At 32.4% G+C, this 64,940-nt stretch overlaps 1 protein-coding gene and 1 pseudogene across 1 annotated transcript; both read left to right on the forward strand.

Annotated features, from left to right (window-relative positions):
* The first annotated feature begins 597 nt into the window (after nt 1-597).
* On the forward strand, nt 598-30,421 carry LOC123692162 (annotated as a pseudogene).
* Nucleotides 30,422-31,600: 1,179 nt separating this feature from the next.
* On the forward strand, nt 31,601-34,448 carry LOC123692163. The gene is made up of 3 exons (XM_045636859.1): nt 31,601-32,243; nt 32,651-32,849; nt 33,673-34,448. Exons 1-3 carry the CDS (start codon nt 31,835-31,837, stop codon nt 34,016-34,018), a joined length of 954 nt encoding a protein of 317 aa, XP_045492815.1. The 5' UTR covers nt 31,601-31,834; the 3' UTR covers nt 34,019-34,448.
* The last annotated feature ends 30,492 nt before the right edge of the window (nt 34,449-64,940 follow it).

The following is a 64,940-nucleotide window of genomic DNA, read 5'->3' on the forward strand; positions in this document are numbered from 1 at the left end:
CAATCGAGTAACATGTTCGCGTGCCGAAGTGAAGGCATTAGGCCACAATGGGGGCAGTTTTACTTAGAAACATATTGTTTACCGACATTCGACAGTTGATGTGGATCGCTGTTTATACTCCCGCTGTAAACCGCTTCGCTCTTTATGTGTTCTTGAAATAGCTGCGGGGACAGTTTCCATCGTATTACGTTCTACTAAGAACTGGGTCACATACGACACACTTCGCTAGATAAGGTTTAGTTTTTATTGGCTACGCTAGCCATGTCTAGAATAAAAGGACAACTTTTGCTTTAAAAGTATATTTTAATAAATCGTATAAAATTTTAAATTAATATTTGACTATCCGACAGTTTAACGGTTAATATCAAACTAGTTTTGATAATGTTAAGTAGGTAGATGATAGATAAACAACATCATAGCGCCGCGCTACGTGTTGATTCTTTATGGAGAAGTTAACACATACGTGCATGCACTATTGCACTCAGCAACGGAGATTGTGTAACGAGCGAGGTTAAACGGTTTTTTGAGCGGGCCGGTGTGCTCCAGTAGCAACAGTCCAGTATCGGCCGCTGAAAGGAGCACGCTCGAATAGTGGCCCAGCCCTCGCATCGCTATTTGCAGAACAATGCAGGCTTGATGTGCGCATGCTGAGGGAAAGCGCGGGAGGGAAAACGCGCGAACCGTACGCCAGTCTCGGCCCGCGAGCGCAAGTGGTCGCGCGCCGAAACATAAGCACCACGCTTGCGCCCTGGCGCACGACGTACGCCGCGCTCGACGCGGCGTCACGTTTTCCGAATCGACCGCAGATAACACGGCCACCGTGACTGAATTTCAGTGTCAAAAGGTTGGTGACCCTCCCTTCTTACAACCAAAAATCAACCCTCACCCTATAACACTAAAGTCGCTGATTGCACCCCGAGATAACACCACATCCGCTCTGATAACCGACGCGGACGTCGTAATTTCCTCGTGCGCTTCGATTGTGGAAGTAATCTTATAGACAACCCTAATAAGCAGGTAATAAGTGTGTCAACATGCTAACGGCATAAAATTGTCAAGCAATTTTGTAATTATTTTACGTATAATCACTAGTGTTTTTAAAATTATCAAGCAATTATTATAATACCGTATTTACATGCATACTCTATAAATATTAACAAGATAGAAGGAGCTTTTAACTTGGATAAAATATAGCTAAAGTTTATCGATGTGGACAAAATTTTGTATTATTATATTTCCCTCTTATAGAAATAAATAAGTCTCGGTGACATCATCGTTCCAACTTCCATAGTTCCTTTGTATGTCCTTGATCTACATCTTCCCCCTGTATCGTACATTTCACATCCTTTGAATGTAATGTGAAATTTATTGAAACATTTTCTTCGATGATATCACAAAACGCAAATAAAATTTAGGATAAGGAACTATGACCCACATACGAGTACATTTATTACGTCTTCCACAGAATTAGATTGCGCACCGTATGCTCTAACCAAATCACGCCAAGGGATATGTCATGTCCCAGAAATACATATAATAGATTTCAATGCGAATTGATGAGATCACATTTGTATCGGGAAAAATGTACCGTAGATAATCGTTCGGCGAAGTCGGAAACAAGGCGTAACTGGGCGTATCTTAATAAGTGGAAGTAATAAACGATTAAACGAATGACGATGTAGAATTTCAATTTATTTCTGAACTATTCTTATATAGAAAGTATACAATTACTTCCTAAGATCTTTCCTTTTTTAAGACTAAAGTCTTAGAAACGGCTTCAGATTTTTTGCTTACAATGTACCGTCTTATATTATAAGCAGCCTTAAAGCCAGACAGCATCTAATTTGTTTACGAAATGAGGTGCTGTACCAGGCATTGAAATCACTTAGAGTACTAAGGTATTCATGACCATGTCTGGAAAAGCACGGGCGTACGAAAATTCCGCTATGTTTTATTTATGTCCTGAATTGCCTGTACAATTTGCTCTGTAAACATTCAGGTTAAAATGTATTCGGAAATTACTCTATATTCCATAGGATTGATATGTATTTATCCTATAAACTAATCCATACTTAATATTATAAATGCGAAAGTAACTCTGTCTGTCTGTCTGTCTGTTACTCAATCACGCCTTAACTACTTAACCATGAAATTTGGTACAGATATATTTTGATACCCGAGAAAGGACATAGGATAGGTTTTATCCCGGAAATCCCACGGGAACGGGAACTATGCGGGTTTTTTTTGACTGCGCGGGCGATGCCGCGGGTGGAAAGCTGGTATTTAATATATTCGAGCCCCATCCGTTCCAAAATGTGGGGTTATTGATTTTACCTAATATATTATTGCAACATCATTCCATTCAGTTAAATGCTCAACTGAATTAATCTTACAGAAAAATTGACCCTAATCCACGATTCAATTTAAAAACAAAACGTATTTAAACTGGAAAACCAGCAATTTACACAACGCTCAGTCACGCGAGTGAAAATTTTTAATTTAAAAAGGAATTGCAATTCTTACAATGCGAGAGATTCAGAATGAATGCCATTTGTTGCATCTGCGCCCTTCGATTTTTCCGTTGCGAATAAAAGTAGGTCAGGAGCTGGCTTTGTATTAACGAGGTACCTGTTACCTTAACCTATTTCGCGTCATTAAGTTTTAAAGAGTTATTTCAATTTAATTAATAAACACTGTAATGTGACACTATTGTATATATCGTAATTATTCGCTTGGGAATCATAATTTTCAGGGAAGCTTGGGTAGTTATTTCACCGTAAGTAGGTACATATTAATCTCCAATTTCAACTTCAGTCTTTCTAAATCATAAATTAAAAGGAAGTAAATATTCCTGCTGTGATGTTAATATTCGTATTTCGAGCAAATACATTAAAGTTTAAAATATATATAAAAAAACGAGCGGTACATAAGAAAACTAAAGTTCGAAACTAAAGCTTCTTCCAACTTTGCATTAAAAGTTGTTTGTTTTTCGATAAATCTAAGGATTATATAATTTCTTGTGCAGGACAACTTGAACCTTACTGGTTATTAATTAATTAATATCAAGTCATCAAGATAACGTAAGGTGTCAATTGTCCTACCTAGGACCTCGATCGATGGTCCAAGCAGAGAGGTTATAGGGCGGAAAATTAGAGAGCGGAAGTAAACTGTTTATGACGCACTAATGAGCAAAGCTTCATGAGCGTTACAGTTTATTTTAAGGATAATTTTAATAAGATTATTTTTATTAGCAAACTAATCAGGCTCTCTTGGTGAATTATGCACAAATTAAGGTTCGAGTTATATGTAAAGGTGTATTATTGAAATCATAATAAACGCTAATCATTAAAAATCCTTTGTCAATTTAGTTGGATTATCCTTTTATTTATACTATTTTATAACATTATGGTTAGGTGTTAAAATAGGTATATCTACTTAAACTTTCAATTCTTAAACTTATGGTTGAACACTTATCATAATAACAAAGGTTTATATTTCTATAGTAAACGTATGGTTAGCCTGAAATCAACTCATGAAATAAAACTCGCCAATTACGTCAATTAATGGCCACTTAAAATTCCAAAATAAAAACCCAAAAACGCAACGTTGTGGTTCAAAATTTATACTTAGATTTGTACACACATTTGTGCGGCAGAATTCTGTATTATATTACGTAGTTATATAAGCATAGATAAAGTTTATTTTATGTCTAAAAATGAATAACTCTACGTTCGTGTAAGTCTTTTGTCCACTTTTCTAACAAAAGTGTTTTGCTAATGGTAAGCAACACGTGGTCGATAAATAAACATTTTTTTTTGCGAGAATTGACTGAAGTTTTGGACATTTTTGTAATGTGATTATTAAGAAGATAAATCTTTCAAATAATGCGAAAATAGTTTACTTTAAATACAAAGTTATATGTAGTAATATCCAACCAATTATGTATGTGAATACGAGGGTAATTAATAATCTCTTGACAAATTATCACCTACATATCCGGGTTTTTGCCAAGGCAATTCAATTTAGATTCGACCAAAGAGATACACTATGTCAATGAGTCTAACAGGATGAAAATTCGCCATTAAATGAATTCATTTTCAGTCTGCATTCAGGAGTGAGATCATATAGATAGTCACTAGATAGATGTTACTAGATTTATGTTTACTTGCTGAAAATATTTAATTACCTTGACCCGTTTTAAAATGTGGATAGTATTTAATTTCAATAGAAAACATGAGGAAATATTTTATAAAACGCTAGTCATACTAAGACTAATAATTCTGGCTGCTCTTTACTTACTGGAAACATAAAACCTGAATAATTTAACGCTATGATAAGCAACAGGCTAAATTGACAAGTAGCTGGCGTAATTAATTCTTGCTTATCCAGTTTTTATAAAAGTTTTTAAAGACCGTTTACATTGAAATAACCAATGACTAGATAAGGGAAAATATAAAATATAAACGAAAGAAATATTGTTCCTAAATAAAAAGTGTCTATTATGGTAGAGAGCTTACTAATCGCAAAATTTTGTTAGATGAAAAATTAATTAACAACAAATTAATATGCTTCTTTGTAACAACTTTGTTCACGCTAGCGAATCGTGCTTGTTAATCCCAATTTTTATGAGAGAATAATCGATATCTAAAATCAGACAATATAAGGACGTCTATATTGGAAACGTCGTAATAGAGTTTACCTGGTAAAACAGACGCATAAACGTTTTCAGTTTAATGTTTCAGACTTGAATATCAGAAGTATTTACTGTACATATTGTATGCATATTATAAACATTTATAAAAGGCTTTGTGTTATTAAACCTTTATCATTACTACATGAATATAATATTACCTCATAATGCATTAATTATACTTATAAGATACCTTTCTTACCTTGTGGTTTCTGTGTGGGTATATGCAAGCATTGGTAACTCAATTCAGCATGTCAAAACTTATATGGTTCTATTGCGTCAAAGAGACGCGCTTCGAATTCGCTCACAGATAAAATTAATACTTTATTTTTTTTAATAATGTAAACGCTTTATAACAACGACGCAATTGTATTATTGTTGAACTAAGTTGTTGAACATAATTACGATTTACATTCGCTATTTTTTTTGTCAAAGCCATTTAGATAAGGATTCAGTTTCTTGTGTGTATAGTGTCAGTTCAATTGTACCACGTTTTAATTAGAATATGTAGGTATCTATATTCCAACTTTATAATGTAAAAACACTTTTAAATGCTCATATTTTTTATAGAAGTAGTTAGTGTTATAATAAAGTGAAGGCCAAATGAAGTAATCACCTACGTAATAAAGTGATGGAAATTACTTTAAGTTTATAATTACATACATTTTGTAAAGATGCATGATAAAACCTCCATGTTTCTATGGTTTTTACTGAAATAAACCACGTTTTATTTAAACTGTAGATACCAATCAAGATCCAAGGATGGTCGATTTTCCTGCCTAGGGATAAAGGACCCGGAGAGATTCTATTTATAATTCTGGATCAATAAACGTTGCATGGGAATCATATCATGAAAGAGCTTCCGAAACGGTAATTTAAGATAAACGAATCTTAATTTTTTTTTTAAAGGAAGTCTTTGGGTTTGTATATATAAGAAACTAGGGTAGAACTTTTTTTATCACACGATATTTGAGACAAATTTTTTACAAATACATATATGTATTAAAATTTGATATTTAGTTATAGAGCATTGAAATTCATTAAAATCGTTAAAAAATTAAGGATACAATTCCCGCCTCGATAACGAATTGTTCCTATTCTTAAAAAAATCTCAAATTAAAATATTATAAAAGGATTTGTAAAAAATAATAATTACAACAGAGCAGTAAAGTATACACTCATTAAGAGAAAATAATATTTTATTCTTCGTCTATTTTAAAAGCGGTATTTCTTTAAATAAATGTCGAGTTAAATAAACCTCGGAAACTTTAACCACAAAGCTACTTATAACTTCAAAATCCATAAAGAAAGTTTTATATTGGGACATCGTAAAGATCACAAATCAATTGAGTACCAAGATTGTGTTATCAAACATCACAGTCACTGAACTCTGCACCAAAATAAGCACAGTTATTTACGTCTGAAAAGCAGTCTTCTAACTTTAGTAAACAAATAAATAGTTTTAAATTATTGTGAATGAAGTTTCCGTAAACATATTGTTAGCTTGAAATAATTCTATGGTACTGATTAAATCAATGAATTGATATCAAAACAGCATTTACTACTACTTACTACTACTAATTTTATATTTATAAATATTAGAAAGAAAATTTCATTCTTATATTCCGAGCTTTTGTTAATTTTGTAAAAATATATATGAACAAAATATATATCACATGAAATTGCGTGAAGAACACCTTTCCTTAGTAAAATTGTACTTTCAATTATATCTAATCATTAATAGGAATTTTTATGCATAAAATACGAGCTATGAGTCTTAAACATTAACTTTACATTGTCATTAGACTGAAGTTATTAAATTGATTATGAGAAAATGCAGTATTACTATTGCAAGGATTTATCATATAAATGATCAAATTATAACTAAACACTTGAAAATGTACAAAGAAAATCCTTAGTAATCTAAGGTCATAAATTGCTTTTGTCTGCAAGTAATCTCTATGAAATGTAGTAAAGTGTAGACTGTAGCATAAATCATAATAATTCCCACGTTAGCTACAGAGTGGAGCGTGACCGAGCATTCATTATATCTTTGAACATCGATTATCTTAAAAGGAGAACTAAATCTTCGTTTAATAAACTTTCTTAGCAAGGGGCCATTTCTATAGATATCCTTTATCAATCGTTTCAAAGCCGTAAATAGGAAGGTAATGTAAAGAATTCTGTAAGTTAATAAACGTTTACAAAAAAAGTACTACAATTATTTATTTAGGTATTACAACCATTAACCCATTTAAAGTAGTATCTTTAAAAAAATACCTGAAGATTGGAACACATCGACCTAGTTTCAATTGAAGCACATATTCAGAAGGTTTAATTAAAAATGTAGGCACCTGAAACGGTTGTTTATTGATTTAACTTTCTAGTAACTAGAATAGTGATTTTTAAAGCTTTGTGGCATATTAAAGTGCAGTTAGTGTTTTTTTTTCTATTATTGAATATGTATTTTCAATTTAACAATAATATATAGCTATAATGTTTCACTTTATGTTCGGCAAAATTAAATTCATGTTTTTTTTGTTATCTACATTCTGCATCTATTATGTATCCACTCGTTTCTTATAACCGAATGTTTTTATTTTTATTTTATATCGTTACTATACACTCTTATTTTAAAATCAAGTTCCCAAAATGCACATTTTTACTATGTTTAAAAAAATATCTACATAAGGTATTCTTTTGAAATCGAACCCCTTTCAGCGTTTGTCCGGGGCTTGAAAGCGGTAATAAATCGAAATAACACGCTTCCATCAATTCCAACTTCTTTGATCTGAATTTTCATGTCCTACTTTTTCTTTTGTCTTTCCTATAAAATGTTGTGCTCTACTTTTGAGCCAAGTCTTATATCAACACCTTAGTGTTATTGTAAACCAAATTTTCATTGTTTGAAATGTTTTAATGGGAAAGATTGGGGTGAAGATGTTTACGCTAGTACTTTTATCTGTTCTTTTATTGAAGAACTCGATTTTATAATATGTTTCTGCGATATATTGTATATAAAATCGAGTTCTTCGTTTATGTTCTACTTAATGACAAAAAAAATTATAAGAATTCGACAGAATTGAATTTACGTTAAAATAAAATACGATAAAGCGAAGAAAAATGTTCAAGTTTTATAAATCTAACTCAGCGTTCTTTTATGTTCTCTTTAGTAATATTTGAATTCTTTTGTGTCTGTCGGTACATAAGAAGTGGGTCTCGTTTTAAGTCAAGTTGTTCTGACAGTAGGCAGCTTCTTGAATGGTTCATTCAAGGGATTAAGTTTACCTATTGTTAGTGACCGATAATGCCCGATATAAATTCAATAGTAGTGGATCATTGTCTTAAAAATGTATATGTTATATAGAATGTAGATACGTTTTATACAATGGCATTATATTTTAAATATAATTTTGTATTTCAGCTTAAAATTAATCAATATGTAGAGTAGATAAGGTATTCAGTACTTCTTTTTAAGTTTGGAGTCACTTGTAGAATGCAGATTTATATTGCTAATTGTTATTTGTTACAAATAATATCATTTGATTACCACACAATATACCAAAGTAACTTTACGCTTTACTTCAAAAGAAGAAAACATTCTAGGCATACATCTACAATAATCTAGTTATTAATGATAATAGTTCGTGATACACTCTGTTTACTACCAAAATAGATGTAGCGTAAATATAATAATATATCTCTCGCCACTCACTTGCTGACAGACATTGCAGCACATAGCAGCGCCTATAAAGCGACTATATTAGAGTAGTGTACGCCAAATCATTAAAACCGAAAGTTACTCGCATCCGACCCAATTTCTCAATCATTCTTGTATTTTATAACAGTTTTATGTGCGCTTATCGTTAAACCTTAAAAATTTAATAGGTTTAGGTTTGCAAGTCGTTAAATGAAGATGTTTTAATACAACGTGCGATAGTTATGGCATCTTAATTTAGCGCGTGTGGTTCGCTCTACCCAGGTGAAAAATTAAGATAGTTATGTATTTCCTTAGACTTAATATCACCTTTGTTCAGCATAACTCAGGCCCCGGAACAGACAGAATAGAAAATCTATTGTGTCGTGGACCGATCGGGCCGCTTGGGGTTCAATGGGTTAACAACAAATCACGCATCCCTTTTTTAATAATAATAAATATCAGTATGTATTATCAAATTTTATTATTATATAAGATTAACCATTAAAAATTGTATATATGAATTAAAGCACACGCGTTTCAATAATATAAGAACTATAAAAGAAAATATGTATTTACTAGCTTCCGCCCGCGACTCCGTCCGCGCGGATGTCGGTCTTCGCGTGGATGGTTATTTCTCCATTTTGAGTACCTCTGTCAATAACATCTTATAAATATCTATTGGACTCAATTCACAAATACGGCTAGGCCTGTAAAATAAACGCTGTATACGCAACGTGTGTTCGCGGTTCTACGGAACAACGTCTATGGATAAAACTGAAAAATTAAGATAAATTTTTCTCTACGTATTTTTCCAGGAAAAAAAGTATCCTATTTTACGCCCAGGATAATAAGGTATAATTATACCAAGTTTCATCGAAATCGAACCGCTAGTTTTCACGTGATGCCTTCACATACAGACAGACAGACAGACAGATAGACAGACAGACAGACAAAAAATTTTTAAATCACATATTTGGGTTTGGTATCGATCCAGTAACACCCCCTGCTATTTATTTTTTCAATATTTTCAATGTACAGAATTGACCCTTCTACAGATTTATTATATGTAGATATAGATAAGGTACCTTTTTTATCTTTTCGCAAGGGCAGTAAAATTATGCATAAGTTTTTGTCGAGATAATGAATTTTTAAATATTAAAATCTTGGCAGATTTTATTCCATATCAGTGTTTAATTATCTCGCCTTCAGAATCAAGTGGCTGTTAACCTCAGAAAACAAAGGCAATTAAGTAGAGCTTCTGCCTAAGAAATAACCATCCACCTGCTCAAGAATTTTCTTAACTCATTTTTTAGTTAATTATAGATAATGAACTTTTTATAATAAAATGCCCCTTTTCTACCTATTGTTTCTTTTTACTATGCACTTTCATTTCTAACAAATTGTGTCTTTATATTCAAGGCTTATAAAATAAACTTTTGAAGCATGAAATTTTCCATGTACTTATAATTTTACATATACGAAGTTTGTTTGTGCAATCCAACTTCCAAGTCATCAACTACTTGACAAAAGGGTTGTAAAAGTTTGCCGAATGCAGTACTAATTGAGTTTAACGATTTGAAAGTAATACTGACCTAAATGTTTCCCTCGCCGTACTACGCAAAAAATAAAGCACTTACCTTGTGAATGAATGGGCACAAAATGTACGGCGAATAAACTAAAAATTCCATACCTTTTGGGATGACAGGGTCCATGTTAAAGACCAACTTGGCCTGGATTTTGTTTGTAATATCGTTCGGATGCGAATTGCATTGAAAGAAGTATAAAAACTTTTGTGTTTGCTGGTGTGTTGTTAAATGTTGATAAGAAGGAACAGATTTTCAATTTACACGAAGTTAATATTTGAAAGTTATCAGTTGTGTAGAATGTTGAAAAGAGAATAATGGTTTTTGTAGGCTATAATGAATTATTCTATTGTGTCGACTTTAGCACGAACATAATAATACATATATGACCACTATAAAATCAATGTAATATTAGTGTCATTTTGCATTACGATCATTCAGCTATTATTACTGTCATTGTTGTTATCAAAGGCACATTATTAATTATGCAAATGTATTATCTGATTTATTATTATGTAAGAGAAATCGTACTTTAATTTTGTTACACTTTCGAGGTTGCAAGTTGCAATGTTCAATGTTTGTTTAATCCGATTTAAAAGTTTAGGCAGACAGCGTGGAGACTTATTTATTAAACTAGATTTACTACGAACTGGCAATGAGGTTTAAGTTTTTATTATTGAACTTTGTACCTATAAGAAGAAAACTTCAGTTACAGCATGTCCAGAACTGAACATGTGTGAACAACAATGATGTAGGATTAGTATTACAATGCAGGGAGATTAATTTGCCTGCCAGTTTTTATAGAATCGATAATAGAACGCACGCGAATGAAGTCGCGGGCATAAAGCTTATCTTACACGTTATACTATAATAACGAATACTCGTGTATTTGCATATAATATGTCCTTTGCGGTTTACTACTATAGAAGTAATCATTCTATTCAACTACTAAGAATTTATGAATGTTCTTAATCAATGACAGTCAATAGATGTAATGGATTAATTGAAGACTTCTTTGTCCGCGGATATAGAGTTACCAACCTTGGCTAACGTAGGTATGTTTAATAGCATAGTCTAGGGAACGACGACAGGATTTATAAAGGATCGTTTATAGTTTTTTTATTTGTTATTTAACATTTTTAATTTGAATATTTCCCATTAAATCATACCTTACATTATTTTATTAAAAACAAAAATGCATACAAGTCAAATTAAATGTTTAAAAACTTGATCATTAAATACTATCTATGTATTAAAAATCTAAATTAAAGCTTCATAAAACATTTGTTTTGAAGATATAGTCGTAACAGTTAATTTAGAGTTACTCGGGAAAATAATTTCTAAAGCAAATCAGATAAACAAAGTAATACCGCTACTGAATCTCGGACTATATTAACATGTTTTATAATATCTTCATACAGTGTGACCATAATTTGTTGACTATCATATGGAATCTATTAGTGTTGAGTTTCGTGCAACAGAATGGCCTAGTGGCCTCGTTTTGTTCAATCGATGGTGTCCAGTTGTGGTAGTTCGTGGTAGTCATTTCCATAATTGCTCTTTGTTGTTTTAAATAAATTAGTCCAATATTGAAATTAGTACCTAGTGTATTCGACTTTCAATGTTTAATCAACCAGTTGTTTTATTTGATTGGTTTCAAAACAATACCTATGTTGCGAAATAACTACGAAAAAGTTATAGGTCAAAATCATAAATCGCCCATCAAATAAAGACATATAGCGTCATAATGTATCATATTCCACCTACTTCATTACATGAAGGTGTAGGAACAATTATGCCATGTATAGTATTGTATGCCACCCACATACATGCAAGCGGATGGGTATGTGCCAGTATTTGCCAGTAATACAATCGTTTCACCTCACAAAAACCGTCGTAGAGCTAGAAAATAAATGCTATAATAACCCAGGACTGCTTTTCATCAACCTCATTTGTGTTGTATACGTAATTTCGTGGTTTGTAAACGAACTAAATAAGCTTTGGCTGTTACTTTGCTGTACGCTAAAAGATGTTTCTAGACACGCGGCAGCGTGTCAAGCCGAGTTCAAGCGAAGAGAACTGGCGAGCAGCAGCCGTGTGTATATTTACACGAACCATTTCGAGCCACTTTTCACCCCCTTATAACTCGAAAACTATTTAAGTTATATAAACCAAATTTGGTACATATCAAGAGGACCTCAAGATAAACAAGAACCTTAAATTTCATAAATACAGATTAAACAGTTGCGTAGATATTAATATCCAAAAATCGCAAATTTTAAGACTGACTGACTTATAGACATATACAAAACCTAACCCACTTCCAGATGACCTAGAAAGTTCAAATTTTGTAATCAACTAGGTAATAGTGAGTGTACAAAGGAAAAAATCAGAAAATACTGAATTTATTTGTATTTAATTTTTTTTTCAATGACATAAATTTTGTTTGTATGGAAAAATGGAAAAGTTTAAAAAAAAAGAAAATAGTATATTTACCTTACTAGTCTTAAAAAATAGATCAAAACTAATCAGTGGCCGAAAAAAATTTTGAAATCCATCAATAAATGACTGAGATATAGATTATTGAAGTTTACATATTTTAGGACGAAACATCTGTAGATTCGAAGCGCCTCTGACATCACACTCACTCGCGCTAGTATCGCTAGGGCGGATTACTTCGATTGCATGATTTCTTTATTCAAAACTGTTATTAAACGTAAAATAAAAGAAAATTGTAATAAAAATATTGCCTTTATTGCTCATACAGTTAAAAATAATATATAATTTTACATATTCACATTTATTTATTCTTTATTTATGAGTGTTTAGTTTAGTTTTAATTTCAGTGTAAATAAATAAATAAATAAATAAAATCTTTATTTTGCTTTAAACATGGTATTCAATGGTGATACAATTATATTAATAAAGCACAAACATGTTTAGCCAATACAAGCATGCAAAAATAATTACCATAAATGGTGTACCTAATGGAAGAAGGCTTCGTCGAAGGTCGAAATGATTTAATTTGCGTAAAATAATATGAGTGAAACATGCGCGTTTAGAGTAAAATTTCAAGATCGCGTCATGGCAATACCGTAACGTCATGAAGTAAGGCGACGATTCTTCTACAACGATCTTTGCATCTTGGTAATAGTGTGTGTACAAATTCACGCTGGATGTTTAGAAAATCATGTAATCTTTTAAACAGAAAACGAGTTTAAAAAATTGCAGATAATGACGGGGCAATGTGCGCTGACATTCATAACATAAAAGAAAATATAGAAAATAATACTAAACAAAGCATACAGAGAAACCGCAAGAAAAAAAAATCGTATATAAAAAGTATTATATTTATAAAGTAAATCAAATTTGCAGAGTAATTTTCTGTACAAAAAGTAATGATATCCCACCAAAAACATAAATGTAAAAATTGGAGCCGAGTTCAATCGTTGACTTAATTTGCCAAAAAAAGAAATGAGATCTAAATGTGTGCCAAGTTCTGCAGACAGTCCAGAAATTTATTTACAAAGATGTATTAAGTTCTTAGGTTGACTGAAAACTCAATTGTTTTATTTTCCCTTAGAGAACAATGTTTATTCCAAAATATAACTTTTTTAATTTGAATAATATAATTATTTTCACAAAGCAAACAACTAATGACCTATTGAACCCCATAATTTGATGAGGCTAGTTTTACATACTGTTTATATTTTGTGAGGTTCTAAAAACTAGCCTCATCAAATTATGGGGTTCAATAGGTCATTAGTTGTTTGCTTTGTGAAAATAATTATATTATTCAAATTAAAAAAAGTTATATTTTGGAATAAACATTGTTCTCTAAGGGAAAATAAAACAATTGAGTTTTCAGTCAACCTAAGAACTTAATACATCTTTGTAAATAAATTTCTGGACTGTCTGCAGAACTTGGCACACATTTAGATCTCATTTCTTTTTTTGGCAAATTAAGTCAACGATTGAACTCGGCTCCAATTTTTACATTTATGTTTTTGGTGGGATTAGAATTTAGATGATGAGAATATAACTTTTTTTCTTGTATTTCGCTTCTATAGTATCTTATATCAAACCGAGTTAATTGACGAGAAGGTCTAATTAGTTTTAATTATATCTTTAAATATAAAGATTAAAAAGATAATCATTTAAAATGAATAATCTCATAAGTACTTTAAAGTGCATGAAATTTTTCTTTTTTCATGCTTAACAGTAGTATAGTCTTCGAAGCGTGATTAAATATACATTTAAAACGGCTTATCAACTTTAAAATGTTTATAGCATGTTCGTACAAAATTAATTTGCGCGCTTTATTCTCCCAAAAACTAAAATAGCTCGACCTCGGTTAAAAAAAGAATACTAGGAAAATGTAAGGGAGTCGATATAGGAGGTACGAAGTAGGTACAACAAAATAAACAGTGTAGTTTTAAAACCTTAAGTTTTAATAAATAGATAAAACTCAAATTTATCACTATATTAAGAGTGTTTTAATTTTAAAAATTATCAAGCTTCTATTCACTAGATACCTAAATTAGAATTAATGAAAAAAATGTATGTCTATTTGTGAAAGTACCTCTTATCTTTTAAATAAAAAGAAACAGCAATATCGAAATAATATTCCATAACACGCTTGCCGTAACACATTATACAAACAACTTGCCGTCGAAGCCTCTACATCCATTCTCCTGCCAATCAACAAGTTGACAAGCTTGTTGTCCCCAAAACAAAACTTTGGCCCAAACACGCTCTAATATTTCTTACTAATATTATAAACGGGAAAGTTTTTAAGGCTGGATTGTTTTATGCAATATGTATGTGAACTCCTCTTTCGCGCGAAAACCATTAAACGGATTTTTATGTAGTTTATATACCAAAACAGTAATACTTGCTTACTTGCTTTTGGCCACGAGTTCGTCCGCGAAACAGATCGTGCGGAATAGTTTCATATAATAATGCAGAGAAAATAAGCTACCTACGTATCAATTTGATTTACTATCGCATACCAAGAAGTAATTAAAACTTGCTAGTAAAAAAGGTTGTTTAATAACCTCACAGCTCTAATTGCTAGGTATAATGAACTTTGGGATTGGGAGAGATATTTATATTAGAACTAGAACTAAACCAAAAACACAAATTTGAATAGATACTTCAGTGGTTGCAAATTTAGACTATCTGTTTGTCTTTGTAATTCCTCATTAATTTTAAATTCAATGTACGTATGAAATAATCGAATAAGAAATTAATCTTGTTATATTTCTAACGATTGCGTATTAAATATTCCGTGGGCCACACTGAAAGTTTTGCGTAACTAATAAACAAAACAATTTATTTGTCCAATATTATATTTACTACTTTTTAAAGTATTCTCCGCTACATTTAAAACACTTTTTCATCCGTTCAAACCATTTCTGGAAACATGAGGACCATTGGTCCGAGGGTATGTTTTCTGCGTGCTGTTTGAAAGCAACCACGGCCTCTTCTGGCCTCGTAAATGTCGAACCACTCATTGAATCATAGATTTTTGGGAAAAGGAAGAAATCGCAAGGTGCTAGGTTAGGACTGCGTGCGGCATGAGTCACGTGCTCTATTTTTTCAGTAGCCAAAAATGACTTTGTTTTGTTCGCGGTGTGCGCCGAAGAACTGTCATGGTGCAACAAGATGCGACTTCTAGGTCGCTTTTCTCTTATTTTTTTTAAGACATTGGGCAAAAAAATAGTGGTGTACCACTCGGCATTAACAGTCTTTTGTTACTCAAGTGGGATAATGCAGACAGGATTCGTCTTAGAGAAAAATAATGCAATCATTTGTTTGCCAACCCTTCTCGCCTGCCTCAATTTGGTTGGTTTGCTGTCACTTTCAAACACCCACAAATAATATTGGTGTTTTCTTTCTGGAATATAACCATATATACATATTTCATATCCTGTCACGATATTATACACGGCATTAGAATGTCCGTAATTGTACTTTAATAGCATTTCTTAACACCAATCTACTCGATGTCGTTTTTGTTCTGGAGTGAGTTTGGGAGCAATTCACCGGCAACCAATCTTCCCAACTTTGAAATGTTCATGTAAAATTTTCTGAATTTGTCTCATACCAATCCCCAAATGTCCTCGAATATCCTAATAAGTGATATGGCAATTTTCTTAAATTAGTCGTCTGATGGTAGCCATATTTTCCTCCGTGATCGCAGTTGAGGGTCGACCTTCACGAATTTCATCATGAAGAGAAACACGGCCGCGATGAAATTCAGCATATCAATGCCTTACAGTGCTCAAATAATGTGCTTCCCTCCCAAAAGTATTTTGAAGACGAGCAGTGCAAGCTTTCGGAGAAAGCGAACTTTTAAAATCATCAAAAATCATCGCCCTAAAATTGTTTCGTGTTAGTTCCGTTTTTGCTACGGACAACGAACTTCAACTTGAGATAAAAAAAAATTGACACGAGCTTCCAGCCAAATTTTTTTTTTCCTCAACTTATGAGACTTCATAGGTTAAAAAAATATAACATTCAAAATTCAAACATTTATGGGTGGCTAGAAACGCAAAACTTTTAGTGTGCACTAGGTACATAGGGGTGATTCGGATAGCCCTCTAGGTCCTCCCAGGTCATCACTACCACCACAGTTGACAGATATATACTACGTACATACAGTTAGGAAACTAAGCCCCCCCCCCCCCATGAAATTATGACGTTATAGGGCTGTTACTTTTTGATACTCGACATAGCATTTTTCTCTGAGATGATTATTATGTTTCTGTAAATAAAGGTGTTCTTAAATGTTTATCCAGGTGCGCGTTCGCGAGTTCTACATCGCGATGCAGCGTTGCCCTTACATCCACGAGATGAAGGAGCGGCTGCTTGGCGCGCCAACAGACGGGGTTGAACGCGAACGCGACCAGAGAGAGCAGAGCGAGCCGCCGCCGCCGCCCATAGACACGCAGGTCGGCACCATCGTCAAAGTAAGATCATCCATCGTCATTCACTGTTTATTCTATTTTTTAATTTCAAAGTTCTGTGTTATCTGTGTCATGAATTTCATACATGGTTCACAGCGAAAAGGAATAATATAAAAATATAATTTTATGCATTAGGTAATCAATCGATAATCAAAATTAAGACAACAAAGTGTGATTTTATTTTTAAAAATATGTTTTGATACCTAGGTGTATTGCTTAATTTTTGCCTGCTATAATTTGAATAAATTATTTGTTTTAAATATGGTGATATTATAAGTTTTTTGCTTTAACCATTTCACATTAGATTTTAAACTATTCTGTAATACACTTAAAGATTGAGTTACATGCTACAATGAATAAATTGAAATTTGTAGAGATTGAAATGAAAAACTTTTATTTCAATCTCCATAAATTTCAAACTATTTAACTTTGAACGAAGTAAGTACATTATAAAATTTTCAAATACGAGTTCCATTTAACCCTCATTTTAATCCATATTATCAAAAAATACATTGTGCGTCTATATATATGTAGTACATATATAACTATGTAGAGCTTAAAATTTAAGCTCATAATATTTAATATGAGTTCAGTCAACGTTTGTATTTTTCACACAATCGATGCATATTTTACATTATAATTCCACAATGGAGTCCTTTTATATTAATTATTAAGAATTGTAGCTGAATTCCGACGGGTACGGGTCCCACACGTCGCCGGCGCGCGCTCCACTCGTTACTGACGAGTGTGACGCGCCGGCGGACGAGACTGACGCGCTGACGCCTACTGACGCGATACTGAGATACAGGGCCTGCTGCACGCCAGATACCAGACCTAAAAATGCTAAGTGAGTTTATATTGTTTTTTATCTAATGCCGACAATCAGAAATATTTAAAAAATATAAAAATAAAGATTTTTCTTTTTATTTAACTTTTGCAAATATTTGAAGTATAATAATATTATATAAGTAACTTACTTTATCATGCTTTGAAGGCTCATAAGCTTATTATAGCTAGTCTAAACTAATCAAATTATGTCCCCTCATTGTGGCTAAAATTGTCGCCCCTAATATAAACTTGACATGAAAAACTGGACATAATTCCTGTCATAAATTGACCTATAAATTCAAATAAATTCATAGGGGATAAATTAAAGTAGCCATGACATCACAAAAGTCTTTACAGACAATTTAAATGTAAATATAGGACAGGAAGCTGCAATCAAAGCGGCCACCGCTCGATGGTCGGATAATTAAGTTGTTCTCGCGTGTTCAAAAGGAATATGAACGAGGAAAATTATTTTAAGTGCATCTGTAATCTATTGCTCTTGTTACAATTATGGTCATAATAAGGACCCTTCTGTTACAACCCAGAGCTATAAAGTTGTAATTTTAAAGTTTGATGTGTGATAAGGCCGCCTAATAAACTATACTGTTTTTGTTTTTTATACTTATATTAGCAGTAAGTTTCCCATGTATAGTTTTATTAAAGAATAATAAATAAATAGTTTTAGGGCGCAGAAAATATTATTAAAAGTATCGTTTGTGCATGTTGCGAAACGATTAAAGATTTCTTTAAACCGCTTTTCAAAAGTATGGTATCTTATTGATACGCCATATCATTGAGCGTCTTTATATTCAAGTTTAAATAATTGTACTTGATTAAGAAAACATGAGTTTGAGGATTCAACAATTCAAAAACAGTAAAATATAAGTAAAATAGTCATATAATTACACGTAAGTACTTTAATTATGTAAATGGGATAATCGTAGGACGTTTACATCGCTGCCCACTTAAAGATAACTTAAACGTTCGCATTATTAAAAGCATTATGCAATTGCATTGTTTTTTTATATGTATTAGGTACCTATGCATGTCATTTAATACTTCGACATTGGTAGAAATAAATAAAAGCGATGATCTTAACACATTATACAAAGGTTTTAATCCTTGGACCTGAGCAGAATTTATCGCTCATTGTGAAGTCATAACCCGCTTAGTAATTAAAAATAAACCTAATTATGAAATCTGGTCACATATAAACACTAATAAGTCTAACAATGTCGCAACGGCTACTTAGAATGTTTGCGACGAATTTAACGTGTGTTGATGTCTGCTAAGCACTACTAATTAAGTATAAAGACTGTGGTAAGAAGTACCTAGGTGATATTTGGTTACATTTTGAAGTTATACCTAACTATTTTTACATAAACTAGTAAAGATAGAAAACGTATCAAACTCAAAAAAAATTGAAATTAAACTGTTAAATACCCAGGAAAAATATAGGTTGGCTCCGTTGCATATTATGAAAAGGAAAAACAGGCCACTGGGACACCGCGGTCCGCGATTGCAATATTAGGTACTAATCGTTCACTATTAATATAAATTTCATCAAAGTTAAGTTAATAAATTGCTCGTTCAATATTGGTATTAGTATTCTGTGGAGTGTGGTCTTAATTTAGGTATTGAAGATATTGTGCCAATTTTAAGTGAGTACAATGACACTATTATGTTGTGTTTGTATTGAAGTTCAGCGACCTTTCACAGTTACTATTCAATCAGGACCGGGCATGCGCATCGCTTTTCATCCTTTGAGACCATTATGCTTTTTTTCGACCAGCGTCCTATATGACACACGTGCGTATGCATTATATTATGAATCATTAGGGTTGCATCGCAGACGTGGTATGGCACTTAAGTAATGGAGGTTTTTGTTAGAAGTATTCATAGTAAAGGCCGGGTCACTGGGTCGCTCGCGCAGCCTCCCAAAGTTACCGGGAGAGACGCGCCTCTATCGACCGCGTGACGCCCGGCTTTAGGGTTGTCAACAATACTATTTTAACAACTATTCATATTTACGATGCAACTGATATAATTTTTTAAGAATTTTGAGTTATCATATCATTTCCAATGCAACTAGAAGAGTTTATTACATATATTTTTAATTATGAACACCTTGAAACAAAAAGTACATTCGATGAAATCTTTTCTAGACATCATTGCATTAGGCGCTACGTCCCTTTATGATATCGTCCCCCAGTTGCCACCGTGTAATACGACCCTCCGATATTAAGAGTGCAATTTCGCAAAAGGGTGCGTCCGTGTTTGCCGCCCCTACGGGAGCTCTATGCGCGCAGCATCCATTACTGCGCAACTCTCGGCACACTCGACCCGCGGGTAGCGAGTCGAAGCCGCACCTTCTTGCTTCCGGAGCCTTTTTATATCGAAGTGCTCCTCGCGAATCCCACCCTTACCTTGTCCTTAATCCTGAACACACTTAAGATGTCCGTAATATCGTGAAGTGCTCGTTACCGTTCGCGATGGGTAAGGATAAGCATCAGCCTACGGAGGCTGAGGTGAAAGTGGCGACGGTGGAGCTGGAATCCGTGGATAATATGGCAACGTTGCCTGTGGGGCAGCACCGCCAGCAAGGCAGCGATATTGCGATCGCAGAAAAGCATAATACCGCTAACAAAGAGATGGAACTGAAGTGCGTTCAACCGAAGCCATCTAAGAAGTACGTGCTGATTGGGGCTTACGATTAGTTTTTCATTATTCTTTTTAGTATTAGTAATTAGTAATTTTCACTCTTTGGTAGTATTGTACTAATAAAATGTGGTTGGTTTAAGTATTTTCAATTAAAAATAGTAATAATAAAGGAATGATTAAAGTTGAATATTTATAGAAGAGAATACTACTTACTAGCTACTAATCAAAATTTACTATTTCCTTGATGAAACTATCCTAAGTAGTAAAATGTTTTTTTGAAATTAATTAAGATAAAAAAACTCATCATTTACAAAATAGTTGCCTACTCACAGAAGGCAACATAATATTAAGATTTTAAATGGATAAAATGAGGCTTTTGTTAATTTTTATATTCATCATCATATCACCTTTATTTTTACACATAATTAACTGGTGACAAAACCATACCTACTATTGAAATAAAAGTTTGAATGAATTTGTTTAAAATTATTAAATAATTAAAACAATAGAGCATGAAACTAAAAACTTTGATCAAGAACGTTTATAACAAATCTGTTCCAAAATTTTTCTTCATGAACATTGAACATGTATTAAAATTAGCCGCAGAGCATAAAATATTTATATAATAATAATAAAAACAAACAAAATACATAGTTACTCTACATAAAAGCGCGCGCGTGCAACTAGGTCAACAGCCGGGCGTAAATTTATACAAAAACAGGACAGTTATAAGTACTGAACTTATCTGAAAACTTTCTGAATTTTACTTTCATTGCGAAATTGTGAAACGAAATCTGAAATGTTCATACAATATTTTATTTACTACCGGTGTCCTTTGTTGCAGTAATGAATTTTATATCAGCCCGGAAGGCGGAAATTTTATTCACTTTCCGAAAATAAAGGGAAATTTGAATGAATGAAACGATTAAGATTATTTTAATAACCTGACGAAGTTATTTAAAGTTTTTAAAAAGTCCGTGACTGTTTTGTTAAACAATTATTTTATTCTTTTTTCAGGACCTCACTTTTCATCATTTCAAGTTTCATCTATGCGAAACTTTTGGTCGTTGTGTGCATCGCGTACGTTATCAGCGATGTCATAACACACAACTTGCCCCTCTACTACTATGAGGGTTTCTTCACATATCTCTACGGCATGAGCATCTTGTTCCTGCTGTACGTCTTCTGCTTCCTTCTACAAGGTTTGTCAATTGTTTTATCATACAATAAGAAATATCATAGTAGTTACCGGTAGTCGTTATGAAGTAGAAAATATTTTTATCCACAGAGAGCTCATGCTGCAACGGCAGTCCTCCGAAACCGAAGCCACCACCAAAGGAAAAGAAGCCGAAGAAAGAAAAAGAAAAGAAAACCAAAGATAAAGAAAGTAAAGATGGCAAGGATGCGAAAAAAGACGGCAAGAAAGATGGAAAGTCCAAGGACAAAGACAAGGATGGAAAAGACAAATCTGCCAAAGAAAGCAAGAAACAGAGCTTCCAGGTAAGAATTTATTAGTAACATCATACACAGCACATCATAAGCACATCCACTTATACCCATAGTGATAAATTACGCCCTATCCCATTTCATTTGTTGTTAGTTAACGCAGTTTTTCATCATTAATTTTTTAGTATTGTGATTTTGTAAATAATCTTTTGTTTTCGCACTTTTGCAATTTTTACTCACACAAAGACATAGAGCTTCGATAGGATGTGGCCGCATGATCCCTGTTTTTGTTTACGCTGCCTATTCTTTTGTTTTTTCCATATGATTTGGGCAGGAGGTGTATCCCCGTAAGATGCGTGATAAAGTTCGACAACAACAATTACAAATGCAAATGGCGCAATTGTATACCTCAGAACAGGTGAGGTTTGGTTGAAGAATCCTGCTTGAATTGTCGTGTATCATTTGGTTCGCTTTGGATGTGCTGTGTAGTTCGTCCGCAATCATGCATAGCTTGTGTGTTTTATCCGCTATTTCCCCTTTGCTTCCAAAATCAAAATACGTTTATCAAATACGACAATGTACCCACTATTGTTCATGTGAAATCAAAACGTTAACATAAATATTTACTATACTAATACAGTTTATAATGAATTGAAGTTACCGTTATCCAGCGATTTGCATTTAAATGTTGCATTTACTTGCCATTTTACAATAGGAAAACATTAACGTGATTTAAACATAAATTTCTTCTTTTGTTAAGTCTTTGAATAGAGCGAAACGAATCTTGCATTATTATACAAGCACGCTGCATAACCTACTTTTTCATCACTTCAATATTAATATTTTATGAATAACAATTTCTATATCAGATCGGAAATAGGTTATAACGGTATCTTCCCCGTATTTAAAAGTGATGGAATATTAAATTCAATAATTATATTTGTTCTTATTGTCCTTGTATCAAAGCTTTATAGCTTAAGATGCTTTATACAATGTATTGCGTTTCTGACATAGCAACAAGACGTTGTGGAGTTGGAGGCAGGGCCCGTCGCTCGACCAGTACGCAGGCGCAAAACATCGCAAAATGATCATAGCCACGGAAGTTTTTTCCTGAGAATTGGAGCTATTGGTAAGAATAATAAATAACTGAATATTTGGTACCAAACAAATTTAATTGTTTATGTTTTAAAAAATAATTGATATAATTATTGTAGGATGAGAATTTATTTATAATAGGTATTCATTGTACTTAAAAGTTAAGATGAGTTACTTCATATAGATGATGTTATTTAAAATTTAAGTAAATGTTGACAAGTTTTCATTTTACTAACATTTAAATTTGATTACATAATCACTGATGAATTTGATTAATTCATTTTTTAAATTTATAAAAATTTGTTTAACTTGCAGCTTTTGGCTTGGGAACAATGATCTACAACGGCTTGGAGTTTGGAACTTTCTTCGAGTTGCCTTTAGACTCACCATGCTATCTTATCTTGAAAGGAGTAAATCCGGTCTTACAAATGGTTTTCACCTTCATGCAAATGTATTTCATTTTCATGAATTCACGGGTTAGTATAAACTAACATACTTATGTTTAATTTGTATAAAAATATTTTTAAGTATAAGTATTGTTATCTTAATAAATTTTAATTTGATTTTCAGTTGAATATACATCGGTTTAAAGTCATCGCTCGTTTTGGCCTTATGCACGTAGTGGCGACAAATATTTGTGTATGGATACGCACACTAGTGTTAGAGTCTCTGAAAGAAATAACCGATTATCACGTCAAGAATCCTTTTGGACTACCTGGAGAAGGCGTACTTGGAAGTAATATACTATTCAAATTTCAAACATTACTCCTTAAAACATTCTGCTCTTTTAAATCCAAACTTACAGTAAAAACTGTTCTGAATTTTGCAGAAGTCATTCGAAAGCATACCTTGAGACATTCGGGCAAAGTGATTGGTGCTGTATCTACGGTGGCTACGACAGTGGCTTCAACAGCAACAACAGTTGCTAAAAATGCCGGTGAACAAATGCTAAACGCGGTCACCTCAACCACTTCTGCACCAACAACGACACCTACCACAAGTGAGCTTAACTACCACCCGATTAAACTAATCAACCACCCACTCATATTAACTTGCATGACGATACATTAACATAAATAAAATATGAACTAACAATTTTCAGCAACTCATTCTCCATATAACAATTTTGGTGGTGGGTTCGTTCCCAAATCGAAATTCATCGACACTATTAAGAGCACAATAGGATACGAGAACCAAAACCACGGGGTCAGAGGTTCCTGGCCGAATGATAATCCGTTTACAACTACGTATACACCGATAAGTGCTGAGACGAAGCCTACTCCGACCCAAACTGCCATGTTGGAAGTATTCCAATGGCTTTATTCATCAACTGTGAAACCTATTGTTAGTACGGTTTCAAGTATTGTGGCTTCGACTCCAGGACCGGTATATGATAAAGATGAATGGGGCAATAGTGTCGAAACGTATCGTGTCGATGAACCACCACATTCACCAGGTTTGTCGGTCTCCGGTCTAACATTTGGTTCCACGCAGTAGCACTTTTTATTTGCGGTTTCAGCTATTGTTCACGTATATTATTAGCACGTTATTCATTGTAGATATTTTCATTTCGTTTAGCATGTTTATGTTGACCTCGACTGTAAAATAAAGTGGCATGGATGGTATTATCAAGGACTAAGAAGAAAAGGGTTATGTGAAGATTTTATTGAACTTAAAGCTATCATCGAAATAAACTTCTAAACTATTAAACTATAAAATATACTTAATTAACTATAAAATTAACATTGTAATCTATGTTAAGCATTTATATATGCTCAAAGTAGTTTAACGCGCCATCTTAGAACTTATTATGGATGTACAATGGATACTTTTTGTTTTCAGCCAACAACGCTACGGAGATATTTGAATCTTTCGATAGTCTGAACCCTGCGGCTTTGATAGCCAATATTGATAACACAACGGTGTGTGGAAGGAATCCAATAATGGGAACAATTGTAACCGACTCCGCACCTTATCTTTACCCTTTCATCATTGAATATTCGCTTATTGGAGCTGCTGTTATTTACGTCATGTGGAAGCATATTGGCCGTTATCCCAGGTTAGTAAAATAGATTAAATTCATCCTCATTTCATAATATTCACAATAGGATACATTCCAAAAACATTGATACCTACTTGCTTAAATTTATAGAATCTCTAAAAACATAAATGTTAAGGTTAATGTGACCTAGTGTGAATAAACTGACATAAATTTTCCTTGTGACTAATGCAACCAAACCTGTATCTTAGTATTTAAGTAACCATTAATGTAGATTAAGACTGACCTGATTAACTTCGTAGATGTAGTAGATCCATTAACAAGTTTCCATAGATATAGTTCGTATTTAAATTTATATAAAAAGAAAAAATAAACATTCTCATAACGGAATAAAAGATTTTAATTATACGATTCTGGAATATCTGATAGTGTCTCTAGGTATTATTCTATCTTTTATGTTTTCATTCTGGCATTAATAACTTTGAGCTTAAATTTCATAAATTTCCTTCAAAATTCATTCATTCAAAGCTTAGCACTTTGTCTACATTCCAAAAAAAATAAGTTGTACATCATCGTATAAATTCATAGTAGTTAAATCATCCACGCTCTAACTCTATTCATTGGTTGAATGTCAGTCGAAATTTCAAATCAAATCGTCATCAAGTATTAAAAATGTCACCCAAATAGCACATGACAATACACGTTTGGTTGCAGCGTCGCCAACGACGAAGATCTGGAAAGACGTCTGGAAGCTGTTCTGTCCCGCAGGGCGGCGGCGTTGGCAGCGGCTCAGAGAGGCAACCGAGTAGACTGCGCTGGAGCATCCAAGGGTCTTTTCTGTGGTCTTCTTCTTCTCGTCGCGTCTCTTATCTGCCTGATTCTATTCTTCGTACTGATAAGACACCAGGAGTTGAAGCGCTTGTCGATTTACTTGGCAGATGTGTCGCATTGCGCGCTGATGGTGCTCTCGATTTTGGCCATTTTGATTGGATTTATTCGGTAAGTAGTAATTTTGTTTAAGTTTTTGAATCATACTAAATATTTGAACATTTTAAATTTAATATTTTTTAAACGTGACCATAAATTACCCAAGTCAATAGAAGTCATACATTTTTTAATTTAATTTAATTAATTACTTGCATGTGGTACCCCAATATGTTTTGGATAAAGTGTTTCTTTTATTTATAAAATTTTATTTCTTTATATTTTTAAGTTTCTTTAGTTTCTGTAGTTCATTGTTTTTTTTTGTTCTTCCCTTCCTCTCCCATTCTAACCTGATCCTTGAATCCTTGTAACACGGCTCCAATTTTAACTTCAATCGCCACACAATCGTTCTCATCGTCACTTTTGTGATTAACAAATTCCCGTGTTCAATTTTAACCATGTTTGGTTGCACCTTATTGGAATTAGTGGTAGAGTAATGAAATGGAGCTCAGATCCTCCCTCCTGTACCGAGCCTCTTCGCAGGGTGCAATCGTTGAAGTTCCGTTCTGAGGAACAATCGGACTTGAATGACATACTACTGCGTGTCTCCGCGTTTGGACTGTTTACCTACGCCGTGTTCAGCATCATCGCTGGAGGGATGGGAGCTTTCACACACGAACCTAACTTGCTTGTGATGATTACCGGATGCTTAAGCGTTCTGCAGGTGAGTTTCTTTACTATTGCATTTTTAAAATATTTATATCGCATATAAAAATAAGAGTTTTTAAAACAAGAAATAAACGATTTATGGCATGATTTTAATTATTCATTTCTGTTATATTTTATTGATTCTCTTAGTTTTTACTGTGTTCTTGTGTCTATTGCAATTACTTTACCTGCCCGCTTCTTATGGTATCTTCTAAGATGAAATCATTTGCTCTCTTTTAAGGACTTATGGTTTTCAAATTTCTTCTTCTCTTGTAAATTCTTCAAAAGACTAGGCCCTTCCTCGGCCTCTTCAAAAGGAAGACGTCGTAGAATTTTATGTTTTTCTTAATTTTTAAATCTCCTTACTCGTTTGTAGGTGATCCTGCAGCTGCTGTTCATAGCGGACGTGTCGCGGCGGCGCGTGCACCTGCCCGAGCAGGAGCGCAGCAAGCCCGCGCGCCAGGCGGTCACCTTCCTGCTGATATGCAACGTCACCATGTGGCTCATCTACACGGTGGAGGCGCAGAAGGTGCTGGCCAACCCGGTGAGTGTGTAGCTACTAGCTTGCAGTCGACCCGCAGCCGCTGCTCATAGCGGACGTGTCGCTGTACTGTTTTCAGTTTTTTACTTTTTTACCATTTACTACAAACATTTAGAATAAAGATGACATGAACTTCCGTCCGCAAACAAGTTTGAGTCATCATTCAGAAATACCGTCTTTCACATTGGAAATATAGTCCGTAATCAGAAACTCTATTTGAAAAACATAAAATACATAAAACATGTATTTTCCTTACACCCTTTGCTCCAAATCGTACATTTTATAGTAAGTAGTTACTAATTACAACATCTTTACGTTACAGGTTCAACTGGACTTCTACGGCTTCGTCGCCTGGTCTTTGGTCCAACGTTTCACTCTACCGCTCTGCATTTTCCATCGTTTCCACTCGGCCGTAACTCTAGCCGAAATCTGGAAGACAAGCTACAAAGCTCGTCTTGAATGAATTGACCTAACATCCATTTAATATGGATTTAGTCAAACACACTTTCATATTGACGATACCAAGCAAAACCAACTAAAAAAGTAGTTCAGAATTTCACGATTTTGAACTCACCCTTACAACGATTATGTCCAATTGTTATTGCCAATGTGAAAGTGATCTTATGCCCGTAAAAATAGGGTTTCGTACCGATTTCGTCCTAATCCGGGACAGCAATATTGTAGTTAGATTTAAATTTCAACTTTCAATCTTACTAGTATTTGGATATCGTAGCGCAGGTAGAGTGTCAGCTTTAGAGTATGACTTTAATCGTAATCCCGGATTTCTGAATGTTTTCGAATATCAATTTAGCGTGGAGTAAGACATGTTAGAGAAGAGATAATTCGTCAGGAGCTGTTAAGAATTAATCAATGCAGCGGAAATCTTAATTTAGATTTATCAAAGGGAATGATCGGTACAATGTATTGAAGAGACACTACGATAATAAAAGCATAATCATGAATGGGACAGTCATATTTCTGTCATGAATGAATGAATAAAATGACTAACAAACTTGACATGTCTGAATAATTTTCACGGTGTTCCATTTGCCGCCTACTTATAAAGGGTTCAATAATTATTCGTCAAGGAATAGACTTTCAATAAAAACTTTATTGTGGCTTAGAATAGTTATACCTTTTTGTATCCACGCATTTTTCATTTCTCATATTACAGTGTGTTTCACTTTCTTTCACATTCCACTATCTTTACTTTTGCAATATTTACTTTTCAAGACTGATGAGAATTGTTAACACGACAAAATATACGTACGTTGCTCATTCTTGTACAATTAAAATATTAAAATTAGCGCGATTTATTATTAAAATACAAAATTTTGTACAACCTGTTGTGAAAAGTTCCCTCCTTCGTTCGTGTGCCATAGGTAAAAATTATATCAAATTCGACAATATTTTGTTTATTATGAGAAATGTTAGAGAGGTTTAAAACTAACACTTGTCTTTGACAACCGACACAAACGGCCAAAATTTCATGTCGTTAAAATTTAATTACCTAAAATTAAAAGGATAAGTTAAGAAATCATTGGTAATGCTACAATTTATTTTACATCTAAATGTTATGATGTAGAGTTATGATAATTCTATGTCTAAGGTGTAAGTAATATTATGAATTCATGCGGCTAAATAAAATAAACATATTTGCTGCTAATTGCAAAAGGATAGAAAAGAATAAAATTAAGGATGATATTAAGAATCTAAACTTGATAAAATAATGAAACAAGTGGAATCGAATTACATTATTCTATTTACTAGAATTATGGTATTTCATCCAAAAAGGCCGTCAATGCTAACAATAATAATAATAGTTTAAAAAAAACGAAAAAACACGCTTATTATAGAAAACCGAACTAAAAAATAGAAAATTTTATCAAATTAGTGTAGGTATTGTCATCGGTCCTCAATAAATCTACAAAGTTTGAACGAAATCTGGCCGTTTAAAGTGGGTCAAAATCGCGCCCAAAGAAGTCGGTTACAAACATACAGGTGAAGCTAATATAAAGCGTGTAAAAATGATTCTCGAGACGTTCTCCATTTTAAAACACTGTAGTAAATATATAAGGATAAAAATATAGTAATTATTGATATAATTATTAATGTTTCAAAAATTTATTAGCCAACATAATATTTGGGATAAGCTCGTAGAGTTATAAATGTTACGTACGAAAATATAGTTATATGAATTAGATGATGTATCGAAATAATTGTCTTAATCTAAGTAAGTACTTAAATATAGAAACACCAAAACATGACGCGGATTGCAGTATGAAGGTATTACAAAATCTGCTTTACCAAGTTGAATATTAATAAAAAATATTTTGATTGCAAGGGGCCATAAAAAGAACAATTTTTTTAATACAACGCTCATCTTTTATAAGCACTATATTTAGCGTGTTGAGATTTAATATACATATACCTAAATAAAGAAGTGTTTATTGTATTTGCTGAAAGAGTTCTCCTTATTGCGTTCAATCTCCGCTAATGTGTTTAACAAAATTTGTGATGTTTGAGAATGTTATGTAAAATTGCGTTGCATCGGAAATAATTTGACCTAAATAATATTTTCGTAACGATCTATAAGTGCAATCTATTTTTATAAGCTGTCTATATTATTTACACATGGGTGTCATACCTATAGGTACCTATTTAATATTTATTACGATATGAACGAAGGCGTTATGTATGCTCGATATCATTAATTATAATAGTTATGTTACGGATTCTGTAAAAATAGCTCTTAAAATATTATTTATACTATATTTATTGTTTCTAATTTTAGTATTTGATTGCTATAGTTTCGGAGAGTGATGTGTGCTCACTTTGTGAGATGCGAGTGAATGTAAGTAGTTATTTTAAGTGATACCTACACACAAAAAAAAAAGAAAATTTTCAATTACTTAGTTAAAATTTTCAGAGCCCGATCGCATTTGTTTCTGTGAAGGCTACCTACTTGATAAAAATCGATTCTAAAAATCGATGCGTGTTTGGCTTGGTTTATCACTGCCGATAATTTTAAACACTTAATAGTAAGCCCTTTTATAATTCTATACTATTTCTAACTTATTCAATTTTGTAGATGATATTTACTGTGTACCTAACGTTTGGAGAATGTACCGACATTAATTGTATCTTTAGGTTTATCGGATATGTGGTTTTCTCGATGTTAAATTAGATACCAAAAAATTTAAATGTTTGGAATCTCTACTTTAAAGTATATAATATAAATGTCTATTTGAATAAATTACATAATACTTATGAGATTGTTTGTTTTATTTTTTGCCTAAATATCGTTTCAACGTGTGAAAGTGTTGTCAATATAAATAAAACTATGCTTACCTACTTACTGAAAAGTGAAAACTTCAATATTGATATTGTGTAATTTCTATATATGCTCCAGATTATTTTTTTAATAACTACGGAATAGATATGTAATACCTATCTATAGATAATAATATTTTATGTAGATATACTTAAACTTAACACTGTTAACGTTATTGTTGTATTTAGCACGATTTCTTGGCAACCCATTAATATTAGGTTTCAAAGGCTATTTTCAATTAAAATAGTACCTACCTTAGTACCTACCATACTTCTTGAAGTAATTGCGAACCTTGTAGAACAAAAAAGATTGTGGTTATAAGAATTTGACCTCTATCCATTTTATTAGGTACTAGCTGAGCCGCGCGGTTTCACCCGCGTGGCTCTAATGTACATTGTACATGGTTTGATAGCTGCTATTAGTACAATTAATAATTAGGTAGGTACCTAAATGTACCAGGACGCGCGCCTGGCACAGTACTTAAGAGTGACAGAAATTGTGAATAGGGGAAGTTGGGTAAACAAAATATTATTACATCAGGCGACGGTTTTGTTTATTGTCGGTTTCATCTTTGATACCCAATTCGGAACTTCCTTCAGAAGGTGCAATTGATCATAATATAAAAGCCGAAGTTCCCAGAAGGCAATTTATGTCACGCGATAATAATATTAGTTATGTTGTACAACATGATGTGGACCAACATGTTGAAAATAAGCGCGGATTATTTGTTTAACAACATTTTCTGTCTACGCTCTACTGCTATGTGACTGCTGTATTTGTGGCTGTATTTATATCAGTTCTAGACATTATATGTCACTAGAGAAGCATAGGTGTTTCACACAGGCTTTTCAGCGTTTTAGCGGTGTGGTGGTTGTTGTACATGTCCAGCTTATCAATGCGATCCAAACCTTGATCGCGGTATATGTTGTAGTTTGGTTGTAGTGAATGCTAGGCATTACTGATAACTATAATAATTTTATATTCAGTCTGTGCTTAACACACCATAGACAAAATAAATCAAATGTCATAGACTGTCAAACGTCACAATCGTGACATATACATACCTAACTACATAAAAAATAAAAAGTTGAATTGTTAAATTGTAGCGATTTGCAATATACATTTAATTTAGTTAAAAATTGTTGAAATTTAACTAACGTTAGATCATAGTTCAGAGAAGAATTACTAAGACGTCTAAAATATCTGATTTCTCTTCCAAACTCATCATATTATATTCATGCTATCACGGGAAGAGTACATAAGTGAACGAGGAAAATTGTTTTAAAATATGATAGAGACTAAAGTGTAATAACAAACAGTACCTAGTTCTTTGTATTAGAAATTACGTTCAATCATGATTGTGCGGTGTGTGCTGTTAATTCTATTTGTGAACTGTGTACGAACAATTGAAGAAAAGTCGAATTATTTACAAGATGAATTCAATTATTTTAAGTTAGACAACGGGTATCGTGTTATACCATACGTATATAATGTGCCGCATTTTATGGGGGTTAAGAAACGTGAAGCTGATGGAATTTTATCTAAAGTTGGACCTGAACAGTTAACAAGTGATAACGAACCTCAACAGTCTGTTAAAAAGGACGAACCAGAACAAATAATTATTGGACAAAGTGAAGGCGGAAGTGTAAAGCAAGAAGTTGCATCACCTCTTAATAATTCGGCTCCTGCATCAGTTCCAATCAATAATAACCATAATGTTAAGCAAGAGCAAATTAATAAAACAAACACAATTCCTGTAAAAAGTAAGTTTCTATATTTTTATTGTTATCAATATGTATTACATTCTTAATGTTGTATATGACAAATCTCCTTTCCGAAGACTAGAGAATACTTACTATTCTCTAGTCTTCTATCTATAGACTAAACTATTATATAAAGTATACTTAAAGTCTACTCTAGTTTTAAGTCTACAAGGAAGTTGGTAAGAAAAAACATCATATAGAAAACTCTTTTTGTTTCTTTGTATTTACTATTTAGTAGAACTTCTGTTTACAATTTTTGTAGATAGTAGTACCTAATTATACATAAATAATATATTTTAGTTACACTTGATAAAATGAATGTATTGTTTTATTATTAAGATTATGAGTAGGTACTTTAATTTTAAATAATTTACCCCTTTTATTTAAATATTATTTCAATGTTTCAGATATTCCTGATAAAACAAAAGAAAATGTCACAACCCTAGCACCATCAATTTCAAAGCTCAGTGATCCAGCACCAAGCAAGAATAATACAAAAGATGACTTGACAACCATTGATGTTAACAGCCCTGGTGTTATAAAGAGAGCCTTAATAGTATTTGGAGGCTTGACGCTGCTTGCTGTGGCCTACCTTATATTTTACAGGTAATGCATCACTACATAGTATAAAACAAATTCACTTTCTGAAGTCGGATTTGTATGCCATTGTTTTAATAGAAAAAGTCATTCAAGAGGAAAGTTTTAGTATATAATTTATCAGGTCTTAGACAAAGGGGGCGAAGCCACGGGCGGTAAGCTAGTTCCTGATAATCATTACCTTATGTTAGTAGTAGAAGTATTACACTCTAATCTCTGTACATTATGTACACATTTTCATAATATATAAGATTGATTTCCTCATTACACAATGATTATGCAAAGATCAAGTGTATATTCGAAAGTTTTCTTATACTATTCTTCTACAGGTAAATTTTTCAATTTGATCTTTTAAGATGATGCAAACATTATCAAGAGAACTTTTTTTCTTTCCTCCATTCGAAATCCCATTATAATTAAATCCTAACTGCAAAAATCAAAGCAGTCATCCAACTCTTTCCTTATTAAAACAAAAATAATATAGTATCCATATTATTGGGGTTATTATAAAATATGCTAATTAATATAAAACTCTCAGAACCATAAATAACATATAACATAATATGGCAAACTTAAGGAAATGTTGAATTATATAATAAAAAATACATTTAGTTAAATAAACATTTTTAGATGATTCTCAATATATTTATAGTAGACATATCCAGTGCAATATTAAACTACTGGTCACAGGAAATAATAAAAATTATAAATATGTACTATGTAAAAAATAATTCTCATTTAATCATCAAAATCGGTGGTCCACCCAGTTCAGTGGTAGCAAAAAAAAAAAATTTGATTTAACATTCAATAATATTGAATCCTTATCTTCCAGAAACAAGCACAAAAAGTTTGACGCCAGTAACAACCATGGTACCGGTGAATCAAACCAATTCAGATACGGTGTTCTTCAGTCCGATGATCGACGGGAGAATATGGAACTCTCTAGAATACCGCTCACAATGGAATCCGATGATGACGATGATGAAGACCTTGAAATATTCGACCTGGAACAGAAAAGGAAATCTCTGTCGTATGTAAATCTTCAAACAAACGACGAAGATATTGTTTTACGCTCGTCTAAAGACGAATCTAAGAATAACTTGTTACTAGATATAGAAGATGGCTCGCCAGATCAGCTCATTAATTGGTCAAGTAGTGGAAGTAAGTCTATACTGTAATATATCTCGCAAACAGATCGAAATACAATTTTTGAAGGATTTAAAGTGAGGCACAAAGTATGGAAAAACATTGTAAAAAACTCCCTTATTTTTGCATGGGATAAAGAATCCTATTAAATATTGAGTTTCTCAACATTAAAGCAATATTTAAAAAAGAACCAGAACTATTTTTGTTAAACAATTTGAAGCCTGTAAGAACATGTTATTTTTAGAACGAAACCAATGTTTTGATGATCAGGAATACAGAAAATGGCATGAATATTATGAGTACATACATAGACATATTTTTCTAATTCACACTGATAGAAATTACAGAAATGCTTAATATTTTGTATTTCTACAAAGCCTATTCTATCGCTAACGAATTTTATGCTATGAATTAAGTATAGCCTAAGATGTATTTGTAATTCAACATTTTTAGTTTGATATACTGTGTTTGATTGAGTCAACAAATACCATTTTTTTTTTCAACTTTTGTAGTAAAAAAAGTCATTTTATGATTTGAAATTGAATTTGAGAGCTTTGTATCCTTAATGTGTTGTTAAAAAAATTACATACCAGTGGCTAAAAATTCTAGTCATTCGCAAATATAATATCAAATAATATAACTGCATTTATTTTAACGGACTAAATTATTTGTTACCATTTTTTTTGTAAAAAGTGCATTATGTGTAAAATGCTCTCAAATGTGCTGATGGTTCATATCAAAACTATTTAAGTTGACATTCTTAACAATAATATTGCATTTAAAAAGCTTATAATCTTTTGTTGTATTTATTTGTGTTGTGTTTTTAATTACTAATTTATAATATTGCATTTGTTAAGTCTTGCGAAAAAATGTTTTTATTCGAAAAAATTACTTTACAATATTTCAATTCAAATATTTCACACAAAGCGAAAAAATGTGAAAATATTATGTACTTTGATTTTGATGTGAAACTTCTAAAGACGCGTTGAGAGTAACATTTCTAGGTCGCGTCATGGCAATACTGACACGTCAAGGAGTGATTTGACGATTTTGGTATCTTTTGAATCTTGCCAAAGAAGTTTCACTTCTGACACGTGTGCTTGGCACACACTCTCTCTCATTTTTGTTTACAAATTTAGTTTAATTTTCCAGTAATTTGATAAATTTTATTTAAAAATATTCTAATATTGAGTCTGATGATTAGTTTGCTTTGAGTGATATAGAATATATTTTTTTATTTGTTTGAAATAGTGACAATATGCTAAAATAATATTTAAGGTCAAGATGACTATTTATTTTTTATTTGTAATAATTTTCTGGAAATAATTGTAACAAACATAGTATTATGTATTGTACAAAACATAACCTACCCAGGTATTATTTTTTTCACAAATATTGTTAAATATCTTCACAATATGATATGATCACAAAATGAAAACAATGTTTTTTGTTTAAGCAGTAAGTTTTTGTTCAAACAATATAAAACGAAAATATATTGTTGCCAATCAATCAAAATTTACAAATTTTTGCTACTTTATGCATTGCTGGTAAGTGCTGACTAGTTCTTTGATTTTAATATTAAATGATAATGTTACGACTAAAATATGAGTGTAAAGATACAGTGAAAGTGATAATCTCCATACATGACCAAATATTTGTTTAACCCCGAGCCCCGAGCGGCCCGATCTGACCACGACACAATAGATTTTCTATTGTGTCTGTGATTCCGGGGGCTGAGTTATTACCATTCCATCAAAAGATACCGACGTATTCATAAACGTTATTTTTTTCGAATGATACTTATTTAGAGTTGTACAAGAAGTGTATTTATAAAAAAATAAGCGATTACCTTTACTGCTTTAATTTCGGTAGTGAAATTTCTTCCTGACATTATCTCACTATCAATATAACATAAGCTTTTGGACTGTGATAGTAGATGGGAGTCTACGTAATAATTGTACAAAAACATTTCCTAAAGAATTTTATTTTGCGTGTCATTCGGACGATGACGTAGATTCTCATTCCTTATCTTCTAAGCCCAAATCTGTTAACTGTAGTTTTAAGGCTGTTTCTATATGAATAAAGACGATATTTTAAAGCTGGTGTTGTTTTATTTCGTACATAATATGCTATTCAGTTTGTTTTTTTTACCAGCGCAAATCTTAGTTAGGTAATTGAAATAAAATTATTTAAGCGCTTATTACCATTATTGCGATACATAATTGCCATTGATGACTCGTTTTAGTGTCGCCGCACACGAGCCACTCACGATATCCACAAGCGCTGAGGCTGCCACGAGAAGTAGAAGCGTGTAGCAGCCACCGGCGTCAACCGTGTGCGGCGAGTCCATATAAAATGTATGAAAAGTACAAAAAATATGCCGTGCGTGCGGAAGCCCTTATTCGCGATAGTAACTATCAAATTAGGTAATTATTTACAATTATGATAGTTATACCTGTTTAATAGTAGCCTGAAGTTACAACATTACAATTTGATAAATTGCATAAATGCAGGTTTACAAGAAAATCACGACGACACAATTTTTATTTAGTTCATTCATCATTGTATTCTTATTCTATACATTTCATTAGTTCATTGATCGATAGGATCCATTTGTAAACTAAAAACCAAAACAAGACAATCCATAGCGTCGACGTACAAAATAAACCTACACAAAGACTATTGCATACGTGTACACTGTACAGTCTGCTCCGAGGCTAACATTTATTTCAGGGGTCGCACGTACGGTCCGTCTGAGATATTGAGATAAACGAACCGTCACATTCCAATAAAATTCCTAGCACCTACCTATTATTCTATCTCGTACACAGATGTACCTACGTACGACGTATTAATCAAAGAAAAATCTTATAGGAAATCTTTATTTTGAGGGTGATATTGTTATTTTATTTTTTCGGTAGAGTTTTTGTTATTTGGAGTAGGGATAGGTAAAACCTAAATTAAAACCTAAACCTAAATTACATATTAAAAGTTATTTAATTACAGGAAAAAAGATTTCGGGGCTGTAGCTATTGGAAAATGGACTTGTTTTCAGGTGCAATAGGGGAGTGCCTATAGGTAAATACTGAATTTATGTTAAGGACGCATTTACAAATTGACGCGCATCCTTAATGGTATACTAAGTATTATCATATTAGACTGTAAAACTTTCCTTATTAGGTAGTTTTCAGTAATAATTTTTCAGATTAAATTCAGATTGAAAAAACGAGATTAACTTTGCAATATTTCTGTAGATACTTCATTTCCTTTTGCACCGATGCAGATACCAAGTTATGTGTAGAATGACAAAGTTTGCTTCGACACTCCGAGGACTTTAATTTTTCACAGTTCGCAGATGTGTCGCGCAGCTCGTCCATAAAATTTTTATACGAAGGATGTGAGATGTAATATTAGTTTAGAGTTGCAAGACTGTAAGTTATGATGTAATTCTTGAAATTTTTTATTCTGTTTAAATAACTACTCAATACTTAGAATAGATTTTTATTAGATTATAAATAGGAACCAAACCTTCAGCAAATATCAAGCACGTTTAATTAATTGAACGTTTAAAAAAGGGAAGGAAAAATAATCATCCGTATTTTTAAAGATAGCGGGATATCAGCAATTAATTTCGCCTTTAACGAGTGATGAAGAGGGTAGGTTTAAAAATAATTGATAACATCCCACAAACAACGTCGGCGTAAACAAATAAACGCTAAAAGGGGACCGTGTAGAAGCAAAACGCGTTATCTACGAGGTCCGGGGGCTATCAGGGTACTTTTAATTAATATTATGTTTATTGGTTTCATTAATTTCTTCTTTGATTTAATTTATGTAAGAAATTTAAGATTAAATCTTTTTAAAACAAATAACTACCTAAGTATATTTTTTAAAAGGTAGTTAATTTATAATATCATGATTTCTTAAGTAATAGAAATTCTATTTCAATCGAATAATATGTGTTATACTCACACATTATTATATTTGAAGAAAATTGTTACCTACATTATTACGTACTTATAAACTAACTACCAATTATTATCTGCGCTAGATATTTACGAGTTTATAACGAGCGGAACGCTATTGCGTGTTACTTGGTCTGGTTCGGAACCCCCGGGCGTCGGTCAGAGCGGGAGGAAATGAAAAATAAACACTTCCGGGCGTCGCGTGGCGCCGGCCGCGGAAAATGAAGACTGGCGCGACTAGCCTGTGCGTTCACTGTATGAGTATGGAGCTGTATTGGCAGGGTAATAAACGGCAAATCGAGCGAACTCTGAACACCGGTGATAATCAATGTGTCTGTACGTTTAGGTAGATGAGTGGGATTTATATAGTGATATGTACTGGCTTATATTGTAACATTAGTATCCCTTAAGTGTTTTGTTCTATATGATATAATGCTATATTTCTCGACACAATACTTGTTTAATAAGCAGGCAGGCATGGATGCACATAAGAGTCTTGAGCCATCTTGGATTTTCCTTATAATATTATGTGGATAATATATTTTGTTTGTATTAAAAAAAATCTCCAAACTGAATAACTAAATAAGTAGGTAACTTTATAATTTTAGCAAAAACTAAAGAAGTAAATTAATTGTTATTGTATATTTAGAATTTAACAAAGGAAATCTAATAAATGTTCTACGAGAGCTAATTGATAACAGTCTACTTCAAACTCTCATACCGATATATTATAAGACATGCCAGGGAAACATCCCATACGTCTTAGTATCACATGAAATACCTTAATTAATCTAATATCGGTTACAAACCGTACGTCCGTAATCAATCGAGTAATCGATGTAATTAATTGCTTTTGACGTGAATACACGCTAGTCGCTTTGATAAGAGATCTCGATTAATTGATTCGATCATATATGTTACAAATTAGACATAATAGATACCTAAAATATGCTTGCTTATCCTTGAGTATATGCATAGCTCCTCGTTTGAATGAAATTCATTAGATGGTAAGATTAATTAGGCGTTTGATTGGTTTTCATCAATGCAGGATGAGATAATTTCAAAAAGAATTTCGTGAAATGGCTTTATGTTATTTTTTTTTTGAGATAAGTACTTGGTATTGGTATCTGCATTTTAATTCAGAAATCTTTTAAATAAACTGATTACATTTCAAGCCGTAAATTATCTAATATCTATTGATTCATACGTTACAGATTGCCATCTCTTGTTTGAATGGAAGATAAGAACATTGTGATATCTACTACATAATTATATACTTAGTTGTAAAGTGCAATAAAATGTAAAACAGGCTATCGAAAGTTACTTGTTGATTTCAGTAAAAAATTGGCAGCCGTATATAGCTGTTCGGCCTAGAACACGCCAATCTTCGGCAGGAGTGCGACAGTGTTTGCCGAAGGTGTGCGGCAACTCTTTTAGTTTGTGTTGCCAGTAACTTTGATTGAAACTCGCTTTATTCTAGCAAATTGGTAAAACTTCTGCGATTGCTTTTTTTCTTTACTTTGCTGTGTTACCAACTCATATACCTACCCAACAAGCAATGTGTTTAGTGACGTCAGTTTAAAATCAATATTTTGAAGTACCTAGGTAGAAAGAATATGGACTTTTTTCCATGACTTAAATGAAACAAAATATCTTATAATATTGGCATTTGATCATATTTTTTTCAATAAAAATGAAATTACAAGAAGTTTGAATTGTCTTATTTGAATAACTTTATTCTTTCCTAGAAAGACATTTCAAAAATTCGTATGTGCGAAATTACGGATGCGCGATAAACTCTTGGCAAATTCAACAAAGCACGTCGTTGCATTGTGAGTGGGATTTCAAAAGATGCTGTTATATCTACCATCTATAGCTAGGTTTGGACCAATTTACAATCACAGTTGAAAAGTCCTTCCAATAAAAACACCCATTAAAACGCAAAGGAACTTTTTGCCTGTCTGACGTCAGTCTGCTATTGCGAGCATTTTAATTATCTATCGATATACGAGAAGAAATAAGCAAAAACGGTTCACAATGAGAAAATAATAGCGGCGGAGGGATTAGCATTGCGTTCTTCAACGAGCGGTAGAAATATGGAGATGGCATACTTATTTATTCATCAAGGGATGAAGCAGTTGTGTTTGTGTATTGTCTTAAAGAGATTATAATGGGAGAGGAACGTGCTTAAGCATAAAACGTGGAAACAGTGAAAACGGTGGAGAGCACTTGACTTTGACTTTGCAGTTTTGTGACTATTCGTAATTGATTAATTTGCGAGACGTGATGTTTCTGTGCAATCGCTTTATTTTGAAGAATCGATACAAGATAAGACTCTTATATACAGCTAAGACTTACTTAATATAATAAACATACTTGATTTTTTTTCACACAGGTAAATTATATTATAAATATTATCTACAGTCTACACACAGCTAAATTATTAAATAACTCATCGTAAATATAAATAAAAATTCTGAATACTGTTGCGTTTATCTTTTAGTTTCAAAGCTTTCCATGTTTTCGAGCACAAGAGCAATCCATAAAGAATATAGATAACGCCGGCTAGATTCTATCTAGGGCAGAATAACGAGATAGTGGTCGAGATCGTGTATTAAAATTAACTTTGAAAATTGCTTTAGGTATGATATAAAACGGTCTCTATTACCTTTGCCTGTGTTGTTTCTGCCCTACAATAGAAATAGAATAACGCAATGATATATAGAAAGTTGGGAAAATACAACGTTTATTTTGCCTAATATATTCGAGTCACATAAGCAAATATCCGGAGAGCGATGGCTGCTGCGCTGTGAGCGATTATTTATAGTAAGTACAAATTGAGTGACGCGGGTCGAAAAAGGATTCTCTGCGATAAATCAAGAGCTTGGATTTAACAGTAGACACAATTATTCTTACAACTACGATAAATGTTGTGATGGATGACATATTTAATCCTCTCTAAATCTAAATCTCTAAATGAAGGGCTATCATCCCAATAGCGAGAGATCTATTACAATATGAGATTGTAATAGCTTTCCAATTTGAAGATTGTATGATTAGGCAATCTGATGTGGTATTAAATCATGTAAATTTTTGAAACATCTAGAGAAAGAGAGAAATTAGTGGTAGGTTAGCATTGAATGAATTGAACAATTACAAAATATGTTTATTAAAAGTACGTGTTTAGTTGATAACAGTGTAGGTCCTAATCCTATCTTTCAACGTTTTAATTCATAATAAAACAAAAGCCACAAAACTATAAATAAGGGATGGATAAATCAAATCCCTAATAATAATTGAAAATAAATATCGAGTAATATGTTCGGTCAAGTAAATCTTTATTTGATTGCTTCCAATAGAAAGCGGAACGGTTATGGCTAAGAAGCCATTCACGATTGTGGACTGCGGAAAGACGACATTGTGCAATTTTTATAGATTTCCTAACTTCTATGTTCAATTGTATGGAAGGAAATCGAAGGTAATAGACTTTTTTGGTTTTGTATTGTTTTGATTACCTTCAATTCTAAATGTTATTCAAGGAGATAGCAGTTAACAATGTTGTTGAAAAGTAGAACAATTTCATTAATTAGTTTCGGTACCTATATAATATGCATAATGCTGTGCGTTACAATAATAAATTATAAATGGGTTAAGTGCCTACGTAACGCCCCTATACGTAAAAAAATAATGTTATACCTATGAGTTTATTAAGAAAACTACAAGTGAATAAAATTAAAAAATTAGTATCTACTGCTGTAGACATAAGATATCGCCATTGAAAATAGAAACAGATTGTACCTATGTCTCGGCGTCGCAAACTTAAGCTATTATGATGGACAAAAATTGTCGGGCAAAGTTCGGAAAGTTCTAACTAACGGCCCCTTATTGCCTTAGTTGGGACAATATTTTTGTTGAGGTTAGATACGGAGTTTCTAGTTATAACAAGCTATTATGCTCGTGACAAATTTGTGTTATGGGGATATTAAACGTTTTGTTTCATTGCCTTGGCGACGGTTTATTTACGGCCCTTTGTTCTCATATCTTTTTAGCAAATAGAGTAATTAGGTTATAGCGACGCGTAGCGTTACTTTTTATTATTAGGTCCTTTATAATCATTGACATTTTAATGAGATTCTGTTCATTCTTTATGGATCAATTACCTACCTATGTGAAACTTGGAGCAGTTTTTTTTGGAATTTTTTTGACTAAAATTATTGTTTTTGGGAAACGTCTGAAATGAATGTCCATATTATTTTACTCATGATTAGAATATGTTATCCTAATAATTATTATCATTAGGTAAAACCTAATCATTACCTTATTTATATTTTGCAACAAGACAACAAACAACAGTGGGTTTTAACAATAGTATAGTAGAAATTTAAGGTATTATAGGTAATGTTATATAATATATAATTTTTATTGTTACTGTATTTTCATAGTTGTACCCTACGGCACAGCAATGTCTTTTTTCTATTTCTGACTTATAATTTCATACATTATTTCCTTATCACTTTATTGATATTCCTATAACACGCAAGTTCACTGTCAGCAGGCTCGTAATTAAATGAAATAAATGTATTTGCCTTCTCTATAAATCACAACCCTTTTGGTAAAAAAATGCACGAGAAAATATAAAATATTTTCCAGAACTGCCACGTGTCTATATTTTCTCTAATACAATGTTTTTGCCCTTAGGTTTATTCTTTTACTATAATCATTAATAGAATTTATGAAAACTAATGCTGTCACCTATATACTGAAATTATCTAGCTAAAGTTAATGAAAGTAAGTAATTAAATGTTTCTAAAGTAATTTAAACAATGCTATTTCAGCTAAAGATATTACATATCAGTGAATTCTATAGCTTTTTTTTTCATAATGACCATTGACTGGCGACAAACTATATTGTAGCTTATTAAAATTAACTCCTACCTTATATCCAGTAAATATAAAAAAAAAAGTTTACAAAATGAACGTATACTATGGGTATAATGCAGCAGCATCGCGCTGTTTGGTTTATCTCGATCTAGGTGTCGTATTTACTAATGAAGTACGCATATCCAGCCCCTCACAAAGGCTGTCAGGGACAGGGATTGGTTCGTCCGAACAGGTATTAGTCTCATATGACGCTAGATGGCTGTTTTAGAATGACCTCAATGTTTATATAAAGTAAATTTTATGAAATATTAGATGAAGAGTGTTTTTTGACTTTAAAATAATTCATTTTGGTGTTGTTTTAATTGATAACACGTTAAATATAAGTTTCCGCTTCTGTATCTAAATCTATAATATCAAATTATATTGTATAATTTGATATTAACAAAGAGAGAGTAGAGAATTTTACAAGTTTAGAAGCCTTTTACAAAAATATAATTCGAACCAAATATACTAATATTGCAACGTACACGGAAATAGAATGTTCATAAGAGAACTTCAAACAACGCTGTGATATGCAAAAGATGAGTTTGCAAAAGAAATTTCAATTAATTAGTAATTTTATTAACGTTTCGTAGTGCTCTCACTATGGAGGATCCGATAATTAATTGGCCGAGTACGGAATAACTGGCTTTTTGCTTTTGTACCTTTGTAATACGATGACCGAATAAGGGTTCCCTATCGCACTAATTGAAATTAAAAATAATATGCATCAATCGATGAAAATCACTGAAGTTGAAATATGTTAATTCAATGTCGGTTGTTTTAGGATCGATCGGGATGTTGGTGAATAATTCAATGATTCGTTTATGCAAATATGAAATTATTAAGTATCCAATGGGAAATATAGACTATAGTGGTAAATTGTAATCGTGCATTTGATTTTACTGTGAATGATTGAGAAATTCAGTTACACATTATTTAATATCGATGATAATGTGGGCTATAATGAAATTATTATGATTTATGTTGCAACTCAATTACTCTATCCTATCCTATCCAAAGGTTGCCTGGCAGAGATCGCTTATAGCGATAATGCCGCCTATTTAACATGTTATGATTTTCTTTTTTTGTTCTTTTTATTTTCGTGTTTATTCTTTTGTGTGTGTTAGAATTTAAATAAATAAATAAATAAATAATTAATACTCTATGACTCTATATGTATGTAGGTATAGATAATTACTATTACTATTACTTATTAATGTAGGTATGAGTAACAATTACATCGATTGTTAATTATTTTAAGTTCATTCACTCACTAAAATTTTCATTTTATTTACTTTTATTATTAAGTCTAGGTATGCTTTAGCAATAAAAAATGCTACAAACTCTCTTCTACACAACTCAATTATTAATGCATTGTTTGTGCACTAAATTGAAGTTCCTATTATTGATTCAGCAAATAAGCATTGTATTGTAAAAAGTGAAAAGTATAGATTCTGTTGGCCTCCGATCTATTCCCAGACGTATCAGTTTGGTCAGAGCTTTAAAGTAAGTTATATTGGATAAAAACAAGGGTTGCCAATCGTCTCATTGACTCCCAGCGCACGCACTCACTTTGTTAAGAAAACACCATTGGCCCTTTGATGTTGGGGAAACCGAATTTTTAATGCATATCTCCGGGATAAGTATTGATAGATTTTTTTGTTTACGTTATAGATTCTGCCGCTTGACTTTTTGAGCAGCGAAATTTGCGAGGGAAGAATTTTTATTCAGATGGTTTTTGTGGATGTTTGAATATTTTTAGCATCGTGATATATTTTTCATAACAATTTTAATTATTACTACCGTGCTTTTAATCGCATTTAACTTTAAAAGTTGCTTCGAAACTCTCGTTCGGAGTTTTAGAATTTAGGAACGAAATTTCTTTCGGTGACAATAAAAAATGCAATCAAATTACAGCCCCAATTTATTACTCACACTTCCAACTTCAAAATTATTCAAATGCCACCATTATACGGTTACATTTCTTTCAGTTCCGAATTCACGCAAAAACTTGGGCAATTTTTCAAATGAGCGGGCGTACATTTATGAATGTAGGCTTCGATATCGGAATTTCTTATCCTTCATTCATTAGCAAGTTCAATCAGAGGGCCACAGCCTGCGGTTATTTCTGTGCCTCCAGTGAATAAGGGAGTAAGACGAGTTATTCCCTTTGGTTTTTATTGCACCATTGGATTCAGCTCGTCAAAATACACAACATATCAAAAGGTCATATCTCTAGCTGCATCCTAACCCAGTTTTTCGAATGACCCAAACGGTATAAGTAGGGTGTGATAAACGGTATAAGTTACCTTATCCATCATTTTAGGCAATCGCAAAGGAACTATTCGTCTCGAGTCAAAATAACCCACGAACACAAAGACATATGTGAAGTTATACTTTTTGAATAAAGACTTAATTCATTTTGTTCCATCCGTGCTAACACTATTTTAGTATAAACGCAGTTGTGTCATTTTTCTAACATGAGCTTATAGGAACAACTCTTAGTGTCATTGGTTCAAGTGACGACATGAGACAGTTTTGCATTAATGCCGTGTTACTATTGGTCCATTTGAACACTGCACGGAAACAACGGACACTATTCCTTTTTGCTTAATAATATTTTTCAATCTTTTTTTATTTATCAGTTAACATGGGATACTAATAATATTTCTATGGAAATTAACTATTTTTTGCAATAGATATTAAAAATACAGTTTTAATTAACACATTAAGTGCTAATATTATATTCCTTGTTTATATAAATACAGAACGATAATTGAATCATCTAAAAAAAGCCAACAAAAATGTTAAACTTATATTTTCTTCTTATATTTGGGTAAGTTTTATAAAAAATAACTAGTTTTTAATCTTTTTTATTTATTTAATCTAACTACAATAATACTATAATTATAGACGCATAGAAAAAAAATTTATAATCAGTCTTGACAATTATGAATATTGTGTTCTCTCTCATATAGCGTTTTAGCCACTATAATTTGCCTTTTTATAGGAAAAAAAATCCGCAATATCGAAACTATTTTGGTCCTGCATTATCGTAAACATATTATGGATACTGGTACCATATATTTTGAAAAAATTTGGATATTGTCACGTAGAGTCTCTTCAAGTCGTATTTGCATCCAAGGCACCTTCAAATCTGTGCTTAATTTTTTCATAAAATCTTTGCGGCTCATTATTTTTTCTTTATTTATCTATATTATTTTGATATTATAAGATATAGAAATTGTTAAAATTCCATATCATGCCGTAAAATATTGCCACTGACCACCTATAACTTTCCCTGTAAGGTAACTGAACATACCTACAGGAATATGGTTTTCGAGCTTCTCTTATCTCTTAATAGTGCTTGTATCCTCAATGTATAACCACCATGACATATTCGGTTTTTCTCCAGACAACATCTTCAGCCACCCAATCCTCTTGCTTGGAGTCCAAATCCAGCGAAGGACAATAATCGTCATTTACTAAAATTGAAGGTTTTTCGTCCTAGTGTTAAAGTTTTCTGGATCCTATTTTATACTCAATATATAGTATATAATACTATATCATTTAAAACGTGACTTGGAAAAAAAATATTCAAATAAATCAACACAAAATAATTTTTTAAACAATCGTAAAAGTTACGAAAAGCTCAATTATACGTCAAAATGACGTACAACATCCTCTTTACTACAAAATGGTGGAATTTACCGGGATGAGCCAACTATGTACTGCTAGGTCTCGATGGCTAATGAGTTGTTTCTGGATTTCGAAGCGATTCGATGGTAAATATAGAAAAGACAAAGTTATTTCGCCGCGGTGTACATTAAATTTACGTAGATTGGACTTCTAGGGTTAAATGCATAAACACCTAAATGTTGTTTTGTTTTTATTATATCTAATAACGATAAAAAATCCGTTGATTTTATTCGTTTTTCAAACTACGTGCATGGTTGTTCCACTAAAAGGCCTCAATTGAGTCATAAAGTACACAAATTTCAAGCATAATAAGTCGCATCATTTCTATAAAACCAAAACTGGCAATAATATAAGTCGTGTTATGCGACTATGAACATAGTGCATTAGGGCATAAGTCGTTATATTGCAAAGAGCAAAAAAAAAATTATGTGAATACATTGAGTTATTCCATGAAGTATTCGTTCATAAGGCCACAACTACAAAAAAACACGATAAAAGTATATTTATGGGGTTGTTACAATATCTGTTCATATGTAAAACTAAAGTCTAACATCATATCTTACCCATAAAAGCTTAAAAATTTGAAGTTATAAAGATTTAGTGTTGATATATAGTTTTTTGTCTCTCCTGAAAAGTGCTGTTTTTGAGTTATTCCCTTATTCACTGGAGGCACAGATTTATTACCTCACATCGGCCCTAACAATTACTGAGAAGGAAAACTTTTCTCCATTACGGCCCTCGGGAAGGCTTTCATACAAAAAAGAAATTGTACACGTTGGTATTGCCCGTAATGGATTCAGGGTCCGATTTCGATTCGCTTGTGCGAGAAATAAGTAATATTCATCTAATGATATCTCACGGGATATGTTTTGCTAACGTTCATTGATTCCCAGATTTTGTTTTTGCTAAGCTATCCTTAACGAGTTATTAATATCGTCGGTGTGGATACGTTGTTTATTTTAGATGTTAAACTTAAATTACGATTTTTTTATTTTTAGTACAGGTTTATTAATTAATGAATAGGTATATAAGTATGAAATTGGTATTTTTGTGTATATCATGGATGTACAAATAGATTTAAATAAAAACGAACGAACAAAATGAATAAACTTTAATATTAAGAGATCAACCATCGCGTAAGATATAACTCACCCACATAAGTTATTTAATGACCTTAAGAAACTCGGTACTCTTATCCAAAAATAAACACAAAATGTACAAAATAACCAGATGAACAAGTGAAATATCTAATCATTAGAAGCTATACGTGGGCCTACGCAGTTCTGAGGAAAGTTTTATTAAATTTCGGCGCGCAATTGCCTACAAAATGTAACACCTGAGGAATACGGTCCTACAGTCATATTGATGATTTAGGAAATGTGAAAACTTATTCTATTGTGAGAGTATAATGTATTTTTGTTGGAATTTACTATATCCTAGAACAAGATGTGTTTTAAACCGAGTAAGATAGGTATAGTATGTTTTAGATTTGTTAGTAAATTAGTAATCTTGTGACCTAATTATTCATCATTAACATTTCATAAATAATTTAATGTACATTATAATAAATTACTAAATGTTAATTAAATTGCCATCTCAAGCAGTTCCTCGTCTCAGCACTTAGTTAATTCGCGTAAGAAGTCTAGCTCCGAACAACGCTGGAACAGATTACAAACTTCCAACCAAAACAATCTAATAAATGTAAGCTAAAACACAATCAATGTTTTGTGTATACTCTCAAGTTAAATACTCTACACATAATAACATTTTCTCATATCAGATCTGAAACATTAGCGGGAATGCTTCGCAAGTTTGAACGTGAACATTCTCAAATGAAATGTAAATAGGTGGATGCCATTCGCAGTCGGAATGAGCAAGCACATCTTGATATTTGTGTTGCTTTCAAAGCCTCGGGCGAGTTTAATTATCAAAAATGTTTGTTTTATTTTTTAATATTTGTATGACTGTTTTATGTTTATTCGTCATTAGTGTTTTATTCCTTTTATCTTTCATTTATGCATGAAATAGGGAGCTTGTGTTTGAAGACTATTAGCTATGCCACATCTTGTTTGAATTACATATTTAATTTAATTATGAGTATTAACTGAATTATAAAATGCGATGTAAATTTTTGGATGTTTTAGAAACTGTAAGTAAAGTTTAGTTTATCTAAGTAACCATCACTTGACGGCCTATCTACCTGTGCTATGATATTATCTTGTAAATCCTATTTGCCTACCTATTTGCTACTTTACATAATCATTTATATACTCAGATATAAATTCATAACCATATTTAATAAAAAAACTACTTTTATTAATTTGCAACGTAGTTTCTTCTACACTAAAAACCTCTCTATATGACCAAGTATTTTCCAAACAATAAATATCGAATGTTTATCGCATGTATCGATTCAGCACTTTATCCGTACATTTTCCAATCCGATGCAGTTTCTTCGGCAATATTTCACAATCTGCAAACATAGATTTTTCTGAATGTAGATAACGATTTTAGTACGAGTGGACGGGTCGGATGGATTCAGATAACAAATGCAATTTACGCTTTTCTAGTTGTCGAGAATTACACACCTTCCTTTATATTTTCCTTGAGTTTTCATTTTATGCAGTCGACAGCGTTTAAATGAGGAGTCCGTGAGAAGCAAGAAATTAAAAGCAACCATTTAATAATGCTTGTTGACTTTTATAGAGCTCTCTATTCCATTGTGCGTAGTCGTATTTCTGAAGGCTGTAATGAAATTAATAGGAATTATATTTAAATGCCCCAACCAGACAATAAATATTAATTTTCTAAGAAACTATTTTGCAACTTGAATTTTTTTATAAACTGATGCTTTGTGGAGAATTTCAAAATATGTATTTTTTATTTATTCTTAAGTTTATATGACCATTGTATTAATATTATTAATAGAATATGAAACACCAGAGCTTTCACCATAAATAAGGCAGTATTTGCTATGATATATCATATTGCTGCGTTCGTGAGGTGGTTTGGAAAGTTAGAAATGTGGCAGGTGACTCTTTATAATCTGTCACACTTCCTGATTTTACATTTTACATTTACATTTGACTTTCCGTACATTAATGCTATTTAATGATACATCGTCTCTACTTCTAATTTTTTTTTTAATCTATAGCATTATTCTAGGTATCTGAAAAAAGAGATGTTTCTCCCTAGTAAATTTAATCTAACGACCTACATCTGCGTCGTGAGAATACATTTCACAATAACGGTAGCACTGCGCAGTCATTCTTCATACAAAGCGAATGTAGGTGGTAGTCATATTTCGTGTGAAATGTCAGCGGGACAAATTGACTCGCCGTGCTGAAATGCACTGAGGCAAGCTGACAAAGATATAAACCTAGTGCTTAGGGTTACTGCAGTTTAGTGTGCAGTTTATAGTTTAGATGGCAATTAAGCAAGTGTGATAGGTATATTTAGACTTGATTTGTAGTATATTAGGTTGATAATTTATATCAACAAATAAACTTTGTAAGCTTTAGATAAAAGTAAGAAAAATGTGTCAAAACGTCTATAAAAACATGACTTTGTATCACTGTCTGTACATTACACAGAACCAGATGTTACCACCAATTTGTACCTTTATAAATCTACGACATACTTGTAAATACATTCGGTATAACTTATCTTTAATATGGCTTTTGCACGTGCAGTTATACGCTACTTATTAGTAGAGATCTTCGTCTGATATGAGTTTCTAATTCCAGAGGTTCAAAGTTAGAGAATAGCTATGTATGACCACGCAGGAATACGAAACCGGCTAGCAGAAGCCTAATGAAGTTGCCAAGGAGTGGGATGTGATAGTTTGCGATCCTTAATTGCAACTAAATATCTGTTACGAAATTCAATGTAGTTTACCATAAAGTTGGATATCAGTAACTAAATACTGAACAATAACTTTGTAGAAACGCGACTTAGTTTGCTAAATAATTTGAAATGTTAGGTGAAATAACATAGGTAATAATTATATAAATTATTTGTATGGCCGTGTTAATTTCTAAATCTTTTAATTTCTGACTTCTGTCTTAACAACATAAGGTCTTGTCCCAACAAACACAATATAGTTTAAAGACAGATTTTTTTAACTAGATGAATTTCGTTGTCCAAATAGTATTGCAAGAACATTTCTCAAATCCCAATAGAGGGTATAAATAATGAAATCTCACAGTTAACATTGAAGGCTCTAATAGAGGACGACAAAAGGTAGTGTGAAATACAAGAAGGACCCACGTCCGTTGTACCTTGACGTTTATGAGGGTATAAGAACATGCTGCTCAGTAATGTGATACGACTCGGAAGCAATCCCGTGTATTTATAGCTTCGGAAATAGATTTAAGGTGAAGCCGGATTTTTGTTTACAATGTCTTACGGAAGGCTACGTTATTTGTAAATAAAGCATTTCTCGATAATCTAGACATTGGTCGATTCCTTTTATTATTATAACAGAGGAAGAAGAGAGCACCTTGCACATTTTTTGTTTGCAAATTTGTTACTTTTTTGGTAAAAAGAGAAGTGTTTGACAACAATTTTGCCTATGGCAGGCTAAGATGTGGTCTAAGATAGCATGCGTTCGCCTAAAAGGTACCCGTTCTTCTTCCCTTGAAGAGTAGGTATGATTACGTCGTATGAATACGTCGTACTAACGTCGATTTCAGAATAACAGACTATATTGCTTGCAAACTGAATTGTACTTGTACCTACTGACGTTCAAATAGTATTGTTTGTTCTACTAATCGCGCGGATATAAATCAGGTTCAATTTAGCGTACTAAAATATTAATATTATAATGGCCGGCATTGTTTTCCACTGGTTCTATGGAATTTGAATGAGGTAATGCATTATTGAAGCGAGGAATTATCGTATTTATAACATAAATTGTTATCGGAATGAATATGGCGCATAGAGCATAGTATAATATATTACGAAAAAATTAAGTATTGTACATTATCTCATACTTACTTGTTAATGAAAAATGATACGGTAAATATTAAACTTCTTAACAATGTATAAAATATTAGCTAATTTAGAAATACACTATTAGGTTTTATTTATTTATCTTGTTGACACAAGAAAATAATATCTACCCATAAAAGTGTAAATACATAATATTATTTAAGACCTTTTACTTTGAAAATGTTACATTATTACATACCTACCTATTAATTACTTATAGAAAATTACAAACCAAAGTAAAGAGCGTTCATGTTTTGCCTGTCATTAATTTTCCCTCGTCTGGCTTCAGGCTTGTCCAGTGATTATAATCATCTAGTCAAACGTTTTGACGGACAAGGGGAATCGCAAAATTATGCTCGCTCACGTACGTGCATTGTTTTGAAATTTTAATCAAGAATCATATTTGAAGTCTTTTAACAGTACTTTTGTTCCCCTCGCTTTGATGACGAATATAATATAACAACTTAATTGAAACATAACACAATGACAAAAGAATTTTAAATATTGATACATACGCGAAATGTTTTTGGTAAAATCTTTTGTAATAATGTCAGAATGTAAATGAGAGATTAGCGTCTTTATCACACAACATGCTTATTGTTTTCATTACGAAAGAATATGATAGGACGTATTTACTGATAATAATATGATTTTTCTAGCTCCTGGAAATTCCGGAGAGAGGTGTTTGGAATGTTCTTTTAACGTGGCAAAAGAATCTAAATGAAGTTACCATATTGAAATAACACACAATTATTATACGTTAGACGCCTATGATATACGAGACGTGATAAAGATTTTCCAAATCCAAATTAATTATCGCAGCATCGTCTAGTTCTATTTGGTTGTCAATTTTCCAAGTCATGTCCTTTTTCATATTCCGTAATATAAATCTTAAGGTTTTCTAATAAACGTAGTTAGTGAAGGCATAACTTGTACTTGGAGTTTGTAGTAACTGGTGGTGTCTAGTGGTTACTAAGTTTGCAACTTTCCCGGGCCACCGCGCCGCAGCCCGCACCTAACTTTCTGATATCTATTGATACATTAATTACGGCTTTGATTTATAGCTGTTATTCGCTTAGTTTGAATACTTTCTGGAACAATTTTTTTTGGGTTAATTAACGTGTTACTTTTGTCATGATGTTTATTAGTGATTTATGGTTTTAGTACAATATTCAGAAGTCAAATAATATTATATAAAACTGTCTCACATATTTTCCAGCATTGTTACTTTGTGGTGGAGATTAATTTTTTTTTAATATAAATAATGATTTGATTTACGCACAGTTAAAATAATTTATGACTTTTAAAGTAAATGTAACTCCTCAAGGAAAAACTTAATACTCAATCCCTTCGCTCAATCCATTCGAAACAAGAAAACTGTCAGCAAAGTAAATCTAAATGGAAATGAAAAGTAAAAGTTATCAGTATGTCACAGCACTTCGCTTGTGAATGAGACAAATGGTTCAAGTTCTAGAGTTTTCGAATTACAACAAAAACGTGGGCTAAACTTGTGATTCTAAAGTAGGTAACTTTTTGGGGCTCTGTATTGAGGCCGAGGTTCAAATTCTTATGGCAAATATAGTGCGCGCGGTCTAGTTACAATGACGCTCATATTAAAAAAAAAAATAAGTTGTTCAGTACCTAATTATAATAGTTCATAGATAATTCTTCTTAGATAAATATTAAACATACATGCACATTGCACGTAAATATTGTACATGAACTCATGATATGGAAAATACATGAAAAAATAATTTTAATATTCGCACAGAAAAATAATATTCTAGTTAAAAATGTATTTCGCTCAGAATTTACTCACAGCGCTTCATCAAAACTTACTAATTACTAGAAAAGCGGAAAATATTTTATGAAAAATGAATGTATATGTGTGCCTAATATGTTCATAAAACTTCCTTGTCACTAGCCAAGCTCGTCACGTAACTCGGTCGACCAGCTGCTTCGAGATTGTTGTAAAGAATTTTATACTTGTATCGTAATCTTTTAGCTTTATTACTTTTTCATACGACATTATATTAGTTCATTGTCCGAGTAGGTATTGTCTGTGTAAAAACTTTTCTATTTCCCTATGGGATTATCGAAATTATGGATGTAAAATGATATTTAGGCTTTGTATTATATTAAAGTTATTGATTAGAAAAGGTCTGTTAAATCTAATCATAATTTTTATTAATATTAATTCGAATCTAATCTAATATATTTTTTTTAATAATTAATCATAGAATACAGTTATACACTTTGGGGCTCAATGGTATAAATATTCGGCCCTGTTCCCGTTACAAACTTACAATGTTGTCAATCAGTCAGCGCTCCAGTCCACGCATTTCCTTTCGTTTCCTCCCGCTGATTTGATTGAAAAGTTCCCTGCCAACACCTGAGACCTGTATTACTTCTTAGGAAACTGTAATTGTGTCTTACAGTACGATGTTATATAATAGTTGTCGAGGGAAAGGTTGGAAAAGTCAGCTAAAAGGATGTAGGTGAACTTTTTTCTTAATGATTCTCTGTAAAGTTTTGAAGTCGTAACTCAGTGAGAATACCTACGATTTAATTTATAGTAACCGCTGATGAATTCCAACGATTCCTACAGGGTCCCATTCTAACAGTGAAAGTTAACCGTGGGTTAAAATTGTTAGCTTAAATACGTTTATATTCATTCGGGTAAGGTAGGGTAACGAACGGTACGATTGCTCCCATGGCAATACAAGTTTCAAGTCAAAGCTATGTAGCTAACAATTGTTCAAATTCGGCTGCACGTGTATGAACTGATTTTGTACCTAATATAATAAGTATATGCAAAATGCGTTGGTTTGTTTTGGCGTGAGAGGCTGATTTCATCTTCATGTAATAAAATAAATTGCAATTGTATTTCTAAAAATAAAATTGGCGTAAACTCGTGTCGGAAGCGAAAACTCTGTTTGGGTCGCAGAGCTAGTTAAGTATAGTAAGTAAGTAAGTATTTATTTATTTATTTATTTAGCCTTTATAATCCATGACATTTAGATACAGTTTACAACAAAAGATACATAATACATGAAAATATTGAATTGAGGTTAAATGTCCTGGCCCCTTTCGGGTATAGGCCTCCTCCAACTGTCCCCATTTCCTCCTGTTTCCAGCGGCCTTACGGGGAAGTAAGTATACCTAGTATTTCTATAAAAAAAATTGTACTTAAACCTCTGTTTAAACTTATAGATGTAAACAAAATATATATACGTGTGCGTAATAAAGGTGAAAAGGAAATGTATAAAAATATATTATATATGACGAGAAATGAGCCTATATCCTAGAAATGAGCTCTATCATAATGACTGCTATCAAGGAAATGTAGGACTTCATGAAGGATGTATTGTGAGGCTGCGTACAAGTTCCACTTACCGGATGAAAAAGCCTGATTCTACACTGAAAGGCTGAAGAGGGATGTATCCCACTTCTGCCGGCTCATTGATCTCGCAGCTCTTCTCAATTTATATGCCAATAAATCAATCAGCATTCATTTTTTATTCAATATATTTATAAGCAGAAATCATTTGTATTGAGGAAAATTTGTCTTTGATTCATAAGAAAATTTCAGCAAGTATTGAAACCAAATTCGGATCATTATTGTGCACTTAAATGAACTAAAGGTGTGGTGGTATAACGCTTATTGTCTAACTTTGAAACTTTGGCATTGGAGCGAAAATTTGAGAGCGACTATTAAACTTTACGAGGCGTCTCAAGCCGGTGAACTTTTTAATAAATTCATCCATCCAAACGCAAGAACATTACCTACAGGCTTGGGTGACAAAAGGGACGCCTTTTAGAAGCTATTCCTTCATCTATCAGGGTGACACGCAATCAAACAATACAATAAAACTTCTCTTTCGAAAAATACTTGAAAATAATTCACCATTTAAATTCAGGAGGGAAGGTTGGGAGTACGTTAACAAAGACTCTCTTTAGCCGTGGAGGTAATAACTAGGTGCTTACGTGCATTGTGTGTTTCGGAACGTAAAAAAATACACTGCTAAGTATGCACTTTGCACGTATTCTCTTCAGATATAAGACGCTTTTTAAAGTTTTTGAAAGCCACGCGTTGTCGCTTCCTGTTATTAATAAGGATTCTGTAAAAAATACTTTACTTATACGACTATAAAAGACACAAAATAGTGTATAAGTACTTATTTATATACCTACGTTTTTGTGATTTCTGTATTTGTGATGCAATGAGAGATAAACATTTTTTGAGCAACTGAAAGTGTCACATGATTTTAAATATACCTTCATCTTCGTGCAATAGATAAAATAAATATCAGCTGACAGCTGTTATATTATTATATTTGTTGCCTGATTTCACCTACATCCGCTAGATAAATTCAATCAGCTGACAGCTGTTATATTATTATATTACTGTTGCCTGATTTCACCTACATCCGCTAGATAAATTCAACACAAAACAAATTTTTCAATACTGACATAACCAACAGTCCCTGAACTTAGTTCAAATAAAAATACTCTTCAGTTTTATAATATTAGTATACGTTACATTTCATTACCAAAATTACATTTATAACATTCAAAGTAAGGTGCGTAGGTTCTTTGTTTTATAAAATCAAAATCGAAGCTCTTTTCCTCAAGACGTTATTCCACTAAAAATTTAAACTTTGTAGGTCAAATTATATTAGTGAACGCGTTATGTTCCGCCAAATAAGCCGGGCACAGATGTTCCTGTCGTTATACTTCGAATCTCATAACCGTAATTGAACTCATCATCGCTCCCATTATTCTGATAACTCTTGGTGTGTTCCGCTTAGAGCCGTGATATTTGGTAAGAGTTTCAGGTGTTACATCATATTAAAAAAAAAATGTATTCTTTTGTTTAATGCGACTGAGGCATAATAAAATGATAGATCTAGAATGCGTAGATATTTGTAGGGTCTTAAGAAAGTTTACAAAAATATCATAATTAAACTTTTAATTACCATTGAAGACGACAAAGCACCAGGAAACATTCAATTCAAAATTTCGATTCTATTCGTTTATATATTATATATCTATATTTTATCCATTTGGAGGTAGAATTTATCCTTGTTATTATTACACGGTTTATTTATTTTTAAACAGATTACTCAAATGAAGTTTTTCAACCTTAACACTCCTGCACAAATACTTATTAAATAAATAACATACACAACTACATAAGTGACCAAGTGGATGAACACTTTATGATTCATTTCTAAGCCTTTGCTGTCTTCGTGTGATAGCTGTGATAATCGTTCCCATATGTAGATTACTCCGATTATTCCCGAAATTATGTACGATCTGACATGATGATTAGACGAGCTCCAGCTTGGTAAATTTATATATGTTAACTCCTACCTGAACGTGAAATATGCTAATATTAATATTCTAAATATAAGATTTGATAATTATTTTCAACTAGCTTTCCGGCTGCCGCTTCGCCCGCTTTATATTATCTTGACAAATAATACTAAAAACCTATCCCTATTGAATCACTCTTTCTATTAAAACAACTGCTTCAAAATCCATAACATAGTTTTAAAGATTTTAGCATCCATAGGCACAGACAGACAACGACTTTTTTTCATGGTATGTAAGTAGTTTACAAAATAACCTGAATTTAGCTTGAATAAGTTACACACAAACATTGAGATAATATTACTACGTATGGAGGAGACACCACGAACAAAATCTGTGCGCCATTTTTTTGCTCTAACTAAGTTTTAAAAATTATTATCTAGTTAGGTACTTACCGATGAAAGTTATTCCTTTGCACTTTTCCTTATTATTTGTATTATTTGTGCAATATCGTAACACACACGAAGGCATATTTAATGCGTTTCACTTTAAAACAAATAAAAAATGAGCGTGCAGTTACGCCATATGGCGTATGTTGAGCGGAACATAAGTGATGTCGGCAGTGTCGTCTCCATATTATGTATATCTCATTGCACACAAACTCGCATTTGCAATATCACTAATAATTAATACGAAGCTTACATATTTCAGTACATTTCCAGCCTGTTGAAAGTTATAAACAGGAGCTACGTTTGTTTGTACTAATGAACAAGTAACTTACGGTTTAGTGCCGGCTTATATGCAACTTTGCTTACAATGTCTTCGCCAGACTGTTTCACAGTTCACTGCTTAAGGATGTACAAGTTTATAGATATCTTCCCTTGTGTGTTTATGTTTATACATGTTTTGGCTGATTATATTTTTTTATCCTCATGTTAAAACATTTTAAGAATTATTCTGTTCTGTCTCTACATTCGTTTTAGGGTAAAGTTTATCTTATCGTTATTGAGAAAAAAAAAACTAATTAGAAGACCTTTTTTGTCGTCTCGGGGATAGAATCTAGGATTTTAAACATTCTGCTTGCTCGTCAAATCAATAACAAATTGTTTCCATCACATGAATCTTAAAACTATCGAAACAGGATCTCTACGTTTTAATACTTTATGGCAAATGGAAATTGCAACATAGGATTGGCCTTTGGAGAGTTGGAAATATTTTCTAAGTCTTCTTGCAGACATCATAATGTTGTCTCGTGGGAGCAACTCGAAATTAGTAGTAGGATTGGAATAGAAAAGCCGCTTACAATGCACGGGCGAACGTTTGTTTAGTTACCATGGCAACCGTCATAATAATATGTACTTAATATTTCATTCTCATTTATTCAAGCTGATTGTATTTGTAATGCAATGGGATTACAATTTATGTTCTTAGAAATGCTTCGTAAAAATATATCGTTATAAAGTAAATTAGAATTCATTAGAAGAAAAACAGCAGCTAGATAATCGTTTGGATAATTTCAAAGATTGTTATCTTGTGTTGAAATTAGTAGCTCCGGCTTGCTTCCAAGTTTTTAAATGTCCGGAACTTTGCATTTGAGGCAAAATAAATACAAGAAATTCAACTATTTCATTTTAAATGGACTTGTCCCAGTTCGAAACTTACAACATTCATTTGAATGTTTTGGGTCAACGCCTGCATTTTAATTTTAAAAATGTTGCCATTAAGGAAGAACAAGAAACATTAAAAGTAGGTGTTACGTTTGTTTTAAAGTTGCATTTCACACTGTTATCTTTTATGAGTAATCACGATGAGTTATTCTGACACCGAAACATTTTGTTTACACAATATTAAGAACTTCTACGATTCTCTGTAACTATAGTTCGCAACGATAATATTACATAACTTACAGCCTCCTATGAATATCTAGCTAACATAATATTATATTTCATGGGTCTTCCCTCATCCTCATATTGAATTTAAAATAAACCGCTATACCTACGAGGGGGAAAATGGCTGGCTACAATGGTGAAAATGACAGGGACTCGCACAAGCCTCTCAGGTGGTAAAATGTACGCACACCTTTTTATTATTTATATCGCATTTTCAACGAGTGTTTGCTGTGAGCTTTACTTTGATTTCGGAAAAGTGGTGAGATGGAAACGTGTGATCAGAATACGTGGGGTGATGTTACATACAGTTAGCGGGCGGTCCCGTTGTAGCAGTCTGGCAGGTTTTAGTGCTGAAATAGAGCCCTTTAGTTTCGAAAGAATGTATGTTTATTGTACTTTAGTGCCGGCGGTCCGTGGTTCTAACTATACAGGGAGTTAATTACAAGGCCTTGTGTGGTGGTTGTTTATGCATGAACACATACGGTTTATAAAGCTTTGGAATATTAAATGCGGTGCATTCGGATTGTATTCCCCATGTCGAGTTTCCTATTTTGTATACTATGATTACCTACAGTTTTCGTTATCAAAATTACTTTTTAACATTGTATTATTCTTTGTTTAATGTTAGTTTTGATTATTCATAATGTAACTCTAGGTGTTCGTTAGAAGTTATTCTAAATCTTTCAAATTAATATTAGGTACCAAATAAATCGTTTCTCAAGGGGATATAATTTTTAATAAATCAGATTTTTCTAGGTAAAGGAATTGCCACTTCGTTCAACCTCGAAATGCAAACATTTCTCCCCTGAAGTTGATATAAAAAGAAATGCCCAAGAGAATCAGACTGAAAGAGGGAGCGGCAAGGATTTACTTACAGATTGGTTTCATAAACTATCTTGTTACTTTAAAATATTAAAACATCTTTCGTTCATGTCAACTTTAAAATTAAATATTTCTTGAAATTATATGATATTAGTTTAATTTATAAATTAGCTCATCTTTTTTGGTTTGTTTATGTTTCATTTAAGTTTTACGTTAAAGTATAATAATTTGTTGATATAATAATACATATTTGTCTAGTACATACACATAGTACTACATACATATTTTTTTTTACATATGAAAATGCAAAGATATTTTAAATGGTAGGTATACTTCGTAATATTAAACACATAATACTTCACATTAAAGTTATGTCTGTGTCTAAAACATATTAGATACACAAACACTAAGTAGCCACTATAAATAAAAGCAAATATCTAATTACAAGCTCTAACATTAAGATACAATAAATACCTATTTCACAAATGTAGAATGTTAGAGAGGGTAAAAGACTTTAAAAGAATTACTTCCATAATAATTATGTCTAAAAAGCAAATAAACACCTAAACAATTATTCCGCATCTTCATGTTATGGAAATCGTATTAGCAAGCAAACGCTCTAACGTGTTAAAGATAAAGCCTCTTAAATCAGGGTAAGTTATGTCCTTACCCAATGAACATATTCGACGTAGTAAACTGAATTAACGCGGGCGCGTGAAATCATGCAGTTATTTATCACGAACGTATAACTTTGAAACATGGTAGTAGATTCCAAATGAATAGCTTCCATAAGAAAGCATTAATTCGACTCCGCAAAGTAGGCACGCTCTGTCGCGTCGCAATTATTGTCAAAGATTAATTGTAACACAATTATTCTTCGCTTGCTGTTACATCTGTAAACAGGAATGTTGGTGTAAAAATATATTTGTATATAGGAACATTTTGATACGATATTGAAAAAGGCATAACAATCGACAACGTTTCAAAAAAGGTATTTAAAAGAACCTCTAGGAAATTTAATAACAATTTATTTTATTATAATTAAATACCTGTCACTTTTTTCAGTTTAAATCATTAATCATTAGTTCTAATTGAGTGATACGATTTCATACTGCAAAACAAGTCGTCAACATTGTACAGATTTTTCCATAATTTGCAATCTCAATCGCGCCCATCCGAGTTGTATATCCTATACTATAATTCATTGACATAATTATCTATGTTACAAGGTTACATGGTCTTTATTTCGATACAACTCTCGACGGATTCTGTTGAGTCCACGCTGTTCATTTGTCACTTGTCACTAAAATTACAAAAAGCGCGGTCGCCGAGGCGCTGTCGACGTAATGAGTTTAATTTCAACGACTAACCGTTATTCACAATTAAATGTGCTGCAATTATTAATGTGGAAGCGTTCCATTTTCAGCAAGGATTTTGTTATTTATTGTTCTGAATTATTTCGCGAATATCTACACTAGAATACTAGAGATATGTATATAAAGAATATGTAAAGTTGTCCTGTGTAATAAATATTTCAAAATGATGCAATCTTAAAAGAATAATAGCATTCGTATCTTTGGAAAGTTCTTTTATTTTCTCTTTCGATTACAAAAGAAATAAATTTAATTGCACCGTTAGGAAAACAAAAGGGACAGGAGTTCGTAACTTTTAAAGATTAATTCTCTCGATAAAAATTTCACGCCTGAAAGCTTGTAACTATCTCCTGAGCAGGGGACCACTTTTACAGATACCAGTAACGTGACATAGACTTAAGAAAATATAGACTGGTGTCTTTATATACCTAAATGTAAAATCATGAAATAAAAACATTTTTTATATTAATATTTAAATAGGTACAAAACGTTTTTGTTCACGTAAAAGAGTGATCATTATCACAGATTAGATAACAATATTCTCAATCATCATTACATTTGTTAATATAAGAATTATAATAACAAAAAATAAGATCTTTAAAAGTAATCGACTTTCCGTTTATATAAATTTTAAGGGATTAAATATAAAGTAATAACCGTTTTTTACAGAAAACTAAATACTTTTCCCTTTGAGCTTTGTAGTTTATAAAGTAATTTTATACGGCGCACTTGGCCTCAAGCGAGAGGTCTCTGTCTTTTAAACCAACAGTTCTTTAATGTCAGTTAAGGAACATTTTATCTTTCTTAGTTTGTCCCATCAAAAGAAAAGGGTACAACTCAGTGACATGATTCGGATTGCGAATAAGATAAAATAAATCGGGTTTTATTCCATCGTCTTTATATTGTATCTCTGTTTAGATGAATATTGGTTTTAATAGAAATGGATGTTTGTGGGAAAATATCGGGTCATTTATACGACAATACTCTCGTTGTAGGGGGCTGGCGCCAAAGGGCTGTTTTCAGCTGAAATTGATCTTATCAACACATAATGTGGTTCAGTAATGAAGGAATCTGAATCATATAATAATTCAAAGGAACCAACAAATACCCCGTGGGGAGGACACGTAATTTGTACGTTCGAAGAATTTATATTCTTATATAGGTAATAAGTAAATTTCTTTGAAATTATGATATAGCAGCCAAGATGTAGATTTGAGATAAGATTATTAATATACTGGCGTCTGTGTTCTGTTTAGTTGTCGAACCATTTAAATCTATCTGTCTAGCTCTAATTTATATATTATCTTGCTTTAAAATCAACCAAACGATGCAATAAATGATAAGCTTTATTTCAGCATCCAATACTTTAGTCATATCTAGAATATGCAAAAGATAGAATAGGAAATAATATAATGAGCGATTTTTATGCGAGATTTTTATATTAAGTTTCAACGACGTCAGAATTACAAAAATCTTTACAACCAGAGCAGCTTTAGGCCATAAGAAATATTATTTCATTTTAAATACAACAATGGCCACATCATATTTAATGTTCTAAAAGTGAACAATGGGCAAGAAATTGCGAAAAATAAAGAACTGGTAAGTGCTCTGTGAAACAGATTAAAATTTTCTTTCTTAATGCTTTTTCCTACGACGAACAGACAGATAAAGGGAGTCATAATGGGAAAATAGGAGTCGTTGTTTTGTCAGCCCCGGGCAAAAACTATGCAGAGCAACGTTCAGTGAAACAAAGGATTATCCAATCTATGTTTTTGTACACAGCAGTAGAAATATTTTACCGAGGGATACAATCACGTCGGAAATATAATTGAAACGTTTCGCGTGCCAGAAATTTATCCGAACGAAATACTGTTTTATTACCGAAATTAAATCTCAATTATATATGTGCCGTTATTTATGTTAATTCCGATAAAAGAGACATGCTTGATCGCATCACTGTTTTGTATGGTAATGTGATATAATGTGTGGTCGGATGTGTTTTCTGATTGGGCTGTAAATCAAAATTACTATTTGTTTAATTGAGTATTTTAATAAGCAATTTGCAGTAATTTATATATTACTAGTGGTCCGCCCTGGCTTCGCCCGTGGTACATATTTCGCAATAAAAGGTAACCTATGTCCTTTCTCGGGTATCAAATTATCTCCATACCAAATTTCATGCAAATTGGTTCAGTAGTTTAGGCGTGATTGAGTAACAGACAGACAGACAGAGTTACTTTCGCATTTATGATATTAGTATGGATAGCAAAGCGATGTCATTGGAGTCGAGAAGTGCTGCGCCTTGTTCCCTAATAAATTCCTAAAATATGAAATTAGGTATCTCAAGTACTGGAAGTTCATAGTACGTTTTTCTACAATACTAAAATAAATTTATTAAATTAATACATATTTATAGGAGCATTATGTTCGTTCTAATGAAATTAGCGCATTTGTCAAAACAATGGGGCTCATTGCCACGTGGTCGCCATTTTGCAAAACAGGCCATAATGAAAGCAATTAAAATGTATGGAGGCTTAACTGCAATGCCCTGCATCGAAATTAATTTATAGTCACGACAAAATAACCCCAATTTTGTGTCGCTTCACCCCTTGCTTTTATGTGTATGTTAATTGTCCAATTTTAAGACGAGTAAGTGGTTTTGTTAGACCGCATGGCTGTAAAGATATTAAAGTTTAAAGAGCCTCTTAATTTTCAAAGTCATCAATTAAATTAATTATTATATCATTAATACTGGAATATCAAATGACGGATAATGTGCATGATTAAATTAGTGTAGAGACAAATCCAAGAGTAAAAAATCTTTGATTAGATATTGTACGTGAATAAATTTTTGATTTTCAAATTGCATGGATTTGATTGCCCATTAGGCACTTGATTAAAGAGGTCCCTTAACCCATGTCCGTGTACCGATGTTATTCAAGCCGCGTCAATTTAATGTCTGCCTAAATTTTAGGTTCTAAGCCAAGCAATTGTCCCTTCACACTTCCCTCTCACCCAATTAGCGGCCGCCTAACGTTTTAATGTCTCAATATAGCCTTTAAAAGTACCGTTTAAACCATTTCATGTATGGATAATTGCAGCTGTTGGATATAATTGCTCTCACTCGGCCTGAGAACTTCGATGAGAATTTTTTGATCGATTTGTTACTGTACTTTGAAGTGAGGTGAACGTAGGTACTTTTGTATAAGATCATCAACTACATTTCATTTCAATCACATATTTTCGTACATTATTTATTAAGCAGTAAATTTTATACAAAACAACCTAGAAAGCAGCTCGTAATTACCATTTACAGATCCCTTAAAATAAACAAGTTACCGATTATTTTTATAACAAGCAATCGAGGGAATACAAGGTTAACTGCGCAACAGATAGGGGATCTTCGCCAAAGCACCGTAATTCTATTAAATGGTTAAATAATTCAAGCAAGTTCAAAGAAGATGCGCTTTCAAAAGTAAAATGAACCAAATAACTCCGTAGAAAGAAGCGGGGAAGGGAGCGGAGTGCAGTCACTGAAATGTGGCCTTTCGACTTGCGAGTACTATAGGTACGTCAGATATCGATGTAAATAACTTAATAAGTATTACTAATTATTTATGCCTTGGGTCCTTAATCTATCGCTACGAAAGTAAACAACAAATTTAAAATATAAGTCACTAAATACTATAAAGAATTCATTTAGTTGTTTCAAAGAGTAGGATTTGAAGGTTTGTTAATTACTTTTCTTTATTAATATAGGATATATTTTATTAATTTATATTTATAATATATTTTCTCCCTATAAAGCCATTCAGTAACGAGTACCTAAATGGCTCGTAACATTCTGTTGAAACTATACACGAAAATGACCACGGTTGAAAATATTTTGTTTTTTATGTCTCGACAAAGTACTGTAGCATCACTAAAATAAATCGCTATGCAATGGCTTTCAAACGAAGGGACCGAGCAATAAGG

Source organism: Colias croceus, chromosome 5, assembly GCF_905220415.1.
Source record: "Colias croceus chromosome 5, ilColCroc2.1".
Taxonomy (NCBI): Eukaryota; Metazoa; Arthropoda; class Insecta; order Lepidoptera; family Pieridae; genus Colias; species Colias croceus.

Bases quoted from the DNA above. Each gene is read 5' to 3' on its own strand.
- LOC123692163 (XM_045636859.1), top strand. From the start codon at position 31,835: ATGATTGTGCGGTGTGTGCTGTTAATTCTATTTGTGAACTGTGTACGA. The intron at 32,244-32,650 runs GTAAGTTTCTAT...TCAATGTTTCAG, and splicing joins AAACACAATTCCTGTAAAAA to ATATTCCTGATAAAACAAAA. The intron at 32,850-33,672 runs GTAATGCATCAC...CTTATCTTCCAG, and splicing joins GCCTACCTTATATTTTACAG to AAACAAGCACAAAAAGTTTG.